General features: G+C 42.8%; 1 protein-coding gene across 1 annotated transcript; it reads right to left on the bottom strand.

Annotated features, from left to right (window-relative positions):
- Positions 1-13,452: 13,452 nt before the first annotated feature.
- SPDL1 (spindle apparatus coiled-coil protein 1) lies at positions 13,453-31,577 on the bottom strand (the record flags this gene model as incomplete). The annotated part of the gene is made up of 11 exons (XM_080942014.1): positions 13,453-13,600; positions 17,226-17,565; positions 21,850-22,037; positions 22,459-22,568; positions 23,491-23,631; positions 24,749-24,859; positions 24,942-25,040; positions 25,125-25,274; positions 25,800-25,997; positions 28,191-28,367; positions 31,422-31,577. The coding sequence occupies 11 exons, from the start codon at positions 31,575-31,577 to the stop codon at positions 13,453-13,455; spliced, it is 1,818 nt and encodes a 605-aa protein (XP_080798140.1).
- Between the last annotated feature and the right edge of the window lie 40,512 nt (positions 31,578-72,089).

Raw genomic sequence — 72,089 nt, 5'->3', positions numbered from 1 at the left:
ACCGAGAAGACCTTTAACTGCTCTTACCATGTCTCCTCTTGAGCCCCGAGGCATAGTTTTCAATGATAAAAGTAATGCTTCTCATCTATTATTATTTCACTTTTTGAATTACCTATGATCTAAAAAATACTAAATAGAAGATTCCAGAACAACATAATCTATAGGGGCAATATAATTTCCTTTTAATAAAAACAGTTGCAATAGCTCCCCACTCCTTTACCTGACGGAAGACCTGCAGATGAGCACCTGGAGCCGGGCCCTCTGTGCTTTCCTGTTTCCTGTAGTGATACGCAGAAGACCAGAGTCAATGTGGCTTCCCACACCTCCCTGGTGCCCCCATTACATCACATTCCCACACCTCCCCGGTGCCCCTATTACATCACATTCCCACACCTCCCTGGTGCCCCCATTACATCACATTCCCACACCTTCTCCCTGGTGCCCCCATTACATCACATTAGCATTCTGGAGCCATTAGGAACCAAGGGTTACCTGAACTCAAGCAGTGTCACAACCCTAAATCTGATACCCAGATAGCTACCGAGCCACTGGTAGACTGTGCACACAGTGTACATACACCCTACAGAAGGACAACACGCATCCCACTCAGGACCACAAGCTAACATGTAATCTCAGCTACCCAAAAACAACACACAACTGAAAACCTACAGATTGTATAGTGCCAAAAGTTTCTATTTAATATTTTTTTGGTCCGTGAGTAACTCAGGGTGAGGCAATAAATTAAGAAACACTATTTTTATCATTGGAAAGGCATACTTAATACCTCAAGGACTGGTGTGATGAGAACAGTTAAAGGTGTCAAACTATAGCCAAACAACCCAAATAGTGTCCGCTAAGACAAGATCAAAATCTATTTCTTTTTTTGCATGTCAGTAATACCTTCCTCTGTGTGCTTTGGAGGAATTTGCTGTGGGCTATTCCTTTTGCCTTTATAACCTATCTGACCTTCCGACTTTAGATTCTGAAGATTAAGTTTAAATATGTACTACAGATTATCCCTTACTAAAAACACTAGAAATGAGAAAAGTTACTGATTTTCTTTTTAATGTTGATGAGATTTTGTTTGCCTTTAAAATAAGGTCTTACTGTGTCCCGGGCTGGCCTAGAACTTGTGACAATCTTCCTGTTCTTCGTATTCCCGAATGCAGAGCTGATGAGCTCAGCATTTAAATGGGTCCAAATCTTAACAGAAAGTACATTAATATTCCATATACACACAATCTCAGAGTAACAACCACACAGTGTGTTTAGTACACTTGGATTCTGCTACCTGACATCAGGTGTGGACTTCCTAACATTCCTGGGAACAACTTCCCAGGTTGTTCCTCTATCAACATGTACCTAGGGTTTAAACTGTCTGATTAAGGATGTTCAACATGTCCGGTGATCACTTTCCCCAGTTTGGAGGGTTGCTGTACAGTTAGCCCCTCTCTTCTCTGCCTGGCTGTGCAGGGGCTCTGGGAGTCAAGGAGTTTGACAACTGCAATGGACTTGTTTCTTTCCTTCACAGAGCATCGACTTTAGTTATTCTTCCCAAGAATCTAGGGCATTGCTTCCATTGTTAAAGGGCGCCCCCCTCTGTCCAGAACCAAAGTACAGTCTTTAATAAATAGTTTTGGTGAGGGTCAATGTTCTCGCTGGTCTTGGTATTCTGTTCCCAAGGCTATTGAGATGCTGATAAATCTCTGAACATGCAGATCACTTGGGCAGAACTACGGACTGAGTGACCCTCCTTCATTTGTTGAAGTCCTAACTCCCAATCAACGGCAACATGAAGTGGGAACTTTCAGATGGGACCTCTGGAATGGATTGGTGACTATGAAGAGCCATGAACTGACTAGCTCTCTGACTTTCTCTTTCTCCTTCCCTTTCTCTCTCCCTCTTTTTCAATGTGGAAAGGTTAGTTTTAAATATATATTTATTTATTCTTTTTTATGTTATCAGTACATTGTTGCTGTCTTCAGATGCACCAGAAGAGGATATGAGATCTCATTACACATGGTTGTGAGCCTCCATGTGATTGCTGGGAATTGAACTCAGGACCTCTGGAAGAGCAGTCAGTGCTCTTAACTGCTGAGCCATCTCTCCAGCCCCCTATCACTTTCTCCAGGCTCAGTAAAACACATTCTGCTCTCTGCAAGTCCTTGCCATGGAAGTGGCTGATTGTGTGTGTGTTGGGGAGGGGGGTAGACTTTTGAAACCATGACCCTTTGTAGCATTCTTCTCAGACATGGCTGGTATGTTTCTAAGAAAGGCTGTAAATTTGTACCTATATTTTTTAGGAGTGAAAAAGGGGGAGGAGTCATAAGATCAAATCAAACATGATCCCTGTGAGAGAGAAGAAAGAAGGAAGATACCATTTTGCAAATTTAACTTTGGGTGTATATTTTACCATTTTGCCAAATGAAGATTTTTGAGACTGGAGAGATGGATTCGTGGTTAAGAATACTGTCTGCTCTTCCAGAGGACTCATTTTCAGTTCCCAGCACCCACACTGCAGCTTACAACCATCTTTAACCCCAGTTGCAAGGGCATCTGATATCCTCTTCTGACCTCTACAGGTACTGCAAAGATATATGTGCAAATATAACACCAATATACATAAAATAAAAATGAACTCTCAAAAAATACAAACAATAGGGTATTTTAAAGAGTAATAGCTAACCACTATGCCCAGTGAAAGTTGTCCAGGTCTCATATTTTTTTATATAAATTGAACAACTTTATTTAAAAAGAAATAAAGATAAATATACAGATTTTAAGCATTTTTGCATAAAAGTATATGAATATATTTTTGTCAGTACTTGATTTTTTTAAAGGTTTGATAGTATGCATTAAAATCTCACTAGTTACAATGAGCATAAAGTACATGTAAAACAAGATGTAACCTGAAAATAGTCAAAGTTTTCTTGGTGTGTAAAGATTAAGCATAATGGTTTTTCATTTTCTTCTCTTTTTTTGGCCTTTGTTTTTTTCTTGAACTTCATATAGTTTGTGAATTGTTTCTGGGGTGTTCGGAGCTTTCTGGGGTTAGTATCCAATTATCAGTGACTGCATATTATATCTGTTCTTTTGTGACTGGGTTACCTCACTCAGGATGACATTCTCTAGATGCATCCATTTTCTTAAGAATTTCATAAAGTCATTGTTTCTGATAGCTGAGTAGTACTCCATTGTGTAAATGTACCACATTTTTTGTATCCATTCATCTACTGAAGGACGTCTATGTTCTTTCCAGCTTCTGGCTATTATAAATAGGGCTGCTATGAACATTGTGGTGCATGTTTCTTTGTTGTATGCTGGAGCTTCTCTGGGGTATATGCCCAGAAGTGAAATAACTAGGTCTTCAGGTAGTACTATGTCCAATTTTCTGAGGAATCGCCAGACTGGCTTCCAGAGTGGTTGTATCAGTTTACAACCCCACCAACAGTGGGAGAAGTGTTCCTCTTTCTCCACAACCTCTCCAGCATCTGCTGTCATCTGAGCTTTGGATCTTAGCCATTCTGGTTGGTATGAGGTGGAATCTCAGGGTTGTTTTGATTTGCATTTCCCTGATGGCTAAGGATGTTGAGAACTTCCTTAGATGCTTCTCAGCCATTCGATATTCCTCAACTGAGAACTTTTTGTTTAGCTCTGTATCCCATTTTTTAATAGGGTTATTTGATTCTCTGGTGTCTAACTTCTTGAGTTCTTTGTATACCTTGGATATTAGGCCTCTATCAGATGTGGGGTTGGTAAAGATCTTTTCCCAATCTGTTGGCTGCCGTTCTGTTTTCTTGACAGTGTCCTTAGCCTTACAGAAACTTTGCAATCTCATTAAGTCCTATTTGTCAATATTTAACCTTAGAGCAAAAGCCATTGGTGTTCTGTTCAGGAAATTTTTCTCCTGTGCCTATGTGTTTTCCCTACTTTCTCTTCTAATAATTTCAGTGTACCCGGTTTAATGTGGAGATCTTTGATCCACTTGCACTTGAGCTTTGTACAAGGAGATAAGAAAGGGTCTATTTTCATTCTTCTGCATGCTGAGTGCCAGTTGGACCAACACCATTTGTTGAAGAGGCTGTCCTTTTTCCATTGAATGTTTACAGCTCCTTTGTCAAAAACCAAGTGACCATATATGTGAGGGCTCATTTCTGGATCTTCTATTCTATTCCATTGATCCACGTGCCTATCTCTGTACCAGTACCATGCAATTTTAAGCACAATTGCTTTGTAATATTGCTCGAGGTCAGGGATAGTGATTCCCGCAGATGTTTTCTTGTTGAGGATGGATTTCGCTATTCTAGGTCTTTTGTTATTCCAGATGAAATTGCACATTGCTCTTTCCAACTCTATGAAGAATTGGGTTGGAATTTTGATGGGAATTGCATTAAATCTGTAGATTGCTTTTGGTAAGATGGCCATTTTTTAAATGTTGATCCTTCCAATCCATGAGTGTGGGAGATCTTTCCATTTTCTGAGATCTTCCTCGATTTCCTTCTTTAGAGATTTGACGTTCTCGTCATACAGGTCCTTCACTTGCTTAGAGTCACACCAACGTATTTCATATTGTTTGTGGGTATTGTGAAGGGTATCTCTTCCCTAATTTCTTTCTCTGCATGTTTGTCCTTTGAGTCGAGGAAGACTACTTATTTGTTTGAGTTAATCTTATATCCAGCCACTTTGCTGAACTTGTTTATCAGCTATAGAAGTTCTCTGGTGTCATTTTTGGGGTCACTTACATACACTATCATGTTATCTTCAAACAGTGATGTTCTTACTTCTTTTCCAATTTGTATCGCTTTGATTTCCTTTTGCTATCTAATTGCTCTGGCCAGGACTTCCAGTACTATGTTGAATAGGTAGGGGGAGAGTGGGCAGCCTTGTCTAGTCCCTGATTTTAGTGGGCCAGGTCTCATATTTTCTACAGAGGTTAGATTTGAGTTTAGATAGTCTAAGATGTTCTACATTCGCCATTAGGTTAAGTCATGCCATACTTAAGATGTCATTTAGAAGACTGTCTTAGGGTTTTATTGCTGTGAACAGACACCATGACCAAGGCAAGTCTTATAAATAACAACATTTAATTGGTGGTGGCTTACAGTTTCAGAGGTTCAGTCCATTATCATCAAGGCAAGAGTATGGCAGCATCCAGGCAGGCATGGTGCAGGAGGAGCTGAGAGTTCAACATCTTCATCCAAGGGAAGCCAGGAACAGACTGAGCATCCTCAGACAGCTAGGAGGAGTGTCTCCAAGTCCATCCCCAGAGTGACACACTTCCTCCAACAAGGCCACACCTTGTACTAGTGCCACTCCCTGGGCCAAGCATATGCAAATCATCACATTCCACTCCCTGGTCCCCATAGGCTTGTTCACACACATGAGTCTGTGGGGGCCATACCTAAATATAGCAAAATGAAAAGTACATTTAGTGCAACTTCCAAAGTCCCCATAGTCTGTAGCAGTATCAACAATGTTAAACATCCAAAGTTCAAAGTCTCTTCTGAGATCCATCCAATCAATTAACTGTAATCCTTGAATTAAGTCAGGCAACCAGCTGGGCAAACTCCAAATTCTGCCATCTCCATGCCTAATGTCAAAGCAGTCTTCAGATTTTCAACTCCTTTTTCATCTTTGTTGATGGCAACAAACTTCTTTCTCCTGGGCTCCTTCCACTCCATTAGAAGCTTTCCTTAGTAGGTATCCCACTGCTTTGGAATCTTTAATATCTTTGGATCTCTCAGGCAGCTTCAATGTTACAGCTTTCATTTCAATGTCTGGGATCCACACATGATCTGGGCTCCTCCAAGGGCTGGCTTCACTTCTCCAGCCCTGCCCTCACTAGCACTTCAAGCTCAGGTTGATCCACTACACCTTTGCTGTTGTTCTTGGTGATCATCCCATGGTACTGGCATCTCAAATATACTGGGGTCTTTCGTTGCAACTAGGCTTCACCAATAGCCTTTTATAGGCTCCCTTTATGGTGCCAGCCTTATATCCTTTGCATGGCCCCTTCAATCCTGGATTGTCAACTACAACCGAGGAGGCTGCACTTTCACCAGTGGCCTTCCATGGCCTCTCACAGTCCCAAGCCTCAGCTGTTCTTCATGAAGACTTCATTCCTTCAAACCCAGTACCACCTTGGTGATTGTTACACATTACCAAGTACAGCTACAGCATGAAGTACAACCTTGGCTATCCCTGGAACACAGCTTTTTGTCTCTCAGAAAACAGTTCCCTGAAGATTTCACCTCAGTGATGCTGGTCTCTTTTTAATCATCACTAATTTCTTAGCTCCAGCTGACCAGCATCAATTGTCCCAGTGGTCTCCTTCTCCTCTTAAATATAAGGTCAGAGCCACGTGGCCAAAGCTGTCAAGTTCTGCTGCTTGCAGGAGCTGGAACATGCCCCCCTTGTTCTAGTACATCTTCACTAGATTCCTCTTTCCTAACTCCTTCACGGCCTAAGCTTGGCTGTCCTGGATCTTTCTCTGTAGATTGACCTTGAATTTAGAGATCTGTATGCCAGTCTCCTGGGATTAAAGATGTGTACCACATCTGGATTTAAGCTTTTCTTCACCTAAAACTTGCTCTGTTCTAGGCTGACCTTGAATTTAGAGATCTGCCTGTCTTTGACTCCTAGGATTAAAGGTTTGTACTAAATTGCCTAGAGCTTATTTAGCTGGGTGGGGTTTTGCCCCAAGGTCCTTACTTCTTCCTTAATTCAAGTAAAAATTCTTTAACACAGGATTTAGCTCCATTTTACTTCCTAGTGTCCCTTTAATACTTGAATCATTTATTTTGTATCTTTCCTTTCTCAACTTGCTCCTTTTCATTAAAATGCTCTTCAAAAGGGTGCACTTTAGTAACCACACAACAGAATTTACACCAGGCTGTTTTGAGACTTCCTTTTTCAAAGCAATTAATCTAAATCTCTTCATCTTAAACTCAGGCAGACTCTTTGGACAAGGGCAAAAGCAGCCATGTTCTTCACCAAAATACAACAAAACCAGTCTCTTGGCCACAAACTGAAATTCACCACTGAAACCTCTTGATCCAAGTCAGCGCATTTCAAATCACTCTCAGTAACAAAATCTTCCATATTCTTACTAAAATAGCCCCTTAAGCCCTATTTAAAGCCTTCCATAGCTTTCCAAATCCAATGTCTCCAAATCCACAATCTTTCAAACAAAAGCATGGTCAGGCCTATCACAGCAATACCCCAGTCCCTGGTACCAGCTTCTGTCTTAGTTAGGGTTTTATTGCTGTGAACAGACACCATGACCAAGGCAAGTCTTATAAATAACATCATTTAATTAGGGCTGGCTTAGAGGTTCAGAGGTTCAGTCCATTATCATCAAGACAAGAACATGGCAGCATCCAGGCAGGCATGGTGCAGGAGATGTTGAGAGTTCTACATCTTCATCCAAGGAAAGCCAGGAACAGACTGAGCATCCTCAGGCAGCTAGGAAGAGTGTCTCTAAGCCCACCCCCAAGTGACACACTTCTTCCAACAAGGCCACACCTTCTACTAGTGGCAATCCCTAGGCCAAGCATATGCAAACCAAAACAAAGACAAAACATAATTTATTTACCATATATGTTGTAGGTTTCCACTAGTGGCCCAGTAAAATGAATAAGTCAGGGCTATAACATTTGACCCAAACAAATACCTTGTCTTTTATGTGTGCTGTAATGATATATGTGCAGTGTGGGGTGCATGTGTGTGTGTGTGTGTGTGTGTGTGTGTACAGAGGCCAGAGTTCACTGGGCATTCTATTCTTTCTTCATCTTATTTCACTGGAAGAGAGTTTCTTGCTGAGCGTGTTTTTGGCTAAGCTGGTTGACCAGCAAGTCAGAGTCCCTTCCACATATAGTGTTTTGTTTATTGGTATGTGCATGTCCATGTTCAGCTTTTTACATGCGTGTTGGCTATCTAAACTTAGATCTTCAGGTTTTCACACGTGTCCTTACCCACAGAGTCGTTCCCCAGCCTGCCTGTCTCCTTCCTTTCTTCCTATATTAGATGTTAAGTTTTGCTGTTCTGGAGTCAGCTCAGAGGACGTCTCTTTTTCAGTCATAATAGCGAGTGCCTTTGTTTCCCAGAATGGAGCTTTAGTTTCACACTTTCATATAGAAAAAAGCAAGTTTTGAGGCTCAGCGCCAGGCATACATCTGTCTCTCAACATCTGGGAGACAGAGGCAGAAGGGTTTTCGAGTTTGAAACAAGCTTGGGCTACATGGCCAGCTTTATTTCAAATAAATGAATAAATGTTTGGTACGCTTGCTTATGGATGCTTAAATAAGAAGTATTTACCCAAGCTGAAATAATTCCTCTTATTTTTTGTTCACATCAGCAATTGCACACTAAGAGTCTTGCATGTTATTTACAAGTGACTAGCAGGCTTCCTATCTATCTATCTATCTATCTATCTATCTATCTATCTATCTATCTATCTATCTATCGATCTCTCTATCTCTCTACCTACCTACTCAATTTCTAGTTATACTACCGAGCCTTAGAAATAAAATCAGTACCAGACACAAGAACAGACGTGTAGATTCATAAACTAGAATCAGGACAAAGATGTGAGTCTATAGATACCTAATTAAATAAGCTATAGCTACTTAATTAGCTAAAATATAGCTACAGGACCACACCTGGACCAAGTGTGATGGCTTGGATCTGCTTGGCCCAGCGAATGGCACTATTAAGAGATGTAGCCTTGTTGGCTGTAAAGAAAATATTTGACAAAGCTGTCTTTAAGAAATGGATATGAAGATGGTTTCTTCAACACAAGATGCTGGGAAAATCAGGTTATCAACATGTAAGAGAAAAGGTCTAGATTCTTATCTTTAACTGCATAAAAATCAACCTCAGATAGATTAGGAAGACCTAAACATAAACCTTAAACTCTGAATCTGTTGGGGAACAGGGAAGGAGGACATTTCAACCCTGAGTTAAAAAGGTAAGGACTTTCTGAACACAGGATTCTTGTTGAGGAAATAAAGCCAGAAACTGGCAAGAGGGACCTCATGAAACTAAAAGCTTCTATGCAGCAAAAGAACCTTAATTAGCTGAAGAGACAGCCTATGGAATGGAATCTTGCCAGCTATACCTTCAGTGGGGAATTAATATGCAGAATATGCAAAGAACAAAACTAAACACTAAGGAAGCAAAAAACCCAGTTCAAAAAAAAGAAGGGGGGCAAGTGTCAACAGAGAGTAGTCATGAGAAATATAAATGGCCAAGAGATGTTTTAGCAAGTGTTTAAAATCCATAGCTACCAGGGAAATGCAAATTAAAACTACATTAGATTCCATAGCACTCCAGTCAGGGTATCTGGTACCAAGAGGACAATTGGCAACAGATTCCAGTGAGGTCACACACAGGGACAGGAAGCTCCTGTTCACTGCTGGGAGGAGTGCGCCAGTCCCTGCAGCCACTGTACAATCAGCATGGAGGTTTCTCAGCTAACTGAAAGGAGAATGAATTACCATATACCATTCCTGGATACACACCACAGAGTCTCACACGACCAAGCTCAAATTACAGTCACTAGGAAATGGAATCATCCTAGACGGAAGGATCATTAGATGGACGGATAAGGAAACTGTGGTTCATAAACAGTAGAGTTTTAGTTGGCTGTGAAGAAAATCCAGATTGTGAAGTCTGTAGGCAAATGGATGAAATTGGACGTTACACCGAATGAGGAAGCCCAGTCAAATCATGGATGTTTTCCCCAGTGTAAAGATTTGACTTTGACTTCTCAGTGTGTCTAATTTAGAAAACCTATAAAGTTAGGAGATAGAAAGGAGACTGAGGGAGGATAGAGACATTAAAGGAGGGACAGTGAAATGAATGAAAGGAGGGGTGGAGGGGGTAAAATAAACCTGACAGAAACAAAGATTCTTTTTTGGTTCTTTATTGGATATTCTCTGTATTTACATTTCAGATGTTATCCCCTTTCCCCTACTCCCATCCTCCTCCCCCTCCCATTACTTCCACGAAGGTGCTCCCTCTCCCCTCCCAACGCCTTGGCATTCCCTACACTGGGAAAACAAGCCTTTGCTGGACCAACGGCCTCTCCTCTCACTGATGCCAGACAATGCCATCCTCTGCTACATATGCAACTGGGGCCATGGGTCTCTCCATGTGAACGCATCTGTTGGTGTTTTAGTCCCTGGGAGCTGTGGTGGGTTTGGTTAGTTGACTATTTTGTTCTTCCCATGGGGTTGTAAACCCTTTCAGCTTAGCTCCTTCATTGGGGTCCCCGTGTTCAGTTAGCTGCAAGCATCCTCCTCTTTATCAGTATGGTTCTGGCAGAGCCTCTGAGGAGGCATCCATACTATACTCCTGCCGGTAAGCACTACTTGGCATCAGCAGTAGTGCCTGGGTTTAGTGGCTGCATATGGGGTGGATCCCCAGGTGAGGCAGTCTCTGGATGATCTTTTCTCCAATCCCTCAGCAGGGTATTCTTATAACCCGTTCTAAGGCTCTGGGAGCATTTTCTGAAGCAGGGACAGAAAGAAGGTAAGCGCTGGAGGATGGGGAGAAGCGCTACAGAACAGACAGGGCTGTTGCACTCACAAACTCAGAGCAGCTGTGGTCACATTCACAAGGTGTGCACTGCACTGTGCTTGTTGATGTTCCGTCATGGAGGAGGGTCTCATGACGCCCGAGCCCCCACTGTTGTTTCAGTGGCTGCTGGGAGTAGGTGGGGCATTGTCTTCACTGGTGTGACCATCGGTAAGTTGCTCGTGCTTGGGTAAATACGCTGCCACCCGTATTCATACACGCAACTCTAAATTCAGTGGGTCACACACCCCCAGACTTGAAAGTAGGAGGCAACTGCCGGGTTTCATGGGGGGCCATGAAGCAATCAATGGAGTGGTGAAATGATCAAATCTGTCATATACACAAATAAAACTGCCCAAAACATTTCCCAGTCACATTCTGAATATTCTCCTGTGATACTGTCTTAGTCAGGGTTTAAATTCCTGCACAAACATCATGACCAAGAAGCAAGTTGGGGAGGAAAGGGTTTATTCAGCTCACACTTCCATATCTCTGTTCATCACCAAAGGAAGTCAGGACTGGAACTCAAGCAGGTCAGGAAGCAGGAGCTGATGCAGAGGCCATGGAGGGATGTCACTTACTGGCTTGCTTCCCCTGACTTGCTCAGCCTGCTTTCCTATAGAACCCAGGGATGGTACCACCCACAATGGGCTGGGCCCTCCTCTTTGATCACTAGTTGAGAAAATGTCAGCCATCTGTGATAGCTCCAGCTTGTGTCAAGTTGACACAAAACCAGCCAGTAAAGATACCACCCTCCCCATGTCTTAGGAAACTTACAAAACCACCTGGACAGCTTACTTCTCCTGCACTCTAGTGTAGGCTGACTAATCCTTTCCACAGTCACCACTTCTGGCCTTGATAGGCAAGCTTTTACAGTCTTGGTCAACTATTGCACAGTTGGCTGATTATGTCCAATTAAATATAGTAACGTGTGCAGAGCACCTTTTATGTACTGGGGATTTGCATAAAAGCTAATGGTAACACTTTCTGGAACTACACAACCATCTCTTCTCATCTACTTAATGGTCACCTCTGGGGGATTGATTCTCTTTTGTTTACGGAGATGTTCACATAAGAACTCTATGCGTGCTGGCTGGTTTTATGTCAACTTGACACAAGTCAGTCATTTGGGAAGGAACAGAGGAGAAATGGCCCTGCCAGATTGGCCCGTGGTGCATTTTCTTGGTTGAAGTGGGAGGGTCCAGCTCACTGTGGGTGGTGCCACCCATGGGTGCAGTAAGGAGGTGAGCTAAGGAAGCCAGGAACCAGAACCCCTCTATGGCTTAGGCATCAGCTCCTGCCTCCAAGTTCCTGCCAACTTCAATGGTGGACTGTAGTGAGACTGTAAGAGAAAGTAAACCCTTTCCCTCCACAAGCTTTTGGTTATGGTGTTGTGTTGTAGAAACCCAGCTAAGACTGTTGGAAGAAATTGATATCCAACATGCCATCTAAACAAATTCGATACTGTCCTCAGGGTGAAATTGTTGTTTATTCCCTAGTGCCTTTAGCTACGTTTTGTGAGAGATACTGAACATAAATATTCTAATTTCCTAAAGCATGCTATAGCAAGTTTACTATTTCATCTGTTTGGGTGCTAGAGGCAATTTGCTGTTATCCAACATGTTTTAATAGACTTATTTGAAACTGTCTTTAATTTTATACCTAGGAAATGGTGCCCAAGCATATATGGTGTCAAGCATTGTTCACTGTTTTGGGGTGAAAGGCAAAGAAGATTGCCTTCTCTAACAAGGGTGAACCTCCCAATCTGTTAAACAATCTTTGTGGGCAACTAGGTTCCTGAGATTGATTTTGAGGACATGCAGAAAGCATGGATGTGATTTCTGACAAGGCTTACAAAATTTCAATGTACAATAAATATCTTTAAGGCCAACAAAAAGGCCCAGAAAGACCTAAACTATTAAAATGAGGCGCCAATCACAGCAGAGACTAGAACTGGGCTCGGCTATTATCCCCTCCCAAGCTTGCCAGTCCCCACTGTGGATTTAGACTGACAGTCTGTGAGCCAATTCTTGAAATGAAATCTCTCCTCTCTATATGGACCCTGCTAGTTTTCTGAAGAGGCCTCATTCACCCACCTATAGGAAATTAAGTTATAGACAAATCTATAATCACTTAAATTAAAACTACTTGACAAATTTAGACTCAAGTACCTTTTACTGTATGTGTGACCATGTAATTATAAGTAAAGTTACACAAGAGATAAATTAAATATATATATATATATATATATATATATATATATATACAACTGTTATCAGGAAACCTTGAAGCTCATTTTTCTTCTCATTCTTTCTTTAGTATCCTATTGTTTATATAGAATTAAAAACTGCAAATAGGAGAAATTGCTTCATTTTTATTTTAAATTTCAAAATTATTTATGTTTGAGTCATGAAAATCTAAATTATACATATGAATTAATATAGGCACTTCAAACTTTAAAAACATTTTGCAACAATATATATTTTCAAGCCATTTTCGCTATTTTTACAAGACAAGAAAAATCTAAGTCCAAAAAGATGTACAAAGAAATTATAATTAATAACTTTAAGTGTTCTATTTTCTAATTTTTTGGTGCTTAAGATAGATTATTTAAACACATAGTGTTCAAACTCCATATCCAATTGAACAGATCGGGTTAAATGATAACATTCTCTCCTGATAATGGTGTTCGCTGTGATTCAGTTCTGAGCAGGATCATCACTCAAGGACTTCTAGGTCAGAATCACGGCCACTTCTGAATTCTTGGTCACAGAGGCATGAGCACACCAGGTCTTAGCACTGGCTTACACAAATGCCCCACAACGGTGTCCCACATAGGTAACCGATTAGCAAGGTCCAGCACACAGCGTCTCACTACTGCTGTGGGCACTGCGTCTCTGGGGTTGACTTCGAGGACACATACATGATGGTGTGTGACTTCTTGCAAGCGCCTTTCTCCAATTTGCTTGTAGTTTCTTTCCTGTCCTTCACTTTTGGTGGAAGCCTTGATTCTGCAGTTAACCTACCAACATTAAACAATATATTCTGAATTCAAGTATGGTCAAGAAAAAGAAATAAATGCCTAGTAGAGTGGGTATCCACAAAGCAGAGTGCTGTTTTATATACACAGAACAAAAACTCCAGTAGACTCTATGATGATACTAAGGGGTGGCTCTGAAGCGATTTTTTTATACCAGTAGGGTTAACTGTAAAAAAGCGTTTAAAAAGTATCTTCAAGTCTGATAAAAGGTCAAGGGTGCCTAAATTAAAGTATTAAGTAAAGGGAGATACCCATCATAAGAACACGGCACACAAAATATTTTAAGGTTGATACCACATTCAAAGGTTAAGCACGAAGAAAAAACAACAGAACCCCAAGCTTTCCAAGTACATGTCTGTCTAAGACAAGAAAGCAGAAAAAAACAAACGAACAGACAAAACCTCCAAACTGAGTTTCCTTCAGGCAAGCGGGAACAAACAGTGCAGGAGATGTCAGAAAGTTCTTCATGGAAGAGCATTCACTGTTGACTAAAGCAGGCAGTATTCCAGTATCAGCAAAGCCCACCTTTACTGTGACAAATTAACTCTGAACTGTGTGTCTAAACTAAACAAGCAGAAAAGACGTAGGGTTGGAATTATTTTAAGATGTATTTATTTATGTATTATGTAGACAGCGTTCTAGTGCCTGGATGCCTGCACACCAGATGAGGGCACCAGATCTTATCGTACATAGCTGTGAAGCACCGAGTGGGTGCTGGGATTTGAACTCAGGACCTCTGGAAGAGCAGCCAACACTTTTAACCTCAGAGCCATCTCTCCAGCTGGGTTGGAAATGTTTTAAGTTAGTAGGTGGATTTACACATTTAAAGCAGATGTTCTGAGGTATTTGTTTTGTTGGCTCTTTTTTTTTTTTTTTTTTTTTTTTTTTTAGATCAGACAAAAACTTTCCAGTGTGCAATCCAAGACCGTTAGTGGTATGTATCTATGTGCATCTTGCAGAAGAGAAAGAAGCACAGAACAAGGAGCAGGGGCCATCTAGAAACCCTCCAGACACACCGTCAGACAGACGTCACAGGCAGCACCTGCTGAACTCCTCTCAGAACTGTTGGAGGCTTGGGACATGTGCTAGAATACCTAGTTTAATTTCATGTGTCTTATAGACGTTATTTTAAAAATCCAATGAACTAATGTAACAGTGGCAGCTGGGATTTCTCCTGGTGAATACTGTGTTTAGTCGCACTGGAAACTTAAATGTCCGGTTCTGCACCCACTCTTTTGAGACTCATGTAGCCCTAACAGAGAGCTCATCTCATGGCACAAATGCCCATCAATATGCTCAACTGTTAAATGTATACCGGTTTATTTTAAATGCGTTCATCACTGTACTGCATGCAGACATCATCCCCTTAAAACCATCTGGCTCCTTCATTTTCCTTACTCACTTTTAAAAACTTTTTGTACAAGTGTGTGGGTGCGTGTGTTCCTCCCTATCCTTCCTGGGCCTTTCCCTTCTGACTGTGCTCTGTTTTCATGTCACATGTACAGATATGATTTTATGTACATGTGAAGTCTGGGTGTCACGAATGAGAGAAACACGTACTGCTGGTCTGAGACTGGTTTAATTAGTTTAGCATGAGCATCTTCACCTGTATTCACCTTTCTTCAGATTAGCCGGCTCTGTGGCCTCCACTGTACACACACCACACCCAAGGCCGTGCTGCTGGACTTCTAGGCCAGGTGCACACTCACTACTGCCCTGCCCTTCCAGGTGCCTGGGCTCCACTCCACCGTATCTCCATGAGTTTGACTTTCCCTAGGGAAGAGCCCTAGAACAATGACTCCTTCACAAACCCTCCAATACTTCGTTAGTCACAAACTCAATTATATAGAAAGCTGGAAGCTTTGATGTTTTGAAATAAAAATGAAACTAAATTAGCTTTGGTATTTAAAGAAATCAAGCAGGCATCAAAGCCTATTTCTGAAGGTTTAGTATAAATATGAAAAACCATAAAAACCTTTACCTGTTTTTACCAAAAAACTTAAGTCTAAATGTCTTAGACTACTGGAAAGCCCTTTGAGAAAGTCGGTTTTTCTTTCATGGCCACCCTTGAACTCAGATCAAAACAACAGTGCATTTATCCCTGCAGAGCGCCAGGCTGGGCTGTCTTTGCTCTGTGGACTGGGAAGTGTAACTGCCTAGCATCACTTGCTGTTCACAGCCCTCCCCTCCTGCAATCACCTTGTATACCTGACCCTCTGAAAAGGACCAAAAGGTCACTCAGAGTGCACTGTTCCAGGGAGCACAGTGCCCAGACTGCAGAGCTCCAGGGCACAGTGCTCAGACTGCAGAGCTCCAGGGAGCACAGTGCTCACACTGCAGAGCTCCAGGGAGCACAGTGCCCAGACTGCAGAGCTCCAGGGAGCACAGTGCTCACACTGCAGAGCTCCAGGGAGCACAGTGCTCACACTGCAGAGCTCCAGGGAGCACAGTGCCCAGACTGCAGAGCTCCAGGGAGCACAGTGCTCAGACTGCAGAGCTCCAGGGAGCACAGTGCTCATACTGCAGAGCTCCAAGGAGCACAGTGCCCAGACTGCAGAGCTCCAGGGAGCACCATCTCAGACTGCAGAGCTCCAGGGAGCACAGTGCCCAGAGTGCAGAGCTCCAGGGAGCACAGTGCCCAGACTGCAGAGCTCCAGGGAGCACCATCTCAGACTGTAGAGCTCCAGGGAGCACAGTGCTGAGACTGCAGAGCTCCAGGGCAGTGTTGGGAACACAGACAGAGCCACACAGCACAGTGCAGGCACCAAGAGAGGAAAGATGGAGAAGTGTGGACTGTGGGCTGTGAAAGGTATCCTGGTTTCCAGTTGAGAGGCTTGAGACCCCGGTGACCCTAAGGGACAGTAGGCTTTCGCTTTACTCCCGAAACTAGGACCCCATCACTAGCTACAACCCTCCATAGATTTGTGGCCATCAGCCACGTAGGGCAACGCGCTAAGCCCCTCCACAGGTGAGGAGGACATGACCACAGGCTCAAGACTGATCTTCATTATAATAAGGTACCTAAAGGCCTGGAGGTTTAGCCAATTAGCCTTTCTTCCCAGACACTCCTCCCTGCAAAAGATATTTAATCTCAGGCCTACCCTGAGAAGTCGGGATACGGTTTTACTCATTCACTTAAAATGCCTTAAAACATTTAAGACAATAAATGCCTTAAAACCAAGGATTATCTCCTTTTACTGGGACCTGCCATCAGGAGACTACAGAGCCACAACCTAATCCCCCATAGAAGGCCTGCCTGTCAAGCCAAGGACTACCACTACCTCAACCTCTTCCTCCTTGGCCCCAGTGTGATCCTGCTGCCCGCAGGCCCCAACTCTAAGACGTCACAGACAGCCCCAGGGAGCGAGCTCCCGCTGTCCGTCCCACACCTCAGACTGTGCTTCCCCACCCCTGGAGTAGTGTCCCTCGGCTGCCCTATCCCCTGGCCGACACCCCCAGCGTTGGGGTAAGCCCAAGTACCCGCAAGCTTTCGTCCTGCAAGCCCCAGCAGCCCGAGCCCTGTGGAGCCCTGTGGTAGAGCGGGAGCCCTCCTCACCATTTAACCCGACAGAGAAGGCTGCTGGCAGCCAGGCAGGAAGACACTGACCTGGGAGAGCTGGGGGTGTTCCCACTCTGCTCATGTAAGGCCTCAGTTTTGGCTGGACAGTCCAGAATCTTCACACACTTCTTGTCCGTCTCCGGCTGCATGTCCATGTGCGGGCTCTTGCGAGGAGAGAGGCCGGCTGGCTGCGCGCACGAAGAGGCTGGCGGTTTCCACTGCACCGCATTATCTTTTAAGTTACTGAGACAGGACTCTTCTTCCCTCTGAAGTGTGAGTCTAGAAACGTCTTCCCCAGGGGCACTGGCAGCAGCTGTCTCTTCTGGGGTGGTTATATTCAATGGCAGCACCTCACGCCTCTTTTTGAGTACAGGTACTTCAATTTTCTCTGAAAAGAAAGTCATAAAATATATGCTTATTGACAAAACCCAAAGAAACCCAGTGAGTTATACATAAACTTGCTTCCCTTTTTGGTTCTGTGAAGATACACTTTTCTCTTTGATAAGATACATACTTTTAAATTAAAGTTCATAGAAGTATATATTGCATGTTGAGTACCCCCCACACATGCTGTGTCCCCGTTTTCTCGGCTCTCCTCCTGCCTCCTTCACTCTCCAGGTCACCCCACTTCCTGCTTCTGTCTTCTCCCTGTCTCTCTGACGAGCACTCTTCACTCTTGTTTCTGTGGTCCAGGACAGGACTCCAGGCTTTACCCTCACTGAACTCCAGCTCTGGCCCCACACACCATCAACTGTCTTGTAAGATGAACTGTAATGTTTTCTGTGTCAGTTCCACAATATATAAAGCCCAGGAATGACCAGGATGTGCAGGTGAAAGCAGGAAGGCAGACGTCTTCCTGAAACCTATAGGAGGTACAGCAGCAGGTCCCTGCAGCCAGGTGAGCTGGGCAGTGACCTCTCTGAGCTTCACTATGGCCTGCTTCCTTCAGTGCTGTCTTGTAGAGGTGGAATGAACAGGGCAGACGGAACTCTGACTGCTCTGGCCACTTGTGTGATGCATGTCTCCCCAGTCCCAACGACATCCTGCCTCACAGCAGCCACTGCAGAGCTGTCTTGCTGGCCTGCTGACCCATGAGGGTCTGATGCCTTTCTCGCACTGACACATCAATGTGCCCTTTCATTTTCAACAGAACTTCAGCAGTCTGAGGTCCTGGAGCAGGAAGACTCAAACGCTGCTGCTTTGAGACTAGCAAGGCCCCACCTTTCTTTAGACCTTTGAGATTCACTAATGCAAAATTCTTAATCAGGGGAGCCTATTGGAGTCAAAGAGAAAGAGGATAGAGAAAAAAGCCTTTAAAAAAATATATATATATATCTATACAGATACAGATATAGATATAAACTTCCTATTGTCAGCAATCTCCCCCTAGTGGTGAGAGTTACTATAGTTCCCAGATAGGATTGCAAACAGAGTTAGGCAGAGGTCACCTGGTTAAGAATCCTTAAACTAAAATATGTTAACCCAGCCTTTTTGGGAGGAAATGGGTCGGAACCACAGCATTCATACATTCCTTAACACTGACTTTCTAATTTTCAATTTACACACAATAAAATCCACTGTTTGTAATATATCAGCTACAAAGACTGTATAGGTAGGTTATTTTCTGAGTAATTAGACTTAGTATATTTCCCCCATCAAAATGTTTTTCCCTAAAAAGAGAACTCCTGAGCCAGGCATGATGGCGCACAGCCTTAATTCTAGCACTTAGCAGGGTTAGCAGTAGGACCTCGAATTCCAGTCTGGACTATACAATGTGTTTTATGCTCACTAGTACTACATAGTGAGACCCTGTCTCAAAGCTAAGTAGAAAGGAAGGAAGGAAGGGAGGGAGGGAAGGAGGGAGGGTGGGAGGAAGGAAGAAATCCAAGATGCAAGGTGGAAGAAGATGTAGAATCTGTATATCCATTAATTATCCTTCCAGAGTTGGAATGCACTCAAAAATACTTCATAGGGCTCAGCAAGCCCAAATTCAAAAGTAAGACAGTGATGATTCTGGACCCCCCCTCTACAACACACACACACACACACACACACACACACAGAGAGAGAGAGAGAGAGAGAGAGAGAGAGAGAGAGAGAGAGAGAGACTGTAAACTCTAAAAAGGTTCTCCATGCCCGCGATTCGCTTTTCCCCAGCCACTATAGGATCATGCCCAGAATTCAGTGACTACCCCAAGTCAGAGGAAAACATGCCACAGGAATTAATATCCAGATTTTGACAGTAGCCTTTTGCCCCTGCCAAACATTCCAGACAGACTACATATAGGTCCACACTGCTGGAGGCATAGGCCACAGGGGCTCTGGGCCTGAGTGTGTGACTGGCTCTCCCACATCCTGGGTGCCCTCTTATGGACCGTCCACGGGCACACCCAGGGTGGACACTGTACCAGCCACAGAGCTATCATGGAACTGATGGCTAACCTGTGCTGAGAGTGACTTACAAATGCTCAAGTGAAATATAAGAAGTGAGCCCGCCCAGTTTCCAACAAACAACAACCACCTCACTCCACCAAAAAAATGAAACACAAGTCACAAAGACGGATGGCAAGGGATGTAACGAACATCCAATTCATCAATTCAGAGATACATTAAGGGACTGAGAAAGCCAAGGATGGAGTGCCCTAAAAAAAGGGCAAAACAAGGTGCTGATGACAGAACTTAAGAGAGGCATGTCAGAGATCTACTGGACGAAGAACTTAGCCATTCTGAAGAAAGACCAGAGAACTTCAAACCAGATGCAGATAATAAGAAATGCAAGGAAAAAGAACAGTCAGTGAAAAATGAAGTAGATGATTCAGACCAGGTCTGTAGCATACATATACACAGAATAAGCCATGCAGGCGTGATCAAATCTGTATTAGAGGGACAGCAGGACACGCAACAACTGTGGAGGTTAACATCCCACTTACAGCCACGGAAGTCATCCAGACAAAGTCAGAACACTGAATTTCAAGTGCACCCTAGCCTTCAGTGGAGCTGATACACACAGTTGTCTATCCAACAGCTGTAGAATTCCCATCTTCTCTACTGCACATGAAGATCCCACATTAGGGGAAAAATTCTGAACAGTAACAAACCCAAACCGAGGTCCCATCAAATGTTTTCTGACCCCAAGGAAACCAGCAAAAGAAGAAACACTGAGTAACAGAGCTGAACAGAAAGCCAGGAAGTAACTTACCCACCAACACACAGCTCCTATGGTCACAAAATCAAAATATGTAACAGGCAAAGCAGGGTTTCTGCAATTAATTGTGTTAAGAAAACCGGGTGATTGCTGCACTAGTGAAGACCTTCTAGAAGGGACCTCAAAGCACAAGCAATCAAAGCAAAAATAACCACGAGGCCGGATATAGCACTAAAACTCCTGCAATAGCGAGGGAAACAATGAAGAGAACCTGCATGGTGGAAGGAAACATTGGCAAATCCCACACTTGATAAAACGTTAGTGTCTACAAATTACAAAAACCCAAAAGCAAAATACCTCACCAACAATCTGATTTTATAAAAGGAAAAAACAGGGGCTTGTGAGATAGCTCACTGGGCAGTTAGCTGCTTGTCTCATGAGCCTGAGAATGGAACTTCAAGCTCCAGGAACCACAGAGGTAGAAAGAGGGAACCAGCCTTACGGTTTTGGTGTCACATGCTGTGGTGTGTAAGTACGCATACATACAGGTACACATTCACATGCAAGAATAATAAATACATGTTTAAAAAGTAAATATTACATGATCTTCACTTGGGAGGTCTAAGAGTAGACAGTCACAGTTAACAATAATATACTGGGTAGGTCAGAGTTAGAAAATTTCCAAAGAGTTTCCCACTTCAAAGGGATAAAAGCATGAGATATTCAACTGAAATCATGAGTAGTTCTGAGATGTTTCTACAGGGATGGATGTTAATTTACCTTGATTTGATCATTATACAACATTATACAACACATAAGTGGTAACATCGCATTGCATCCTAATAATTATGTCCAATTACTACGTGTCAGAGAAAAACAGTTAGAACTCTCAATATGGATAATCCTTGAGGTCAAAACCACATTTCTGGTGGTGGGTCCTGGGACACATGACTAACTTCTGGTCAACGGAATGGCAGCAGACAAGATCTAAAGAGCCTGGATCCTAACATGCACATTACTCCACCGACTGGAATGCTCCTCCAGAGGTTCATCAGAGGGGGAGGATGGGCTGAGGGAGTGAGGGAGAGAGGGAGAGAAAGAGAGAGGAAGGAAAGAGTATGTCCTTAGACCTAAATCTTGTTTAGTTCTTCTATAAACAAACTTACTGGTCTAGCTCCCAGTATCAGCTACTTCAACAAAATGAAGAGCTGGGCATGGTGACACTCATCTATGAGCCCATCAGGAGGCAGAACAAAGATTATAAATATGAACTGCACAGTGAGACCCTTCCTCAAAGTGACTTTAAAACTCCTTTGGGACACCCTGAGATGTTACAATCTTAATGGAGAAAAACTTATGTCCTTGCTATTCAGTATGTTGAACTCCTAAGAGAAAACATGATTATATTCCTGTTTATGCAGTAACCAATTCTCTTAGTTTTCCTACACATATGACAGCTACACTGTATTACCGGTACAGAATAACACGTTAGTTTACAATGGCATTGGTAAACTCTACACAACACACCTTCAGGTTCGTACTTCAGCTTGAGTTCATCGAGCTTAGCTCGAAGTTTCATGTTTTCGCTCTCTGAGAGCTGCAGGTGTCTCTCATTTGCAAACAGTTTCCGCTCAATATCCAGGGCCCGCTGGCTCTCAAATAATGCCTTCATCCTCTGGATGGACAGTTCGCCCTTCGTGCTTTCATTTTCTTTGCTACATTAACAGGAAAGAATAATTCAAGAATATGAAAATACGTGTCACAGACATATGGAAGGAGCCTTGAGACTTTAGCGACAAAGAAACAACAAAGAATTAATTAAGTCCTCACATTGCAACTTTTACAAATCCTTTAAAGGAAACAGAGCAAAAAAAAAAAAAAAAATGCACACATACATTAAGTTTTAAATTATTTGTAATTTATTCTTAAATTCTAGTTGGGAAATTCAGAATCTCTTTCACTTACCAACTAGATGCTGAACTTAAAATACATACTTTATAAACATCCGCATGCTGCACAAAGATATTTTTGTTGACTTCTTAAAATTTTGACAATTAAAAACAAAAAAAGAAATCAGTAATACTATTAGAAGCAAGCGAACCCTCCATCTGTGTATTCACAACCACAAGCACTTACTTTAGTTTATCAAGCTTCAGCTGAAGTAAGTCAGCATAATAGGTGCTGTCATCCAGAGCGCAAGGGTTGTCTGACGTGGAGGGTCTGGGCTCCACACTTCCACACAAGTTCTGGTGAGAGCCAACATTCTGTTACTCTAAGTAGACAGCAGACCAGGTTTGCTAGAGCACTAGCAGCCACCATACGTAGGTGCTCATCAGTTTGAGGCCACCATGCTAACAACCACCTCTTACCCACCTGCCTTCTGGAGTGGGGACAATCAGCAGCCCCTTTTTTCACATAAGGAAATTGGCTCAATTTGACATAATACAGGTTTAATTCTGAGACTAAGGCTCCCAACCACACCAATCCTACTGTTTCCCCTTCTAGCTCTTACCATGAAAAGAACAATGCTGCTGGGTTCAATTCTGGACTTTAGAGAAAGCCATAAAATGAGAAGCCATGGAGAGGAAATCCTTAAAGTTACTTCTGATATCCCACCCCCATTCCTAGCATTGAAGAAAATTCTTTGTCCATATCTTGGGGGTAGAGAGTAAATTTTCTGAAAAGTTTACAAGCATTTTATAGGCTGAAGAAAACCAATCCTTCTAATTTCAAAATAAGTATAGTGTGGGGGTGTGGGTGGGGGTCCTTTAGATAAGAGAAAAGCAAACATGCAAAAATGACTAGATCATTGTGGAAAGAATCTAGGGGAAATAAAGTCTAAAATTAAAAATAGAAGCATATACTACAAAACCCCTGTAACTTAAATAATAACTGCTCTACAGAGGTAAACCAATACCCAGGAAATGTCAAGAGATGTGTGCACATGTAGCATCTCGGTTTCTGAGGTAGCTGATAAACCTGGCATCTCACTGGGGCCACATTTAACAACTGATGCTGGAACTGACTTTCCATCATACACACAAGCCTGAGGTAACAGTGTGCCAGCGTGTACTGAGCACTGACCTCAGAATAAACTACGAAAGCTAAAAAACACTGACAAGTTGAATTCAGAATTTGGCTATGCTTTTGGAAAGATGTTACATATACCTTAAATTTCTCCAACTTATTAATTTCCCCTAAAAGGTGTTTTATTTCACCATTCTTCTGTTCTAACATGGCAAACAACCGTTCCTGCTGCTCAAATTCGGCTTGTGATCCCCTCATCCTCAGCAACGTGGAGATTTGTATCTAAAGAAAAGAAAAAAAAAAAAAAATCACACAAAAACCCCAATCACAATTGAGATCCTGGTAAACACATTTCTGGTGTACTTACTGTTCTGTGCTCTGATGATCTGAATTCATGTTGCAAAGTAAATGGTTCTTTTTATCTCAAAATCTGAAAACATTTGCAGCAAACGTTTTGCGGATATAACTTGGACTATTTCTATGCTGATCTGAAGTCTTTAGCTCGAGTACTTGTGTCTGTGAAATGCACAGACCACATGCTGTGCCCTGGCCATACTATGACTGCTACTCACCGCTTCAATTACCACCATGGGCCTACTGGGGATTTTCTAAAATTTTTAATCAAGTGGGGCAATTGTTAAGTTACCTACAGAAATAAGTGACTACGATGGGCATGTGTTTTACTACAAGTCCAGGACAACTCTAAGAGGCGTGTAGTGGCTACCTCTTTCCCATTAGGTGGCACTCAAAACCTAAAACCACATCGAGTAGCTCACCCAACTCCCAAGTCCAATTACTGAATTTCCTCAATGCTTTGTAAACACATATGAAGAGAAAATGAGAGGAGGCTTTTCTAGCAATCTGTTATTTCTTTGGCAGCATTGGGCAAAAGGGAGGAGTCAGAGCCAAAGGACAGGCACAGACAGGACTGTGTTTCTTGGGGCTGCAAGCTTCTCCAGAACCTCTCACTTGACTGGAATGAGGAACTGAGGAAAGAGCCTTCCAGTTCAGACAGTCTGTGCTGACTTCGTGAACGGTAGGGATGAGGGCATGCGCAGTGCAGACTTCAGTCAAGTTCTTCATGTGAGGATGGGTGAGAGAGCAAGTCCACACAAAGCAGGAAAGTGTCATGCTCAAGAAGACACCACGCTATGAGCAAAAATTAAACCCTTTCATTCCAACTGGACAACAAAGACTCGCTGTCTGCCTGGCCAAGTCAGTGAGGAGCCACTAATTCAGTCAGAGCTGCTGCCCCAAGATCATTCTTTAAAGTTAAAAATAAGAATCATGCAGTTCTACAGACAGTGATGCGAGTACACTTTCTGAAGGAAACGTTTCCTGTATAAATTTGCATATGCAGTGCTGGGACTGCAGTTTGAAAGCCTTTACCAGTCTGTACCTTCATCTTGTTCATCTGATCTCTGCTGAACGCATTTTGCTTCTTCAGTGACTTGTATTTGTCTTTCATCAAGTTGAGCTGGCATTCCATTGCCACCCTTCGGTCCTCCACCTGGAAAACATTAACGTGCTTGTTCCTGTAGGAAATGAAATGCCAGTGCAGTCAATCCAGTCGGGAGAACGCTAGCAAGTACCTCTGCGAACAGAGAGTTTCCTTTGCTGGTGGGATCCGCCGCCTGCTGGAGCGCATGACCCAGCTGCACCTGAAGATCCTGGTTTTCTACTCGAGCTTTCTGGATGGAGAAGAAAACAGTTTCAGTAGCGGAGCCCAGCAGAGGGCGCGTGGTTAACGGTTAGCGTGGAGGCCTTCATCATACCTCCAAGGCGTTATAGTAGGAGACCGCTTCCCTCTCTCGCTCCTCTTTTTCTTCTTGAAGCCGCTCTACCTGGTGCAGTAAGGAAGTGTTGAGACATTCTAGCTGCTCTTGTTTGTACTGCAGGTCGTTCACCTCTTCCTTAAGGGCATTCTGTTCAACAGGACACACAACTTCGCTCAGCACTTGATTCAGTATTATCACTGGCTCCCAACACACTAAAACAAAACCACCCAAAGGCTGCCATGTGTATGTATTTGTGTTTTCTATTATTTACAAATACACATTTTTCCCTAGTAAAAAGCCAAATAACTTAGAAATGCCCCCCTTTTCTGTGACTTTTAAGTTTTAATTATCTTTAGTTGAAATGTAAAATCCATATTAATATGCATTTTAATTTCCACTGTGCTAATGTTTTATATTGGGCTTTTAAGACCAAAACTCAGGTCAGAATAAAAGCCTATACATGACCCCAAAGTTTCCATATAAAACCTGCCTCATGTAATCATAAAATAGAAAATTATTTTATGAATGAAGCAATTCATCTGAAAGCTCTGCGGTATGATTTTGGTTGTATCAAAAATCATTTCAGTCCTCACACCAGTTCTTAAGAACAATTACAAGAACATGCAGCAATATTCTACAGTAAAATAAGAAAAAACCTGAGATATGCATTACCTTGACAGTCTCCATTTCAGTTAGCTCAGTCTGAAGAGCCAGCAGCTCCGAAGACATGCTACTGGGGACTCGCTGCTCAGACATTAGCCGGAGTTCTTCCGACTTTTGAGAGAGAAGTTGCCCCTGCTGATCCAGCTTCTGCTTCAGCTGCTTTTCACTAAGTCTTGCTTCATCTAATTCCACTTTCAGATTTTCTACCTAAATCCAGAAAAGGGACAGATTAACAACCTCCAAACTCAAAGGCTATTTCCTTTCTGAAAGCTGTATTTACAATCCATACCTGACTTTCCAGTTGCTACTCTACAGAAACTCGATGGAGCTGAGTGATGTGAGCAAAGAAGTCCTCCCTCCCCACCCTGGTGCTAGGAACTGAATGCAGGGTCTTGGGTTTTCAAGTTAAACATCTCTCACCAAGCTACATCCCTACCCACTAAGCATCTTTTCAACAAATTCAGGAATAATCTACACTAGCCATCCAAGTAAAGCTGGTGTTCTTAGAAGCAACTGAAGGTGGTAGGGATAGCCATGAGGTAAAGAACAGGAAGTACTCCTTATCCCCAGTGAAGAAGAGGAGAAGGAGGAGGAGAAAGAAGAGGAAGAGGAAAAAAGGAGAAAAAAAGAGGGAGGAGGATGAAGATGAGGAAGAGGAAAGGAGGAAGGAGAGGAGGAGAGGAGAAAAGGAAAAAGAGGAGAAGAGGGAGAGGAGGAGAGGAGGGAGAAGAGGAGAGGAGGGAGAGGAGGAAAGGAGGGAGAGGAGGAAAGGAGGAAGAGAAGAAGGGAGAGGAGGGAGAAGAGAGGAGGAGAGGAAGGAGAGGAGGAGAAGAAGAGGAGGAAGAGGAGGAGAGGAGGAAGAGGAAGAGAGGAGGAAGAGGAGGAGAGGAGGAAGAGGAAGAGAGGAGGAAGAGGAAGAGAGGAGGAAGAGGAGGAGAGGAGGAAGAGGAAGAGAGGAGGAAGAGGAAGAGGAGGAGGAAGAGGAAGAGAGGAGGAAGAGGAAGAGAGGAAGAAGAGGAGGAGAGGAGGAAGAGGAAGAGAGGAGGAAGAGAGGAGGAGAGGAGGAAGAGAAGTGTCGGCAGCAGCAGCAGCATGGGTATCAATAGTGCAAACAGGTAACCTGCTTGGGCAACCAGTCATGTGACGATGGTAGTGATGGTCTGATCACAGGGACAGGAGCCACTGTAACATTTTATAGGTCAACTCCTTAAAGCTCAATGACAGATTATATGTGCAGTAAGAAAAATAGGAGTAAACCTTGAAGATATTAAAAACAATGATCTGGGAATATCAGCAACACTGTAATGTTTAAAAATTTACTTTTTCTTCTATAAAAGTCTATCTTTATCATTATCTTTCTTTACCTAGTCCCCACGTTTCATTTATCATATCTACTTAGGTAATTAGGGCTACTGCTAGTTCCATATGGGAATGAAAAACATTTCCAGTTGTCCACATCATCTCAGGTCAGATTAGCTGCAAACAGGATTACTACCTGTCAGAGCCACAGGCAAGATATACAAAAGCATTATTTACTTAAATATGATTTCACCGATACCATTATTTAAAATGGAAAAATAATATAGTTAGTTGAATGAAAATTATAGGTAAAAACAGATATGGAAAAACATTAAGAGACACTTACAAAATATTAAGAATTGAAAAACAGACTTCTGGGAAAATAAGGCATTAAAAAATCTTATCAAGTTTTCATAGAGTAGGATCTGAAATAAATATCAGGTTACAACCTTCATGTGCATAAGCAAAGCCTTCCATTTCTCAGATGCAAACTGAAGGCACTGGGCAGCTGAGGATGAAGGGACTCACTGAACAGCTGCCTAGCTGTACCTAGAATGGACCCAGTGGACACAGCTAGACCAAGTGCACGGAGCCAGTTCCAGGGTTTCCTGACAATGTGTGGTTCTTATTTTGTTCAGTTTTCTCAGTTTGCCTAGACATTAGCATCCTTGTCTGCCATAATGGAGTCCTTGTAAGGACTGGACCATCCGTAATTTTTTCTTCTGTAAATACATTGCAAAGTTTCACCTCTAAAGCACATTACCACCAGGCAGGACGCTCTGTACTGCAGAACAGTAGAGCATAACTCACCGCAGGAGCTGCTGCAGGACTAGTAACCTTGCCAGGTGAACCACACCACACGCTGTACACAGGCTACACTGGTCACTAATATCACAAATACCAATATTTAGCTAAATGATTAAATAAATTGCTGAATGTAATTAGAAGACTAATATTTATACAAATTCCTTTACTAGCTTGTTTCCTCAGTGCTTCCCCTCAGAACACTGAGCTAGAGAAACTTGTCTCAGCACCATGCATCCAATCCTTATATACAGCCATTCAAGCACAGGGTACTTTACTCTTAACAGAGATGCAAACCTTGTTTTTCAGGTCATTCACTTCCTGCCTGTGGCTTCTGTGGAGCTGCATTTCTAACTGCTCCAGCTGCATTTTCTGTTGCCGCTTCAGAGCTTCACACTCACAGTTCAGACTGTCTAACATCCGACTCTTGAGCTGGACTTCTCTTTGAAGGGCATACTTCTCTTGGTTATAATTCTGAAAACACATTTAAATGCATAAAAACCCCTTCAATCACAGCATATCATCAGTTAGCACCTTAAGCTGGTTCATACCTGTTTCATTCGCTGCTTTCCAAGGAACAAGACCTCTCAAATTGGGATTAACATGGCTAATCTGTCCTTTACTTTTCTGAGGTGGGGACAGAGTTATATGCATGTTCACGTGGGGAAGCTCACATGTGTATGTTATTGTAGGAGAGATGACAACTTCCAGTGCTGTTCCTCAGGTAATGACCACTTTTTTTTTTTTGGGGGGGGGGGAGACACAGCCTCTCCCCTGCCTGCTAAGTCGGGTAGGAGGGACTGCCAGTGGCTGAGCCCCAGGGATCCACCTACTTCTGACTCTCCAGAGTTGGGATGGAGAACAGTAAGACACACCATGTCTGGGAACTATATTCAGGAAAGCATTTTACCAAATGACCTGTGAGCCCAAACCTGCTAACCAATCTTAGTGAACTTCCAAAGGTGTATTTGGAGACTGCAGGACTCTCAACTGCTCAAGCTCAAAAAGGGAAAGGCGCTGGTCCCAGGAAATTACCGACTTCTGCTTTCCAACCTGTGCTCTCTGCGGCCCTGAAAGCTGACGGTGCAGATAGTAATGGAGGAGGCCGTCTGTGGATTCCAAAATCCAAGAGAAACCTCATACTGCTAAGTGTTAAGGATTTCCTGGAAAATTCTTGCTCTTGGCTAAGCAGTAACTGTCATGGTAATAAGCTTCATTGCACACTGATCACAAACTAAGAATCTGGCTGGTTATTAGAACAGTAAGTTATTTTTTATTTAATACAGTACAATAACATAATCTTTCCTTAAAAAATAAAGGGACCTTTGGTATCACCAGACCAGAAACACTATAATCACCTATAATCAGAGACTCTCAGCCCTCCTTCTCAACTACCCATTCTGTGCATACTCCAAAAGCTAACGTTAAGATCCATCTTAAACAAAACATTCAGCAACTTCAAGCCGCAGTGAGTGGTACTGAGGACAAGGGCAGGTTAAGAAGAGGCTTTTTAAGGGAACTGGTATAGGAGCAGGAGAAAATGCTCATGGATGCCAGATGCAGTGCTGCACAGCGCATAAGGGAAGCATGGTCAACAGATCCGATCACCTTGTACCAAGCATCCCGGCTCCACACTGAACGTCACAGTGCATCTTATCTACCGGGAATGTTTCCAGAACCCCTGCCTGATGGTTGGGTCGGCAAACAGGACCAAACCCTTCACATACCATGCTCACCTACGCCCAATATGTAGTATTTGACCCGACAACATTTAATTTTAAATTTGATCAAAATATACTGTATCAAATTTCCAAAGAATAATGAAAAATATTAAAACAAAACAAAAAACAAGACAAATAAAATTCAATTAAATTAGGGGAAAAAAAGACTGAAATTATTTTCATCACTGACCCCAAAGCTCTTCTATCTTAAAAGAAGCCTAAATTTCACGAGGTGTTTTCCTAACAATTGTGCAATATGACTTTTCTACTCTGAGATGTATCGTGATTTGGCACTGAGTACTTATGAAGAACAGCAGTACTTGGAAAACCGACAGCTGTCATTAGTGATGTCTACCTGTTATATTTATAATTCTGGAATTAAGCTTTAAAACACTAAACATTTAATATTAAACAGATTTAGTAATTTTAAAAATATTTGTGTGCCAGGTGACAGGTGTATATTAGTAAATAGGAACAGATAAGACTTCCTCTCATGCAGCTTGCAACTCTGGAAAAACAGCACGAGAGACTGAGGAACAAATTTTGACAACTTCACATTGCACAGTGAGTGTCAGCCCTCATGCTGACAGCACATTTAACTGACAGTCCGAGGCTGAGGACACAGTCAAGAAGAGTGGAGGAGTAACTCCAGAAGAAACAGCCAGTACAACGCCAGGATAGGAAAGACTACAGAAAACACATTTGAAATGTGCTGCTCGCGTAAGGCAGAGGTCAGAACACAACAACATACAAAGCCAAGTAGAGCTCAGACTGCTGAAAACACAATAGAAAGCCCCGTGTGGCTTTTCAGAAGGAAAGTAGACCTTGTTTATTTTCTCATGACCTTGGATGTGTGGCGTATGGATGGCATGAAGGGTAATGACAGAAGCTGGCAACCAGGTAGAAGGCTACAGCAGTCCAGTAGAAAGATGGCTGTGGTCTGGGCTAGAGCACAGTATCTCAGGCAGATGTTTTGGTTCTGCTGGTTGTTTGGTTTTTGACAAATTAACACAAACCTAGACAAATACGTGAAGAGGAAATCTTAACTGAGAAAATGCCTTCATAAGACTGTCCTGTAGGCAAGTCTGTGAGGTATTTTACTCACTAAGGATTGATATTAGAGGGCCCAGCTCACTGTGGGAGGTACCACCCCAGGACATGTGGTTCTAGATAGTATCAGAAAGCAGGCTGGCCAAGACAGTAAGCAGCATCCCTCCATGGCCTCTGCATCAGTTTCTCCAGGCTCCTGTTCTGACTTCTTTAGATGAAATCAACTCTTTCCTCCCAAGCTGCCTTTGGTCCTAACTAAGATGTAAGTCAAGTTCTTAAGAGTTATTGATGGATAAAATGTGGAACCCCTAGACTTCAGGCTCAAGCAAGTGGATGGATGTCAATCCATTTACCAAAGCAACTGAACATCCAGTTAGCAGGCAGAGAATGAGTTGTGTCAAGCTTGAGACGCCCATTAACACCAGGCGCTTGAACACACTAAGTTAGCCTTCAGGGAGAACTAAAGGCTTGGTGACATGCTATGGAGCACTCAGAGGTTTAGAACTATAAAAGGGGTGAGGTCACAAAAAGCAGAGCACGGACTGAACACACCTGACAGTAAATGCAGCCATGAAACAAGCCAAAGTCAGAACATCCAACTGTCGGAGAGAACACTGGGAATTCATTTAGTCCTTCCCCTTTTCAGTGCAGCTAGGGTGAGTAAGTTTAGGGCTTCAAAAGAGAGCGGCTAATTACCATGCAAAACAAGTATTTAGTTCCTTAGCACTTCCTTGTAAATAGACGTACTGGCTCCTACCTCAGCTGTGGTCATCATTTCTTCATGACATTTATCTAATTGACTCTGCAGTTCCGTCTGCCTCTCCAGTAGCTGTAGGCCGTAGTGTGCAGCTTTCAGTCGCTCGTCTTCGCACTCTTTGAGCTTGTTTCGAAGATGTGTGACATCTGCCTCCATGTTTTCTGTTCTCAACCAGACAGCACAGTTGGTATCGAGAAATGGCCGGACTCCACAAAACTTGCGAAAGTAAAGTCAATACAATTTTCTGAAAGGTGGATTTCTGGGAGGTAAAAAGAAAAATGAATATAAGGCTTCTGGCCTGAGCAATTACTAGAATGGAGCTACCCTCAGCTGAGGTGCTGAGGTAAAGAATGTTACAGGGAAGAAAGCAAGAATTGGTATTTTGAGTATGACATGGTTAAGCACTTGAATATGTAGGGCTGAAAATACAAATTTGGACATCAAGTCCTTAAGATTCCTTATCACTGGAAGAAGAGCATTACTGCTGACAAGGTTCAGAACCAAGGGCTGCTATGAAGAAGACCCAAAGTACCCTCAGGAGTGACTCATGAAGTAAGCCAAGAAGACAAAACTCCAGGAGGTGGGAACGAATCATCATGGCAAATGATACTAAAGCTAATTAGGTGAGAAACTGGAAACTGAAGGTCACTGGCCTAAGGTGCTGTGGTGGAGCCGAAAACCTGGTTGGGATAGGTTTGAGAGCTCCAGCTAAATGATGTAACAGTCAGAGTGGCGCTCCACAACCTGGTGGGCCAATCACTTTCGAGTTCAACTTCTCAAAAGCACAACCTGTATAAGGCACTGGAGTGACAGGAAGCTCTGATGAGCTATCTGAGTTCAAGGCTCACTTCCACCACCAACTGGCCACACCAATGTGAAAAAGGTTTCTAAATATCTTGCTTTGTCTATTTTATAGGTTCTATCAGATAAGAAGAGTAAAAGGCCTCTAACCAGATTAAGAACACACAAACTCTGACTAGGTATCAACAGAAATACCATGCGAGCCAAATAGATTTTTAAACTTTCTGGGGATCCCATTTTCACAAATAAATACTAGTGAAAACATTTAATCCAAACTTCCAAGATGCTACCACTGCAATCTCTAATTATTGAATAAGTAAACAAACACATTAACAAACCAACACGCAAAACCCAAAAGTTCTCCTGCCTATAGAACGCACAGGGATAAAGATGGAGCAGAACCACTACTGACTGGCCCAACTTGATACCCATCCCATGAGAAAGCCAGCCCCTGACACTATTAATGACACTGTGTTATGTTTGCAGACAGGAACCTAACAACTGTTTCCTGAGAGGCTTCATCCAGCAGCAGATGGAAGGGATGCAGAGACCCATAGCCAAGCATCGGGCGGGACTCTGTGAGTCTTGTGGAGAAGTGTGGGGAATAAAATTGAGTAAGCTGAAGGGGTCAAGGCCGCCACAGGAAGACAGAGTCAACCAACCTGGGCCCACGGGGCCTCACTGAGACTTAACCACCAAGGAGGTTATAGGGGATGGACCTAGGCCCCCTACACATTTACAGCAGATGAGCAGTTTGGTCTTCCTGTGGGTCCCCTAACAATTGGAGAGGGGCTGTCTCTGACTAGGTGTTGCCTGCCATTGGATCCCCTTTCCCTACCTGGACTGCCTGGTTGGGACGTGCTTATTTACTCCTGCTGGGACTTGATGTCCCAGGGTTGGGTGGTACTGGGCGGATTTGTGGGGACGGGACTGGAAGGAGAGGAGGGAGGGGGCTGCAATTGGGATGTAATGTGAATAGTACATTATGAACTAAAAATTAAGTAAATGGGATGCCACAATAAATCGTCATCGTGTTTGTCACATAGCTGCACCAGATAATCGGGCTGCATCACTGATTAGTGGGTCACGGAACTAAATATCAAGAACACCCAGGACCCTATTTATCTATCTGCAGTCAAGCCGGTCCCAAAGCGGTCCGACCGAAGACTACACCGACCCGGAAGGCGACTCCTGAGAACTCAAGTTCCGGGAGAACAGACGTTCCGCCTGCGGCTGCCCGGTTCGCCCTTCCCGCCGCTCGCCCTTACCTCTCTCCTCACGCTTCCTGGCTGCTGTAACGGGAGGCCTGTCCGGAGAACACTGGGCGCCCAGACTCGTGACACTAAATCTACCTCAGCACAAAAATACCACCCTATTCATTCGGCCAAAGCACTAAATGAGCGCCCGGGTATTTTTTGAATACTGTTCCCGCGAGAAATCGAGTTTCTCACGAGAAGTCTTGTCCAATCCGCGCCTCCGGGGCAAACGAGAGGCGCGTCTTGCAGCGACTGCGCATGTGCTTGCTGCGCGACTTGGGCTTTTAGGCGTTTCTGCTGGTTCGTTTTCCCTGTAGCTGTTTTTACTAAGCGTCCGCTGTTTGTAAATTGTGTCTCTGAGGTGTGTCTATTCGTTGTCTGTCGTCTTTAGCAGCGCCTGTGTCGCCGGCTCGGAAGGTAATGTCAACCCCACACTGGCCCGCCTGCAGCCGCGTTGAGCCTCACCAGGGCCAGCACAGTCCCACATTCCACACGGAACCTCCCAGTTTGGCTCGCGATCCACTCCCCAGAGGAAATTAAAGCCTCCTCCAAAGAAAACCTAAGTAATGCAAAGTCAAAGTAATGGGACTGCTATTCACACGCACCCAGCTGGTTCTGCAGTCCAGGTCGAGTACACCGGATCTAAATAGAAACACCTCGTAAATGTACTTGTTTACACTTTTAAGCAATTGGAAATCTGGACAGCTCTAGCAATTGGCACATAGCATCATGTCTTTTTTTTTTTTTTTTTTTTTTTTTTTTTTTTTTAAATGTAAGGACTCGGCTCTGTCTCTATCGTGCTTGACTGGGTTGAATCTTTCCCATCAGTAGATGAAACTGCTGTGAAATGACTCATTGCCAAAGTTAGTCGGAAATCTCTCCGACTCAAGTCAAGCACATTCCCATTCTGTTTTTCTTCATATAAGAAAACGTCCAAGAAGGTTTTTCACTATTTCATCGCCATCATTATTGTTTAGATTTTTTTTTTTTTTTTTTTTTTTTTTTTTTTGAGACAGGGTCTTTATGTAGCCCTGTCAGGAACTCTCTGCAGACCAGACCAAGCGATGAACTCACAGAGATCCGCCAGCCTCAGCTTCGCGAGTGCTGGTATTAGTTTGTTTTGCTATTTTGTATTCCACCAGTGGTCTAGTCTTAAACCAGCACACTGAATTGTCTCTTGACAAAATCACCAGCGGCCCTTCCGTTTCCAGGAGTCACTGTTTCCCCCTTTTCCAGTGTTTGGTAGAGTTGAATGCCTCCATTAAGTTTTAATATCTTGATGCTCCATATCTCTTGCCTTCCTGCCTTCATTTTCACTTGTAGATCAGTATTTCTGATGGAGCTAAACCAGATTTTAAAGGACTGAACTGGTTTTTAAGATAAATGACAGTGATCTGTCAAACGGATATAACCATCACTGTGTTATTCATTAAATGAAGCAGGTTCTTTTTTTTTCTGTCATTCTCAAATTCTTCAACTCAGGAGGAAGGAAGATAGCCTCTAGCCTTGGCCAGTCATGACTAGTTAATACCTGTAACTAAAATCTCTATGAACTCCTTGCTTTGTTCTTTGATTCAAGGGAGGATAAGTCCCATATTGTCTCTGATGTAAAAGGCTGCAGTGGCATAGACCTTGGAAGGGTGTGATTTAATGTATTATGGAGGAGTTGCTCACAGCATACTATATTATTTACATATATTTAATATTGTTGAGGCCTGCCCTCCCCTCAGCCATTTTGTTTCATGCCTGCCATCTCTTACCTATTATTGCTAAGACATGCCTGCCACTCATTGACACAAAAAACTAACTCGACTCGGCAAGGTTCTGTTGATCACGTATCTTGTTATGTTCTGTGTGGCAATTGTTAATCTTAAGAAATTCCACAAAGCTTTACATAGGACCCATCAAATTAAAGGTCAATAAGAACGGTTTCACCTGAAATGGCTTGAGTCAGAGCTGACCACTGGGCAGTCCTTCCAGCACCTACACAGAAGCTCATTGTGGCTTTTTCCTTTATAAGCCCACCCGGAGAAATGCTTGGAGTCATAGCCTCAGCCGCCAGATTCTGACCTACAGCCCTGATCCATCAGTCTTGGGATTCAATAAACCATCCCTGTCTGTGCTTGGCGCTGTGTGGTTTGTGGGGGACTCCTGAACCCTAACAAATACATATTTAAAATCATGACTGTAGAAATTCACAGACACACATGTTAGAAATTCATATTCAAATTGAATTATATATATATATACATACATATATATATATATATATGAATGATATATGTCCCTACATAGACGGAGCTGTGTAAAAGGAAAAGTATTTGTTGTCTGGATATTCATTTAACAAAATTACAACTGTACCAGCACTAAGCAGTGTCTTGAAAGTTGGCAGAACTAAGGGAAAGTGGACTCTGCAGAGAGGACCATGTTCACAAACTCTTAAAAGCCACTCACCCTGTAATTGTTAAAAGCAGTTTATAAGAGAACACTGATCTGGGCTTGTCTTCCTACACTGGCCCACCACATGAAAGCAACAGTAACTTGCGCTAACTGGCACATGAATAACTGAACTTCAAGACCATCTTCAGTGACCAGATGATTCAAGTGAAGTGGATGCTGAGCTGGGACCTAAAGAGCTCTCTCCATCTCGATTGTTTCCTGTCCACAAATACTTCCTGACCTTGTTGAAAAGAGTTGTTAGAACGTCTTCTGACCCTGAGGACTGCTGTAACTTAGCATCATAAATAAAGTCAATTATGATCTTTAGATTTGTTGTGGTTTTTATCTTGTTCACATAGTTAAAAGTCACTGTTTAGAGATGCCCTGAATAAAGTGCAGCCAGTACCACCACCAGACACTAGATGTCGCAAGTGAAACGGTTTTAGATAGCTTTAGTAGTTGGCAACTGCAGGTCTCCCAAATGAGACTGGTGTCCACATGCATGCCTGACATGCCAAAAGTTTAAGGTGGGGTGGATTCTTCTGTGTCTGCCATTTTTATTTTACTTCAGAGATGGCGCATTCCTCCTCACATGATAGTGTGTTCACGGAGCATAGGAAAGGCTTCTGAATTCTGAGAAGCAACAAAAATATTCATAGCACCCTCAGTTAAAGTTCCTAATACTATAGCTGTTCAGGTGGAGGCTGGCTGCTGTAATAAGCTTGTCCTCATTCAGTGTGACTACATTAACTCATGTGTTAGAAATGCTGGTCTGGAGGTGTTGCGTTGCCTTGAAAAGGCATTTATTTGAATGCAAACCTATTTCTTGGTTGCTTGGGGTACTACAAAGGAAAGGCACCGTACTCAGGAAGCTTAGAGCTTAGTGGAAGAGGCATCTGCCAGATGATTCTTGCCCAGAGGTTGTCTTTGATGGCTTTGTTCTTCCATTATTAAACAGAGCTGTAAGCTAGCCTTTTTAGGGCCAGGCCAAAACAAGTACAGGCCTCTGAGACACCAGGTATTAACTGATTAAGTTCCATGAGTGATAGAATAGGCTGAGGGATGACATTTTGGAAGTTAGGATAAAGGTTGTGTTCATCGATATCTATAGAATAGCAGTCTGGGTGCAAAATATGGGGGTTGTCCTAATCCATGGAATAGGTAGGATAATAAGGGTCTAACACAGTACTTCTCAACCTAATGCTGAGAGCCTTTAATACTGTTCCTCATGTTATGGTAACCCCTAGCCATAAAATTATTTCCATTGCTACTTCCTAACTGTAGTTTTGCCACTGTTAGAACTTGTAAAGACCTCTGTTTTTCTGCTCTCTATGGCCCCTATGAAAGGGTCATTCGGCCTAAAACAGGCTGCAGCCCACATACTAAGTATCACTGAAAAAATAAGAGAAGGAACATGAGGCAGACTGGAAATGGAATTGTCACAGCTCCCAAAGTGGCAGTCAGTTATCAGAATAATTGTCCAAGCAGGCAGGTTTGGCTGCTTAATGGTAATGGTAGTGATGCCTGCTATGTGTTCTCTTCCTGAACCGGCGTTCATCCTGGTGAGCCCAGTTGCTGTGTCCTGTTTCTGCCTGGATAGATGAAGCCTTCACTCAGCAATGCTGTGCTGTCTCAGAGCAGTGTATTGATTAACCTGCTCCTTTTTCTGCCCAGAGCGCTGTGTATTTTATAAGCCATTCCCCGTTGTTTCATCCACATTGCACCCCGTGGAGCCTTTAGAGCTGATTCTGCCCTTCAGCTCAGTATACCTTTACTTCTAGGGTGCTCGCCGTCCTGTTTACAGGAACTGCTTGAAAGATGGTCTCGGAATGACAAGCCAGTGTGATCTTTTTCTCCATTGGGACTTTTGGGGAAATAGATTGTGTTAATTCCCTCTGCTGTGGGCTCAAGTATGGCAGCCTAAGCAGACAGCATTGTGCTCTATAGCTTCCAGCTGCCATGGGGTTTGCAAAATGAATAAGAGGAACAGATGCAAGGAGAGAACGTAAGAGTTCTGCTCTTATGATCTGAGTGCTTCAAGCCTTCCAGGAAGCTATAGCTGTCCATCATTCTGTATGGCTGCTGTTCAAACAGTTTCCATTTAAGGTCTCTGCTGTTTGCAAGTTGCAATATTTTAACAGATATACAGTAACGCTACTATCTGAGAATAAGTATCTCCAAGTGCTCAGCCCTGAATAAGAAAAATGCATCAACTTCCTCCTCTGAAGGCTCAGAAATCATTGCACAAGAGGGGGTGGAAGGATGGTAAAAGCCAAGGAGAGTATGGTGACACTGCTTTCCTGGACATGAGCGGTCCCTCCCACCCAGGAGCTCAAAGCTGCTGTGACTGCATGTGCAAGACCAGGGTGAGAGCAGGTGATGACCAGGCTCCAGCCCCAGCACAGGAGCAATTGACAGTCAATGGCAGCCGGGAGAGTTCATTTCCTTCACTAGTACAGCTGCGGAGGGCTGCCCATGCTGCGAAAAACGGCCCTGCACCCACCCATGTACACACTGGTGGCACTAAGCAGACTCAGTGGACTTAGAGAAAGAACTCATGATGCTGGAAAAGAAGGGCGGTGGGGTGATGGGTAGGGACTGGAGGAGGGGGATGGGGCTGATCACAATATTTTACATTTATGTATGAAATTATTAAGCAGTATAATATAATACTCTGTCAGAGCTTCAGTGATCCCAGACTATTCACTTCCAAATCTACTTTTGGGAGTTCTGTTTACTTCCAGATAGGATGGCTTCTTTGAGGGGAAAGGGGGGGCTTGTTTGAAGGAAAGGAAGGCTTAGCCTAGGTGAAGGAAGCAGTGAATGGGAAAAGAAATTGAGGGAATCAAACACTGTACTTGAGAAAAGCTAGAATCATCAGAGAGGCGAGCCTTAGTTGAGAAAATGCAAGCTCTGACTGTAGGCAAGCCTGTGGGGCATTTCTGTAATTACTGATTGCTATGGGAGGCCGCAGCCCACTGAGGGTGCTGCTATCTTTGGGCTGGTGGTCCTGAGTTCTATTAGAAAGCAGACTGAGCTAGGCATGGGGAGCAAGCCAGTAAGCAACATCCCTTTGTGGCATCTACATAAGTTACTGCTTGTAGGTTTCTGCCCTGTTTGTGTTTCTGTCCTGACTTCCTTCAATGATGAACTGTAATGTGGAGGCAAAAGCTGAATAAAACCTTCCCCACAAGTTGCTTTGGTCATGGTGTTTCATCACAACAATGGTAACCCTGACTATGACAAACATCTTGTGAGTAATCTTTTTTCCTTGTCCCTACTTCAGACAACCTCCTGGGTACATTTAAATAGTACCCCCTCCAGATAATCTTAGGATCTATGCTAGAATTAAGATTAATGTTTATATCCATTAGGTCTTTTACGTGCTGAGAACAGAGCATAACTTTTAGTTTGCTTATTTACAAGATTGATTCTATTTATTTCTACTTACAAGATTATATTTCTGCATAAACCCACCTTCCAGCATCTGTCCCACATTCCTTTAGTTTTCACTGCAGCTCTTGGTCTAGCATGAACCAGAATCCTCATTCATAAAAGCAAAACAAAACAACAACAACAAAAAAACCCACATTACCTAGTTATATCAATTCTTCTCTTAACTTCAATCTATTTAATCCAAGTCAAAGTGCAGTATCTCAAGTCTTAAGGTCTCTCTGAAGTCTTGAACTTGTCACTAAACTTTTCTGAGCGAGAGAGAGAGAGAGAGAGAGAGAGAGAGAGAGAGAGAGAGAGAGAGAGAGAGAGAGAGAGAGAATCCAGATGGCCTAATTCTTATTAGTATGTGTGTGTTTTACATCCCTATCACAGTTTCCCCTCCCTCCTCTCCTCCTAGTCCCCTTCCTAAACCTCCCTTCTCCCTCCCATCCACTCCCCTCTGTTTCTCTTTATAAAAGGACAGACCTTCCATGGACATCAGCCAGCCTCGACATATCAAGTTGCAGCATGACTAGGCAACCCCTCTCCTATTAAGGCTAGATAAAACAGCCCTGTAATGCAGAAAGGGCATCAAACACAGGCAACAGAGTCAGAGACAGCCCCTCCTCTCACTGTTCGGAGGCCCACAGGAAGTCCAAGCTATACAACTGTAATATGTGCAAATAGCCCAGGTCAGCCCTTTGCAGGCTCCCTGGTTGGCATTTCAGTCTCTGTGAGCCACTATGGGCTCAGGTTAGTTGATTCTGTGGGGGTTTTGGTGGTATCCTTGGCCCCTCTGGCTTCTACCATCTTTCCCCACCCCTGCATCTTCTGCAGGATTCCCCAAGCTCCACCTAATGTTTGGCTTTGGGTCTCTGCATCTGTCTCTGTCAGCTGCTCGAAGCTCCAGGATGACACTTGGGCTAGGCATCAGTCTAAGAGAAGAGCAGAATATCATGAGGAATCATTTCACTGACTTTTTTTTTAATCTGCCAGTTATGTTCGATTCTATCCTAAGTCTTCGGGTTCGATAGCCTATGGTTCCTGACCTTCCAGGCAGTGTTAGGGGAGCGCCCCCTCTCATGGCATGGGTCTCAAGCTGGGCCAGTCATTGGTTGGCCACTGCCACATATGTATGTGCCACCTTTACCCCAGGACATTTATAGGCAGGATACATTGTAGGTCAAAGGTTTTGTGATTGGGTTGGCGTCCCAGTCCCTCTAGTGGAAGTCTTGCCTGGTTACAGGAGATATCTGATTTAGGCTCCATATCCCCCATTGCTAGGGGTCTTAGCTAGGGTCACCCTTGTTGATTCCTAGGAGTTTCCATTGCACTGGGTTTCTAGCCCATCCCAGAGACGACCCCTCCCCCATCCCAGTTAGCTCTCCCAGTGTTCTCTCCCTCTGTCTTCCTCCAGCTTGGTCCCCCCTGTTTCCACTGCTCCCCCGATCCAGGACCTTTCTCCCACCCACCCTCAATATCTATTCTATTTCCCCTTCACAGATATATGTTTCCCCCCCTCGAGCCCTCCTTGTTACCTAGCTTCTATTGGTCTGTGGATTACAGCATGGTTATCCTTTACTGTATGGCTAATACCCACTTATAAATGAGTACATATCATGTTTGTCTTTACCTCACTGTCTTAGTTAGGGTTTCATTGCTGTGAAGAGACACCATGACCATGGTAGCTCTTATCCAGGAAAATATTTAGTTGGGTCTGGCTTATGGTTTCAGAGGTTTAGCCCATTATTGTCATGGCAGAAAGCGTGGTGGCATGCAGGCTGACATGGTGCTGGAGGATCCAAGAGTTCAACATTTTGATCTACACGCAGCAGAAGGAGAATGTGTGACTGGGTGTTGCTTGAAGGTGTATGACCAAAAAACCTGCCTCCACAATGACACACTTCTTCCAACAAGGCCACACCTACTTCAACAAGGCTGGTGTACTGCAGCTTGGTAGCAGAGGGGCAGGGCCAGCTCTCCTGCTTTCATGCCTCTAGGGTCAGCTCTCCCATGATGCCCGGGTGAGGGGTGGGGCCAGTTCTGCACAGCTCTCAGACATCAGCATGGGAATCTGTCCAGGTCAGCCTGGTGCCACTGGTAGAGGTCTCAAGCTAGTTTCCTGTCCTGGTTCCCTGGCCCTGGACTGAGGGTGAGCTGAGGCTCCCTCACCCTCTTGCATTTCTTTGTGATTTCATCAATCAACCTATATGTTCTTAGTCAATTTTTATCACTGTAGCTCTGTAGTACAGCTTGAAATCAGGGATGGCGATACCTCTGGAAGTTTTGTTGTTGTTGTTTGTTTTGTTTTTGGTTTTGTTTTGTTTTTTCCTTTTGGACAATCTTGGACAGAATTGTTTTATCAATTCTGAGTTTTTTTGTTTTTACAATACAAAGTTGAGTGTTGTTCTTTCAGTGTTTGTATGATGTATTTTATTTATAGGGAAAACTATTAGGAAATGTTGGCATTAGACAAGGAAATGTAAGTCAGCTCTACCAAGCAAACACCTAGTACTAGTTTGTAATTTAATTCATAACCACCTCCTGCCTACTGGCACTAGGTGGCAGTATTGGCAAATATTTTATGGCAAGAAAACATTTTTCTGTAGTAAATTAGATTCTGCTGTTAGAAGTGTCCCTAGCAAGTTACACTTGCTGGTGTCCCTTAGATTAGCCAAGTGCCTGTACACACACACACACACACACACACACACACACACACACACACACACCAGTAACATGCAATGCCATCTGACCATGGTTCTACCTTAACTAAAATTGGCTTTCTCTCCTTGTATTTGTTAATTCATTTGCCTTGTCCTTTGAACTGAAGAGGCCAGAAGACCAACGGATAAGAATGTAACATAGAAGGATACGCTATAATATAATTGATATAACTTAGAAAGAAATGGAAAATAATAAAGAATGTAATGCATGCTGCATTACAAGTGTAGCCTTTCTAAGCACCCATTTCCCTAGGAATAGTCAAAACATCCAAGTTAACAGAACCTAAGCAGGCAAGCACTTTTAGCGTCTCACCAATAAGCAGTGGTTTTTATTACAATTATCTTTCAGTTTAAATATCACTCCCTCTTTCCTGGGTTCTTAGCCCAGGGCTTACCTCCTATGTATGATTCGTAGCACCCTATACCTTCCCTTCAGAACATGAATTGTTGGCGGTAATTTGCATCTGCCTTCAGCACTAAACATGAGAATTTGAACCCAGAGAAGAGCTTTATCTATTTTGCTCACAACGGTTCTTTTTCCCCAGTAACTGTCATAGTGACTGGGATAGGACTTAAAGTTAAGTTCTGTGAAAGAACTTTAAAAGTATGCATCACTAATATTAAATGCAGATTAATTCATTTAGATGAGAATCTAGAACCTCTCAGATCTCTGAGAGACCAAAGCTTCTAATAAAGATATATATGCTGAACATTTATTAATTAGCTCACACTAAGTACTCTATACTTCAAATAAGTATATGGGAGTATTTGATACCCCAGCAGTTTAATTTCTTCCTTCCCTTCACCAAAACAATGTAGGTGCCCCTTACTTAAACCAACATTCCTTCATTAAAAATTTATTCTTTGATATTATTTCTGCAATTCCAATAATTCTTCCTTCTTTTCCTTCCTCCCGTCCTTTCTTTACCCCCTTTCCTCATTTCTTGGCATATTGGAGATGAAACCTAGGGTCCCTCACATTCCAGATAAGCACTCTATCACTGTGCTTGGACTTCCAGCTCTATCGAGCACTTTCAATAAACCAGAGAACATAGTATGCAAACTAGCTCTGTTGGAGAGGCCCATAAAGCGGTGAATCCTCAGCTAAGATAGATACTCACTGTGTAAATATCAATTCCACGTATTATGTTCTCTTTAAGGGAAGAGCTGTGCTCTGTGAACTTAAAGTTTTCTAATATTTTATCAAGGTCATGGGCAGGCTTATTTACATTCCTCAAACAAATCTAAAGTATGTCCCATCCATTTTCTCAACTAGAAAATATTTGAGTATATTATTTTCGAGCCCATAAGGTCCCTTAGTTATCATATGACCAATGCAGCAAGGGAAAAGGCACAAAAACAGCTGTGGGGGATATTAGAGAGAGTTTGGTGTACTTCTAAAAGATAATGATTTCTTTGAGAAAATCAACAGAGATGATAAACACTTAGCCAGACTAACTAGAGGGCAAAGAGAAAGAAAGAGTATCCAAATTAACAAAATCAGAAAATGAAAGTGGAGACATAAAAACAGAAACTGAGGAAATTTAAGAAATCATCAGATCCTACTACAAAAGCCTATACTCAACAAAACTGGGAAATCTGGAGGAAGTGGAAAAATTTCTAGACAGATACCAGTTATCAAAATTAAATCAGGATCAGATAAACCATCTGAATACTCCCATAACACTTAAAGAAATAGAAGCAGTCATCAAAAACCTTCCAAGAAAAAACAAAACAAAAAAAAAAAAAAAAACAAAAAACCAGGACCAGATGGGCTCAGTGCAGAATTTTATCATATTTTCATAGAAGACCTAATACCTATACTTTCTAAACTATTCCACAAAATAGAAACAGAGGAAAACCCAACTCATCATTCAAAGCCAGAATTACGCTCATACCTAAACCACACAAAGACAGTACAAAGAAAGAGAACTTCAGACCAATTTCTCTTATGAACATCGATGCAAAAAAAGTTCAATAAAATTCTTGCAAACCGAATCCAAGAACACATCAAAACAATCATCCACCATAATCAAGTAGGCTTTATCCCAGGGATGCAAGGATGGTTCAATATACGGAAATCCATCAACGTAATTCACCATATAAACAAACTCAAAGAAAAAAAAATACATGATCATCTCACTAGATGCTGAGAAAGCATTTGAGAAAATTCAGCACTCCTTCATGGTAAAAGTCTTGGAAAGAACAGGAATCCAAGGCCCATAGCTAAGCATAGTAAAAGCAATATACAGCAAACCAGTAGCCAACATCAAACTAAATGGAGAGAAACTTGAAGCAATCCCACTAAAATCAGGAGCTAGACACGGCTGCCCACTCTCCCCCTACCTATTCAATATAGTACTGAAAGTTCTGGCCGGAGCAATTAGACAACAGAAAGAAGTCAAAGGGATGCAAATTAGAAAGGAAGAAGTCCAAGTATCTCTATTTGCAAATGACACGATAGTGTACCTAAGTGACCCCAAAAATTCCACCAGAGAACTTTTACAGCTGGTAAACAACTTCAGCAAAGTGGCTGGACCTTTGTTTCCAATTTATTTTTCAAACTGTGAAAATGAGGAAGCATTGTTTGTGGGTATGGTGTGCACTGCACAGAGAGAGCATCTGCCCCCCTTTTATTTCTCTCCTTGTTGATAAAACTTTAAGCCGTTCCGTTAGTAGATGTGTTCATTTCTTTGCTCGGGTCATTCTTTACTGGTTGTACTTAACCCCACTACCTGGCAGTGTGCTGAGAACATTGCTTCATTACAGATGAATCCCATCAACCACCCACGATACACCGTGGGCTGCTGGCTGTATGTGACCGCTTTTGATAAATAGGTCAGTCTTGTGAAATAGTTCCCTGAGATGAAGTTCTGGAACTCATCAGGTATCTTCTCTGACAGTCATATCTTCTTTCAGCGCTCAGATTTCCCAAGCAGCTGGGAAAGGGCCCATATCCTCCCACAATGCGTGGCTCTTTGCAAATTCTCATCTATGAGCTTTTGGCACTAAAGTTACGCTCTCTTTGCTCTGTGTTAGCTCAGGGCTAAGAAATCTCTTGAGGGTGAGTAACCTTTTAAATATTAGAAGACAAACAGTTCCAGGATTTGTGTGCATCTAGCAACTTTTTAAAGCAAGGTTGCTGTCCCTCATCGCTGCATTTAAGTTCTCAGTGCCCACAGTGTGCTTTGTCTTCTTGAGAGCCCAGCTGGAGGTTGACATTGTCTTCTCACGTCCATCTGGTGGTGACATGTCCCCGTTGGCACGATCTCCACACAGGAATGAAGCATGGCTTCCGGCTAAGTCAGTGTGTGGTTTTCAGGTTTTTCTTGATCCTATAGTCATGAACTGGTTCGCAATGTAAACACCTTCTGAGATCTGTGGTAACTGTGTCACTGCATGAACACCACAGAAGGCAGTTACACAACTCCCATCACCCAGGTGATGTGCTCTCTTGATGTCAACACGTAAAGTCCATAGTTTAGGAGCCTGCCTGTGGTATCAGCTCTCAGGGAACCAAAGCAGGAGGTTTACAAGGTCTAAGCCCACATGAGCTGTGTAATGAGGCCCTATCTTGGAAGAGGGAGGGCAGGGGAAACAGCTGATGCACAGAATCTAAATCATGTCTGTTTTCCAGTAGCTTCCAAACAGTTTCACTGTTGGTGAGGGAAACAAGAGCTTTGTGAGTGCTGGGCCAGTGCATCTGCCAAGCCACACCCAGTCCTGAACAGTAGTTGTTAGGGTTTTAAAATTTTATTATTATCTAACTTATTTATGATTTTTTAAATGTAGGAGTGCTCTGTCTGCATGTATACCTGCATACCAGAAGAGAGCATCAGATGCCTTTATAGATGGTCATGAGCCACCGTGAGATTGCTGGGAATTGAACTCGGGACCTATGGAAGAGCAACCAATGTTCTTAATTATTGAGCCATCTCTCCAGCTCACTAGCTGTTGGTTCTTAGTATGCATGTGTGTGTATGTCTGTATATATGTGCGTGTATGTGTATATATGTGTATTTGTGTATACATGTATCTGTGTATATCTGTATATATGTGCGTGTGTGTATATGTGTGTATGTGTATATACATGTATGTGTGTATATGTGTGTATATGTGTATACATGTATGTGTGTATGTCTGTATATATGTGCGTGTATGCGTATATGTGTGTATGTGTGTATACATGTATCTGTGTATGTCTGTATATATGTGCGTGTGTGTATATGTGTGTAGTGTGTGTATACATGTATGTGTGTATATGTGTGTATATGTGTATACATGTATTGTGTATATGTGTGTGTATACATGTATGTGTGTATATGTGTGTATGTGTGTATACATGTATGTGTGTGTGTGTGTGTGTGTGTGTGTGTGTGTGTGTGACCAGCTCTCCAATACCAGTTGTTACTGTCATCATTGTTATTTAACAAATAGGAATGCACTCCAAAATACTTATAGGAATGCATGCCTTAGTTTGCTGTGAAGAGACACCATGACCAAGGCAATTCTTATAAAGTACAACATGTAGTTGGGGCTGGCTCACAGATTCAGAGGTTCAGTATATCGTCATCATGGCGGGAAGCATGGCAGCACACAGGCAGACACGGTGCTGGAGGAGCCCAGAGTTCTACTTCTGGATCTGCAGGCAGCAGAAGGGGACTGTGTCCCCAAGGCAGCCAGGAGGAGCCTCTCTTTCACACTGGGCAGAGCCTGAACCTAGGAGACCTTAAAGCCCATCTACATACTGACACACTTCTTTCAACAAGGCCACACCTCCTAATAGTGGCACTTCCTGTGTCCAAGCATTCAAACACATGAATCTATGGAGACAAAACCTACTCAACCCGCCATAGTGTAGTATAGTAAATACATAAGCCAAACCATGGTCATTTATGATTATCGCATATTAAGCACTGCATATAACTGAATGTATGATACATTTATAAGGCAGATAGAATGGGTTTGTTTTCACCAGCATCATTCACTACAGACACAAGAGTAATGGTGACTGTGGCCTTATTTAGTTAACTGGCATCCTCTGTTTTCGTGTGGGGAGACAGGTGGCTAAGCTGGTGTTGGGGAGAGAACTTTGTGTCATTCAGGGTTGGAGCCTGTGTTAGAGTTTGTTCCCTTCCAACTGATGGTGGTATATAAGGCAGGGGTGGAGAGTGTGCTTAGCATCCATAAGGCCTAGGTTTAGTCACTAGCATCACCTCCCCAACACCTCACCCCCTGCAAATAGTAGCACTTTAAAAATTAAAAATAAGTTTGAAATCTGCTATGAATACTTCTAGTTTTGTATTCTTAACAAGCGCAGAAAAGGGGAGGTCTGGTGCACATAGAATGTTAGAAGGAAAGGGGGTCTTGTGCATATAGATAGAGTGTGAGAAGGAAAGGGGAGATCTTGTGCTCAGAGTATAAGAAGGAAAGGTGAAGTCTTGTGCACATAGATAGAGTGTGAGAAGGAAAAGGGAGGTCTTGTGCACATAGATAGAGTGTGAGAAGGAAAAGGGAGGTCTTGTGCACATAAATAGAGTGTAAGAATTGGCAAAGACCTTTGTCCTGAGTCTAGACTATGGCTGGACCCACAGCTTCCAGTGTAAGTGCCACAGCTCTGACCCAAGACAATGCCACCTTCTCATTCTAAGCCTGCGATAATTCCTGAGCCTGAATTTAGACCCAGGAAAGTCGCATACAACAATAAAACTTTTAGGACGCCAACTCTGAAAAACAAAGAGGTATGCGTTTGTGCACATCCAGAGAAGACAGTCCAGTTATCTCACTTAGAGTGCTTAATATTCAGAGATGAACAGGCCTGAAGTGATTTGCAGAAGCTTCCAAAGTCCATCTTCTTGAATGTAAACAAACGCATTGTTTTGGGACAATGGACAGTTGTCCCTTCCCAGGCTGGCACGGTATTTTACTTTATGCTTCAGTGTTTCAGTAGTTGTCCATGTAATTTGTCTCACAGGAAATGGACCTGAGGATTTTATGCATGTTGAGAAGTGTGCAGAACAGTAATCTCACATTATTCCGTTCTCCCACTCACAATGCACGGGAGAGAAGAACCTTTGGGCAAAGATTGGAAACCTGCACACAGTGTCTATGTTTCCAGTTTGCTTTTAAAAACTCAGCCATAGTTTTTAGCCCCGTCTGAGTGCCCATACACACTGGACAGAAGCTTACTAGCTCTTGCTATTGCATTCCGAGTACTTTTCCCTGTTCACTTACAGCCACCTCCTCCGTTATATTTGGGCTTGCCCTTTCAGTGAAGTGAGTAAAACGTAGGGAGAAAATTAGATTTTGTGCATGGGTTCTTATATGCATTTGAATGTGCCATCCCTGCTGTGAAGCAAGATTAGATTACAGTATTGCTCCATTGTTCCCCAAACAGAGTCAAAGATTCTTTTCTATACAAATGGAGTTCCTCCTATTGTTACAGGTTATCTGCTAACTGCTTCCGGAGAGAAGGAAAGTCATTTCTGTCCTATTTCAACTTAGACTACTTAGAGCATGAATCAATCTGTCCTCAGCCCAATAGTTGTCAAGTCAGTTTTCTTTGGCCGAGTTTTCACTGATTGAATCAAAGTAGTCATTAGGATAACTGCATCAACATGTAAAGCAGAAAATTAATAATGTGGAAAAATTGGAAGCGTTTGCCAATGTCTAAGCAATCTAGCAAGGTGCTCACCCGCTGAATCTGTGCCACTTGGCATCAGATGCTAACACAGGAAGGGTCCTCAGGACGAAAGCTAGGCTCTTTATTGTACATATGAAACAACTTAGCAGAGGCAAAAACACTCTTGATCACATTGTGGGTTAAAGTCAGAACACAGATCTAAAGTCATCATTGGACTTTAAGACCAATGTTCTTACCCTACCCCAATGGTTTATAGTAGATAGTGGACACCTTCTCAGATTTATTTTCTGGTCCCACCAACGTTGAGTTCACTAATTGCTATTTACAATAAGAATGATAACACCGTCATAACCTTAATTTTTAAGTAATAAAATTTTGTCATGAAATTATAAGCCGTTTTTGTTTGTTTGTTTGTTTAATATGAAGATGATTCTGAGTGGTGAAAGCCTCCTAGCTCATATCTTAGGGAAAGAAGCATAACTCTCAAAGGCTCCTCAGTTCACTCCTTTAACTCTCCGTGTGTCCAGTTGCCCCCTGAGGAATCCACATCTCCTTTGAAATTGTTAGAACGTCTGAGTATCCATGTAAAAGCAACAAAGGCAAATCAGCCTGATAAAGACGTGAAACATTTTTGAGACATTCTCACACCTCATTCATTCCCGGGTAGGATGTAAAATCCATTTCCTGTGACTCAGATATACACACAGAGAGAAAGGGCCTGACACTTTCCCACAGGGAAAGAAAAATGTCTGGTGGCCATGGCTGCAAGGGGCATACGCTGAGAGCCGTGACCTAGAGCACATTCCGGGCTGAGCAACACTGACTATAGATCAGAAAACCCCGCGGTCTCCTTTCTCGGTGAGGACCCCAGGGGCCACTGGACTCAGTGTGCTAGGATGGAGTTGGATTCTCTCTGAGGGCCTGAAGACTGGGCAGAACTGAAGAGCTGGTGTATCTTTGCCTCCTTTCAGGGGACAGAATGGCAATAAAGTGAGCACCCACGGCCCCTCTCCCCCAGTGCTGGCAACAGCTGCTTCGTTACCAAGGAAGAGTTTACTTGGGTGGGGAGGAAATACTTCTTTATAAATAATGTGCTTTATGACTCCTGTTTCTGGGAAACCTGATACAAAGCAACTACAAGTATTTAGGGTCCAGTTCCAGCGGTTTTAATTAAATATTTGACTGTTTTATATGTTATTGTAATTGACTGAGTTTGGGAGGTCAGAAATTTGCCTCTGTGTGTGTGTATGTGTGTGTGTGTGTACAAGTCTTCTGTTCTGTCTGTTTTCCTCCTCTTCTTTCTTCCCTTCTCCCTCCCTCCCTCCCCTCTCTAGTCTGCATTCACAGTCCACTGTTGCAGTTGTGATGGGCTGGGCTGATGGAGATGGGAAAGGGAGTCTTCAGGCCTGGGTTGGAGGTGCCTCATGTGGCACAGAGGTAAAATCCTCTCTCTGATTTTCATTTAGAGAATCTCTTTTTATTTTTTCATTTACAAGATATTTATTTATTCATTATATATAAGTATACTGTAGCTGTCTTCAGACACACCAGAAGAGGGTATCAGATCCCATTACAGATGGTTGTGAGCCACCATGTGGTTGCTGGGATTTGAACTCAGGACCTTTGGAAGAGCAGTCAGTGCTCTTAACCACTGAGCCATCTCTCCAGCCCCCAGGGAATCTCTTTTTCTTCAGTGCTGGGTTAGTGAGAAATGGCTTCAGACTAGAACATTTCTGCTTAGATACATAGGCAAGCAAGTGTCCAGAAGAGGAACACAGCATCTCCATTCAGAATCAAGAGTAACTGACAAAACCCAGACTGCCTTTGGGTCATTCCCAGAAACAGTTGTAGAAGGTCAAAATCTCTCCTCTTCTGTTAGCCCTCTTGCTTCCCCCCACAAAATGTGTGCTTCTGGGACCCAGCAGTGCTTAGCCAAAGGTGAATGCATTCACTATGAGGATAGTCTGAAAGAGAAGTTTCCCATAAGATTGGGATTCTTTGAGAAGTCTCGTAAAAATAGTTTTATAAATCGGTGCTAACTTAAAATACTATTGATGTTGGAAGATGAGTGAATCCTTCATAATGCCTTATGAAGGATTGAGAAAGCACAAACACACTGCATTACACAGTGAAAGAAAAATGGGGTTGTTCGTAATGTAGAAAATGGGTTAGGTAATCTATTCAGATACCCGATTTCCTTTAAGAGTTTAGCCATCAGTTCAACCTGCAACACAGGAGGAAATGGAAACCCAGACAGGCTTGGCATAGTCACCAGGGAAAAGTCACAGAGAAAAGGCAAGCTCGGAAAGCCCCAGGCTGGCACTGTGAACCATGAGCTCCTGCAGTTAGCAGCCTAACAATCCTGGTCCCAGTCTCAGCATTCTGCACAGAGCAAGGGCCGTGGGATCCCAGTTCTTGAATCTGATCAGTCTTTCCTTACTTATCCCGTGATGACACATGGCTTCCTAGGGCATAGAAAACAATAGCTCCTGACTCAGAGCAGTGTGACAGCAGTGTGGGGAGAAGAACTCTGGCAGATGGTAAATAGTGCAGTTTTAGTACACTGCACGGCTGCACTGGAATATTCATAAAGCCTTCATAAATAATGCCCCCATCTCATTCTATCCATATGTAAAACCAGAGAAAAACAGCACTGTACGGACTGGAGCCATGTATTGTCATAATTTAAATTTTAAAGTTACGCATGCCCCCCAAACGCAGAGAGGCTGACGTGGGGACCTCCACGTGCCCATTGTTGACCTTCGATAATGGTCACCTTTAGAGCTTCCTTCCACCTATTTCCCCACTAATATTTTTCTGGGATGTTCTGCAGCAAATCCCAGATAACATTTTTTAAGTCATAAATTCTTGATTATGCAGCTGCAGTAGAGCAGTTTGCAAGTGGCCAACAGGACTTTTCTATATGTGGCTCCTTTGCAATGTGACTGTCACTCATCCTAGCAGGAGGTGGGATCTCTTTCTCAAGCTCCACCCTGTAAGCTAGTTACTCTTGGGAGCCTGCACACCTCTTGAGTCCCTCTTGAGATTAAAGCAGGAGGCTTTTGAGTCTGAGATCAGTTTGGGCTACATAGTGACACATTGTCTCGACAGCCATAATAAACAGTAGCAAAAGAATGCTTCAGCTGAACGTGATCTATATGATGCTGACCTCAGAGGATTTTAAGCAAGTGTCATGATTTGTACATATGCTCAGCCCAGGCAGTGGCACTATTAGAAGGTGTGGCCTTGTTGGAGGAGGTGTCTCACTGTGGGTATGAGCTTTAAGACCCTCATCCTAGCTGCCTGGAAACTAGTATTCTGCTAACAGCTTTCAGATGAAAATGTAGGACTCTCAGCTCCTCTTGCACCATGCCTGCCTGAATGATGCCATGTTCCTACCTTGATTATAATGAACTGAACCAGTGAACCTTTAAGCCAGCCCCAATTAAATGTTGTCCTTAAAAGACTTGCATTGGTCATGGTGCCTGTTCACAGCAGTAAAACCCTAATTAAGCAAGTATCACCATTATGTCATTAGGGTTTGGACTCTGGACAAGGGACTGAGGTGCATATTTTACAAAACCAAGTAAACCTGACCTCCAGGTTCTCCCAGCATCTCTTCTGCCTGGCATATCCTGCCCAAAATCCTGAACTTTCCAGCCCAGGGATTGGGCTGCATTTCTCCCAGAGGCTCTTTCCTATATAATCTAGAAATTTTGGTCTCACACCCTTCTCTTCTTTCTCTGTACATGCTCTCCTTTCTCTATTTCCCTTTCCCCCTTCCCCACTCTCCTTTCCCCATGGGGTCTTCCGTTCTGACCTCGGTACTTGGGGGCCAGTAAACTTACCCACTTGAGAGCAGCTTCCCGATAAATCTGCCTTTAATCTAACCTAATTTGTCTTAAAATGGCTCATTCCACCAGTGGTGGAGAAAGTACCTATCAGGTTTGGGCAGGTTTTTAATGAATGAATAGGCATCACAGTCATTACAGTAATTTTTTAGATACTTAAGTCGGATCTTCATGTAATGAACATGAGGCTTTTACCATTCTTTCCAAAGGACTAAACTCAGATGGTCCAGGGACTTTATGACTGTGAAGGAGTTTAAGACCTTTACTTAAAGATGTGAAGATCCCAGTGGCCTGGGATCTGTTGGGAACCCCGTTCTGGGACAATCATACTAAGTGCCTCCGTGGCTGAAGTAGCTGACCTACGTCCCGGTCTAAAGGGGGTTGATATTTGATACAAGATAGTTTCTTGAGCTTTATTGGCTTATAGCCTTCTTTGAAAATCTGATGAAATGTGTAGAACTTCTACCTGGGAAAAATGCATGTGAAAACGGGAACCCTACTTTCCTAAACATGGAATGGTGCACTAGGGGGTGGCTCTCATAGTCTAGTCAGTGTGGGCGCACAGGAGAAACGGTTGGTGTTCTTGATGGAGCAAACTTGACTCCCCAGGGACACATGGTTGACTTTTAACTGCCGAAGTCTCTGTTTATGTTTGACAGGTGTGTGCTTTCATTGTTGTTCCCGTTACAGCTCCTTTGGAAAGAGGAGCTTTCAAAAGTGGATCTCAGCTCTCCCGACCCGATATATCTCAGTGTCTTCTGAAATGTTAGTGTGTCTCTGTAGCTCCCACTCCTAGACCTTCCTTTGGACCAAAGCCCTGACTGATGGAATGAACAGGAAGTCGGGGGCCACTGAGAACAGCCATCATAGCTGAACCTTATCAATGCTGATGGTGTCTGATGGACCAGATGCTTGTGTGGAACTAGGGCTGAGTGTCTTCAAGACTCTAGGTGGCAATGTATTAGGCTTGAGTCAACAGTTAATACCACCTTGGTTCAGTGCTGTCTGATTTACATATTAGCTTCTTTGTGTGGAGAAGGACAATCTTTTTCTCCTATTGCTGCTTCTTCTCCTGTTAGCACTCCACACAAACAGTTGTCTATGGAACCGGGATGAAAAGAAGCAAGGACTGAGGGATGGAGATCCAGCAGGTAAACTGGAAGATTACAGTGCCTCTTGGACAGTTACTTAATTGTTTATAAAAGCGATAGATGAAAGTTCTTGTAATTCACTGTAAGAAGAGGTATCCATTCACATACTTGCTTTTCTCATACATTGTTTTGTTTGTAATACTAGTACCTACCACCCTGCACTGTATTAACTTATGTACCTACTGGTGTCCTCCCTTGTAGCACAGACTTTGCTGAGCTTCCTGTTCTGTTTGTCACAGTAGGTGGAACAATAGGTGCTCAACCACTTCAATTATGTTTCTGGCAGACAGGTGAACAGTTAAATAAAGTAATGTAGACTAGCTGACATTTCCGGAAGCCCTGATGGTGGCCTGTGTAAGAATGAATACCCAGGAAGGGCATTTCAAAGATGCAGCTGTTCCCTCTGTGTCTTTAGTAACCCTTAGTCTTCCTGTGAGAACTGAGCTTCAGGATAAAGTACCGCGTTACGTGCAGATGCTGGGGAAATGACCCTGCAAAGCATGGTGGGAAATGACCTTGCAAAGCATTGTGGGAAATGACTCTGCAAAGCATTGTGGGAATTGACCTTTCAAAGCACTGTGAAAAGGCTTTTGTGATGTGACTTCTGTGGCTTCCAAATGTGTAAAGCAGGAGGGGTTCATTCACTCCCTGTCCCTAATGATTTGGGACAAGTCAAAATAAAATAATAACGAGCCAAATAAAACTGTGCTGAAAATAAAAACAATCAAATAAGTGGTTCCCCAATCCAGTTTCATTAAATGAGACATTTTTCAGTACTCTCTGTACCCCCATGCTTTCAAAGAAGCATGTCTTAGGAGATGCATATTTTGCAAATATTCTTCTTGGCTATATATTTCGTTCAAGCTATAAAACGTTCAGTAGCAATGAGAATAATTAAAAAAAATAAAGGAAGACAAGTTTTCACTGGAGTCTTTAATTTAAAAGGCACATAAGCCAAGTAATACCTACAATAGAAAAAAATTTAGTTAAGCCCTAAAGAGTATATCATTAAATAATTAAAAATCGGCATGGTTAAAACCATGTGAAAAGTTATAATTCTTTTCTACTGACCAAAGAAATGTAAATTAAAGGAATAAGGACTTTTTTCTTTAGTTACTGAACAACTTGGCAAAGTTATTATCTATTACCATGAAAGAACAGTTATGCCAAGTGGAAAAGCACATACATCTGAGTACACTGAAGCAAGTTCTGTGGAGGTGGGTTAGCAGAACCTCAAGTGTGGACATCCTTTGTCTCAACAATTACACTGGGGACTAAGATCTTTAGGATATAGTCAAAGATATATTTTCACAGATATTCATGGATGGGCCATTTATAAAATCAAGTATTTAAAAGATGTTAAGGCCCACCCACACATTCAGGATTAATAAAACTGCTTGACATATTTTCGCACACTAAAAATAGCTGACATTTTATTTAGTACTGCTGCTTGCCCGGCACTGCACTGAACGAATCCTAAGAATTAGCTCAGTTTTCACAACCGTCTTCTGGATAAATAGCGGTATTATCTCAGACGATAAATGAAGAGGCCAGGTCGTCTGCTCGGGGCTCTGTGAGTGCTGAGGGATGTGGTTCTGATCACAGCTGAGCGTCTGGCTTGAGCCTGTGTTCTTTCTTCACCCCATCCCTCCACAAAAAAGGAGTAAAGATGTGTTCAGTAGAGGAAAACAGACTTCAGAAGGCGTTACAGAAGGAGCAGCAGAAGAAAGAGAATACATGAACTGCTTAGGAAAATAGGTCAGAGGATCTTTCAGTAGATAAGTCACTAGGAGTGACTTACTTTCCTCTTCTAAACTTAACCACAGTCTGAGATTATTATTCAGTAAGTTATATTGCTGTGAGGATCATAAAATGTATCTTTTAAAAATCAGCCAACTATTAGCCGTGTTTAGTTACAGCAAATGTTGAGGTCCCGGACGGACTCCGTCGGCATCGGCTTCCCTTGTTCGCCTTTCCTGTAGCCGGCTCTTCACAAAATTCAACTGTTTTGCCATTTGGTTTTGGTTCTATGTCTTTAGCGAGAGCCTGAGCAAGTCTGCTAGGATTAATCACATTAATTAATTAAAGCAAGTGGGTAGGGACATAGAGAACCGAATTAATGGTAATACACACGTTGCTTGGTTGACCCAAGAAACCGAGATCTCCACTCTGTAGGCTGTAGAGGGAAGATTCTCTGCAGTTGTCTTTGGATGTGGACTTGGCCACAAGACATACAAGGACTTGGCTGCCAGAGGATTTTCTATAAAATTCGATTCTGGGGTTTGAGGATGACTCAGGGTTCAGGGTTCCCTTTAGAAGTCCTAAGTTTGCACCCACATGAGAACTCACAACCGCGTGTCACTCCAGTTCCAGGGATCCAACGCCCTCTTCTGAATTTAGAGTGTACTGCATGAATGTGGTATGCAGACATACACATGTAAGCAAAGCATCCACACATGTAAAAGAAATTTTAAAAAAGATTTAGGATGCTCTGCTTTCCAGATAGACCAAACATGAAATCATTCTGATGGGATCTCAGAAGACGAGTTCTTGTGCTGACATTTTCTTCTTTTCACATATAAAATTAGGCATCGGGCTGGAGAGATGGCTCAGTGGTTAAGAGCACTGACTGCTCTTCCAGAGGTCCTGAGTTCAATTCCCAGCAACCACACGGTGGCTCACAACCATCCGTAATGAGATCTGATGCCCTCTTCTGGTGTGTCTGAAGACAGTGACAGCGTACTCATATACAATAAATACATCTTTAAAAAATAAAAATAAAAATAGGCATCTAAGGAGAGTAAATGGTTGTCACGAGATCACACAACTAGTGATTATTTTACACACCGCAGAACCTCTCGCGGGGTCACCTGCAGTCAGTCGCCTCCGTTGACACCCGTCATGAATCACAAGGGCTATGCACTCCGAGGTCTAAAATGCTAAAGAGTAAGTTACAGCATCTCATAGACAAGCTTCCTGGTCAGAAGTATGTCTGCCTCTAACCTAGAGCACAGGCCCTTCGGGCTGATGAATCCTCAGCAGACTTGATTGTAAGTGTCTGTACCTGAGCAGTTGTTTTGTTGGAAGCAGCTGAGATGTGTGAGCCCGTAGCATCTGGTGCTGCAATGAAGTCATTATTTTTGTCTAAAAGGCCAGCTCAGTCCCCGAAGGAACATCTTCTGGGTATTTTTATATCACTTATAACTAATGGGTCTAGATTTGCCACTTAGATCTCCAAAATGAATTTGAGTAATAGAAGGGCATTTTAAAATGAAACTTAAAATTGCAGTCGGTAGAAGCCGAGCTATATCATGAACACTTGACTTAAATGAAGGTTTTTTGTTTTTTGTTTTTTTTTTTTTTTTTGTTTTTTTCCCTTATAGCCAACTGGAGAAAAGAAACCTAAAACTCAAACGTGTTGCTAGAATCTAAACATTTGTGATTCAGTCCCAGCCGAAATGCCATCACTGCTAAAATGGTCTTTGAACCTTCAGTCTGGTGCATTCCCAATAATTGCACGAAAGCACTCTTTTGGGTCTTTCTTGAATCTCTAATCATCAGATTATGATTATCTAATAGATAATCTAATGATTATCTAATAATCATCTGAATTCATTCATTCTGATCTTTGTCCTCTCTGTCCCCTCACCAGCCTGTTGGAGGTAGCAGGATCCGTTCCCTATTGTTTACTATGTCACCCCTAGTGAAGTTACTGGGTCTGTGAAACTTCAAGAAAGATTTGTTGAGTCCATGAAGTATGTCAAGTCGACAAATGATCCTTCTCAGGGGAGACAGAGAGGAGCTCCCTTTTCATTTGGGTGGCAGTGTGGATTGGCACAGCACAGGCGCGTGTGCATTCCCAGCCACAGGTGTAAGTGTATAGGAGAGTATTGGAGGACAGGAAATTGTGTCCCCTGTCACAACAAAGTTCCTATGTGTCGAGTTCCGGTTTACTTAAATTACTTTTGCGCGAGTGAACAGCCAGGAGAAGAGAACTCTTAACGGTACTCTGCGGGATGCCTGGATGTCTGCACCGGTCCCAGAACCGTGTTTTCCACAGATAGTTCACAGCCTCCGGTTGATCTTGTGCCCTTGGTGTTTGTATGACTCAGCCTGATGCCCGATCAGGAGCTTGGCTTACAAAGCCTGCAGGGACAGTGAGGGAACAGAAACTCGGTTGTTCGTAAGCATCGTATAATAGAAACAAGAATGTGACACATTGCCCGAGACGGAAGGCCCCGAGAGAGTTCCACACACCCCACCCACACTCGGGAGGCAGCTCCGTGTGGGATGGGCTGTGGGAAGATCATTATTCAGCTCCAAAGAGCAGCTGAGTTGCCAGCAAACTGAATGTTCGGAATAAGATAAAATGTTAATTACAGATGTCAAGATTAGAGTTGCTTTTTCTGCAAATTCCATGGGGTCTCCAAGCAACTTGATCTTTGAATCCCTGAGGGAACTAAAAATCTACACGGAAGAGATTCTTATCTTGATGTTGTAAGAATCCCCACCTTGGCTGCTGCCAAGGGAAGGTCTAACTATGCGGAATGCATCTCGGCTCTTTCAGAGGGCTGGCATTTCAAACACAATTTAAGCTTCGCCTAAAATATTAAGAGTGTAAGTACGAGGTGCCTTGCCAGAGATTAAGGAAACAGTGCAATCACCAAGCCTGGGTTTCTTGTGTCAGGGAGCCTTGTAACATGCTACGCTGAAAGATCTTTGTCAGCTTAAAATCGTTTGCCATTTTACCAAAGAGGCACAACCCAGAGAAGGGATTTGGCTGCTGGGAGACAGAAAGCTGAGTCCTTGCATTTGGAACTTATAAATGTGAGTCACCACCTCCTCTCTCCTAGTCCCAGACCATTAGCATTGATCACTAGGGATCCCTGAGAACAAAACAAAGGTTAAACTGCCAATGCCCAAAGTCCTGAGTCATTGCTCACACCCAGCAGAGTCTGTCTGTTGGAGTGAGGTGTTGGTTCTCCCCGTAGAGTCCCATGCTACACAGATTCAGATGCACAGGAATTCGATCACTGTTGTGTTTGCTTTTCTCAGAAACCTTGCTTCACACTAGTACCTGGGATTGATTCTTTTGGGTGGAAATAAAATACGACATAAAATAAAACGTCGTGACTAAACTGAGTCTTTTCCTGACTTAAACTTGGTAGGGTGAGCATCCCTTTCTCTCATTATTTTTCCCGGAAGGGTGGGTCAAACTGTGGCATTGGGGAGGAGCCGGGAACTCACAGACATTTACCTCCTTCTCTGTCCTCAGAGCTCAGGCATCAAAGCCAGGCATCTGCCTTTCTCTCCTTTTTATCCTACCTAAAAATGCTTGAGAAACAACCAGTATTTAGGTTCAGAAATAGTTTACATTTGGCCTTGGTTACTTCATTTACCTTTCTGCATTTGTGCATGCAAACACATGTTCGTGCACGCGTGCACACACACACACACACACACACACATACACACACACACACACACACACACACACACACACACTTATATTTTTCCTGAATCAAAAGACTTGCTTTCCTGTGTCATGACACCCTCCCTTGAAATGCACAGTATTTGTCTCCATGTAAAGATAGGAAAGAGCTGAGAGCACAGATGGCTTCCGACCCTCACATACACACCACGGCATACATGACACTCCACACGAGATGGGAATAATACAAGTTAAACATTCAATGTTTTTTGTCCTCACTAAAACTCGTGTTGAGGCTTGGGCCCCTATGTGACCATGTTAAATCATACACCCTTTAAAAAGTGTTTGGGGTTAAGAGGTCATCGCCCCAGAAAGGAGTTATAGCTTGGTGCTAGGCAGGTTAAAGTGAGATCACACCGTGTGTGTGACCTTAGCTTCTTCTGCACACCTGCTTCTCTGATACATGATGCAGTCCGGGCCCCCTCAGCAGTCTCCAGCCTTGCTGGGTGGGGCTTCCAGAACCCAGAACTCTGATTTGGATGAGTTCTTTTCCCTTTTAAATATGCAGTTTGGCTAGTTTGCCTAGGTTGGGCCCGAATTACTGAGTCCAAGTTATCCTCCTGCCTCAGACCCCCAAGCATCTGTAGCTGCGACTCCAGTTGTACAGAGCCAAGCTTACCTACCTCTTTTCTTTATGCCAGGGATTCTATTACAGTGGTACAAAACTGTGTCAGGAAGTAATACTACATGCATGTACACAAAGCAAATATTACCTACATGTATGTAAAACATACTACATACATGTATACAAAGCAAATACTACCTACATATATGTAAAACAAATCAAAACCCTGAGTTGTTTGTTCCCACAACTTCCTCTTTAGAATCCAGTCTGGGATCACACAGTGCATTTAACCATCATGGATTTGAACCATCCTTTAATTGGGAATGTCACTGAAGAACATTGATTTGTCTGAGTACAGGGAGGGAGAGGAGGGAAACCTTGCTTTATTCTTCAAGCCAAATTCTCAGCTTTTAAAGTCCAGAAGCTAAGGGATCAACTCATCCCTCACTGTTTACATTTTTGCTTTCACATGCCTGTCCTGTGAGCAGTTCGTGTCTGTAAAAGAAAACATGGTGCAGGTGGTGTGGTATTTTCCATAATATCCCGTCCAATGATATAATATAAAAATGAAAGATTGTAAATGTGGTCCTGGGGGGCTTATATGCCCATATCTGCATACATATGAATGAATATATATATATATATATGTGTGTGTGTGTGTGTGTGTGTGTGTATGTGTGTGTGTATGGATGTATATATACATATTCATACAACAATAAATATAAATAAGTTGATAGATATGATATATATACATAGACACATGTACATGAAAATTTCATACTATATATATAAAATATTGATATGAATATATGTATAAAATATTGATATGAATATATATATGTGTATATAATATTGATATGAATGCTGTCCCATGGACCCCGTGTGACCGGAAGCATCAGAAGCAGCCTTGAATTTAGAGTGTCTCCACTTGGTGCTATCCTTCTGAAAGTGATATTTCAATGATGAACTCACTTTACTAATTAGAGCCAATAACTTCTTAACTTTAAATCACTTGCAGATTTTGTGTTAGGCAACTCTGTGTTTTCTGAGAGGCTTCCATTATAAAGCCAGCATTTTTTTTTTTTAAATAACAATGATCTAAGGGGCCTTTTCAACAAGCAAGAGATGCAGACAGATTAGCTAAGTACACACCAAGCAGAGAAGAAAGCCACACTGTGATGGCACTTCCCAGCCACTAGAGTGGCTAAAGCTAAAAAGGCTGTTGATACCGAATGCCAGCAGCCAACAAGCCCAGCACCGCACGGACAGATAAGCCAAGTTCACTGTGTGTGTGCAATAGAATTCTAGTTAGTAGAACAATAAAGAGGAAAGAAGCCACAGCATGGCTGAATCTCAAAATAACTTTGCCAAGTAAAAGAGCCAGGCCCCAAATGAGTACATATTGTACTTTCCTTTTCACGTAATGCTCTGGAAGAACAGAGTCTTCTATAGTGGTTGAAAGCACACCAGCGGGTGCCTGACAGTGGGGCTGGGAAGTTAAGAGGGTGAGAAAGGATGGAAACATAGAGAATTTCCTCCATGTGTTGGGTATCTGTGCTGATGCTTTCATGTTGCCTAGACATGTCAAAACCCACTGAACTGTCCTTAGGAAGTGTGTGAAGGTCATCATTTGTCACGCATGCCTCAGTAAAGCTGTTCTTAAGAGAAGCATGGTATGGATGGACATACTTCACAACATGTCACCAATAAAGAGCAAGATAAGAAGAAAGTGCAAAAAGCTTGAATGATACAGATTTTTTTTAAGTTCCTGGAAACCAGTAGGAGAAAGGGCAGGTAGGTCCCGGGGAATGTGGATCTGTGCACAAGACAGATATATGTGGCAAGAGAGGGAGAGAGAAACCCAAAGCAACAAGGCAAGAGCGAGGTAAGTCGGGCTGAGTATTCTCACCCCAAGAATTGCGTTGGAATATGACACATTACACATTCATATTCAATTTAAACACATTAAAATATTGTCATTTCCAGGAAAATCATTCTAGGTTAAAATATATTATAATAAGATGAAGAAGAGAAATATTAATAAAAATACTTTATCTAAAAGATAAAACAAGAGAGAAGAAAGTTACTAGACCAGGTGAGAGACTCTAGTTCACATAATTTAAAACTACGGTAAATTTCTGTTATTATTTTAGATACATGCACGCTCTCTCTCTCTCTCTCTCTCTCTTCTCTCTCTCTCTCTCTCTCTCTCTCTCTCTCTCTCACACACACACTCACACACATACACACAGTTGTGGTACGTTTTCTTATTTGCCATTGCTCTGTCTTACATCTTGGCTTTCACAGCTCCATTGGATCTGGTATCAATTTCCTTTCCCCCTAAGAAACAAGCTGTATTGTTTTCTGCTGATCATAAATTCTTTTAGTGTCAATCTCATAAGAATATCTTCTCTTTGCTGCAGCTCAAATTTCTCTTGGACAGTGATGTGCTCACATTTATTGTCAAACCCTGTTTGTCTAATAGAGCTCCCTTGGTTTATGTTGAGAAGACATTATTGTTTTCCACTTCTTTGTTAATAATACAGTTTTCCCTTTGCCTACTTTTCTGCTTTTATTTTGAAAAAGAAAAGAGAAAAACTGAAAAAAAAATAGGATTCTACAGTGGGAACCTACTTATTGCTCTACCAATATAGACCAATAGTTAACATACTTACTTTTCTGCTTTCTCGTGTGTGTATATGTTTCTGCGGACACATTACATGATGCATTTCTAAGCAAAGTTAACATTACAAATGATTACACAAAAATCATACTTATGAGTGAGAGACAATAAATTCCCTACACGATCCTTTGATACTTCAAAGCTTTATTCAGGTATTTGGAAAGACCCATGAAAGTTTCCTCAACTCTGTACCTTTTGTTTGTTTGCTTGCTTGCCTGAATTTTCTCAGGAGGCATTCCCAAAGGGAAGAGGGAACAGCTAAGACAGACATGGGACTTTAGTTTATACTCTTAAGAGACGGCATATGGGACCTTGGAGACATAAAAGATTAAATTATTGCTCATTTCATGATTTAAGAAGGCTATGAGGAGAAAGAAGGCTGTACTGAGTATCTCAGGACTCTGGGCTGATGCCGTATATCCTACTAATAAGCAGGCTCTTTGACTGTGGCCATAATAGATCAATGACAGGTCCAAAGTTCATGCACGGCATGGCCCTGAAAATGAGGCCTCTTAAGCCTCTACAGTAGACACATAGCCTGATTCATCCCCATCCTGCTCGTGTTTGACCCTCGAACACAGATTGAAAACCCCAGCTTCCCTTTCTCTTGGGCATTTATCTGACTGCTCCATTGTTAACATTTGCTTGTCCAGAATAATTTAAGTTATTCTTTCTTCTTTATTTGTCTATGTATTAGATTTACAAAATTACTACCTTTAAAGCACATCAACAATATGTCATGACGTAGGCTTAAATTTTTCAACGTCACCTAGCCCACCAGCCACTTCCTCCAAACATCACATCTCCCTCAGGTCTTGCCTCAGCAAAGTACCACTTGAGGGAGTTGGCCTTAGCAAAACTCCATGTGAGTCTGTATCAGCTGACATTTCCAGAAACTTCCACTTCACTCTGCCAGTCAGCCCGGATCCTGAGAAGCAGCAAGAAGCCATCAGAAAACCACCAGAAGTTTTCTGGTGTATTTCTTTCTATGAAATCATGGCAAACGATGTCCAGTAAGGCATTCAAGGCACACTAATACCATGTTGTGTCTTTTTCAGGAGTCCCAAAAGACCACCCAGGAGCAGGCTCAGATGCCATTGCACTAGGGTCTGTCTCTTTATTACAAACTCGAGTTTGGGCTTACTCACCACTGATGTGGTGCAGCGGGACAGTTTGGTGAAGCAGCCCCAAATAGTCAGTGGGACAAGGTTTTATAGGAAATGAGAGCAAGCAAGGGGGTGTCCAGTCTGGCAAGCATCTAACTGAATAACCGTTGTAAGCTGACAGGTAGGTGCTCTGAAGCAAAATTCAATCACAAATGGTCTGAAAGTAGATCTGAAACCACCAGGCTTACCTTGATTGACTGTTGCTAGGAAGCAGCTAGTGAGTAACTCTGGGGTGCAGGCCAAGGACAAGCCATGGGGTCCTTGGGTCCTATACTTGGGTATAGCTTGGATTTAGCTGTGGGTCAAGCTCTTGGGCTCCCTCCATTTTTTTTCTTTCTAAGATGGCAGGTCAGTCCCAAGATGGAGTAGGTTTGGCCCCTCATCATCCAGTGTTATCCACCATCTGTTGGGTTATTTATATATTTCTTCTTAAAACCATGTATCCTTTCACATGTCTGGTTTAGCAAAATATCCTTTCACCTGTGAGCCACAGTAAAACACCATTTGACCATAACTGACCTTCCAAGGAAACCAGAAGTTTCCACTTCACCATTACTCCTGGAACAAATCCCCACTGACGACCTAGATGGAAGAAGACAGGGAGGATCCAGGTCTTTCCTCATTGTTTCCACTTCCTTCTCTGGGGATAACTCCTGAACTCACCGATTCCTTCTCATGGATTCAGATACAAATTCCCTTGCACAAACTTCAAAGCAATACCACCCTGTGGTGGTTTGAATGAGAATAGCCTTATCTGCTCATATTTGACCTCTTGGCCTTAGAGAGGGATACTACTTGACAGGGATTAAGACACGTGGCCTTGTTGGAGGAAGTTTTTCACTTGGAGTGGACTTTGGGGTTTCAAAAGCTCAATCCAGGCCCATTGGCTTTCTTTCTTCCTACTTCCTGTGGATTCGGATGTAGAACTCTAAGCACCGTGTCTGCCAGCCTGTTGCCGTCATCTCTGCCATGACGATAGTGGACTAAACCTCCGAAACTCTAAGCAAACCTCAGTTGAATGCTTTCTTGCATAGGAGTTGCATGGTCTTGGTGTCTCTTCTTAGCAATAGATCACTGACGGAAGTTGGCACCAGGGAGCATGATATTGCTGTGACAGGCCTGAGCAGGCTGCTTCTCGTCAGAGGTGACTTTGAGATGTTAATTATGTTAGCTGTTGAAATTTTAAGTGGCACCTAATGGGCCATACTAGTAAGAACATGGAAGACACTGGTGTGGAGATCACTGTAGGTTATGATGACCCTCTTCAAGAGGTTTCAAAGGAGAATAGTATAAATAAAAATGTTATGAATGGCCCAGAGACTGTTCTTGTGAAATTTTGGTGAAGAATGTGGCTTTTCCTCCCAAGTCCAAACTATCTGCCTGAGGCCAAATTGAAGAACTTTGGATTAAAAGCATTGGCAAAGATTTCAAGATAGCCTAGTGTTGACTGTTTCTCTTGATTACCACTGGCCACACAAATCTACAATGAAAAGGAGCAGGGCAAGGAACAACGGTTACAAAATGTACAGTCTGAGGAGAAAGGAAGCACCAGAAGTGTGACGAGGCTAAATCCATTGTTTAAGGGCATAATATGTTTAAAGAAAAACCTGATCCCTAGAGAAAATAGAGAGTGGTGACCTCAAGGCAAGTCCCCACTTGCAAAAGGAATTAAAGAAAAACTTAGGGTTAGGCATAGCATTGCACACCTTCAATTCTAGTAGTTGGAAGGCAGAGGCAGGCATATATCTCTGAGTTCAAGGTCAACCTGGTCTACAGAATGAGTTCCAGGACAGCCAAGCTTAGGCAATGAGGAAAACAACTGAAAACAGTGGTGAGAATGTTTTTGAACAATGGTACCATGTTCCAGCCCCAGCAAGCAGATGAACTTGGCAGCCATAAACTTCTGGATTTGGAGTCAAGGATACAATGAAGGGATTGTGGAATCTCCCTCTGTGGGCTAAGGAATGTGTGTGTGTCAGGGGTGTCCCTCCGTGGAGGCCCAGAAAGGCCACCACATGAGGCTGTGAATGTGAAGCCTGGATTGCCTTGCAGACCCCAAGATGTTAGACATGCCAGAGTTTTGGGATACTTGCCAGGGAAAGCTGCTAACAGGGAGTGGAATCATCCCAAGAGAAAGAAGTGTGTTGCAATCATCGAAGCTGAAGGGAGTTGGAGATCTGAAGAGCGCTTTGACATCAGACATGGAGATAGAGTTTGGAGTTTGACCAGCTGGTTTGGGGTTTTGCTCTTGGGCAGTATTTCCTCGCTGTGTTCCCGTTACCCCACTTTGGAATGGTAACGTGCATCCTGTGCCATTGTACATTGGAAGGACTCACTCTGCCTTTTTAATCTTGATTTTACATGGGGTTACAATTAAGATGTTGCCTTGAGTCTCAGAAAATACTTTGAACTTCAGACTTTTCAATAGCATCAAGGCTGTTGCAGACTTTAAGTTGGACTGAATACAGTTTTGTATTGTGGTATGGTTACAATCCTATGGAGGGGACACAGAGTGGAATGTATGGTTTGACCAGGAATGGCCTCCATAGACCAATATTTGAATGTTTGGTCATTGGAGAGTGGGCCTGCTTGACAGAGATGAGGAGGTGTGGCCTTGCTGGAGTAGGTACAACACTGGGGGAGGAAATGGGTCACTAGGGGTAGGCTTTTGAGGTTCAGAAGTCGAAGCCAGGCCCACTAGTGCTCTCTCTCTCTCTCTCTCTCTCTCTCTCTCTCTCTCTCTCTCTCTCTCTCTCTCTCTCTCTCTCTCTCTCCTGTTGATCTGGAAGTAGAACTCTCAGCTACCACTCCAGTACCATTTCTGCCGACATGTTGTCATGCTCCCAAAGGTGATGATGATGAACATCCAAAACTGCAAGCAAGCCCCAATTGAATGCTTTCTTTTACTAGAGTTGCTGTGGTTATGGTATCTCTTTTTAGCAGTAGAACTATCACTAAGACACATCCTTCTATACTGTTGCCTAGTCTTTTTTTTTTTTTTTTTTTTTTTTTTTTTTTTTTTAATTGTCTCAGTATGTATTGGAGAGCTCTTTTTCATGAAGAGTTACAACTGAACTCTAGTCTTTTAAAATACTATGAAGCAGGGTGTTCAAAATGGCAGCAATGCTAACAGGAATCGAGTGTCTGGCATGTGTCAAATGTTCTGGCCCTTAATGGAGAGTAACTTGTCTAATTTGTGTAATAGCTCTATAACCAATGGCATTTCACCGTCGTTTTACATCTAAGCAAAGCTGAGTCACTAGATAGGTAGATAATTTTGGCAAGTTTAAACTGTTAGTAAGCAGTGGACTGTAGTTCTGATGGTTTTGTTTTAAACACTGGAGTTTGTTCCTAGTCTAAGCATACCACAATCTTTTATTTTTGTTTTACTTGTGTGTGTGTGCGCTCGAGTGCTCACATGCTTGTACATAAGTGTGTGTGTGTTGTATGCACATGTGCATGTATGTTTGTGTGTTATAAGAACATGGGTATGGGAGCACATACATATGTCTTGCTTTGTTGCTCTCTTTGTTTCTTTAAGAAGGAAATGGTTTCTCTCTGAACTGGAAGTGAGGCTGCCTATGAAGTAAGTTTCTGGGATCTGCTTGTCTCTACCACCCCTGAGAGCTACATCCAGACACTCACAGACCTGCCCAGGGCTTCACATAGGTGCTGAGGATTTTCGCTCAGCTTTCTGACTTATGTTGCTAGTATTCTTGCCCCACTGAGTCACCTTCCCAGCCCCAAATACAAAGCACCTTAACATTCTTCTGTTTATGTGTAATTAAGTTGCTCCTTTATCCTAAACGGTATCACACTGGAAAGCTTTGTGTACTCACCTTTGTTTCTATGTGCAAATACTTAATATAGAGTGGAGGTCTAAAAAGGACTCTTTGGGTCGAAAGTCCAAAACACGTCAAATCATGACAACTTAAATAGGAGAATGCTTGTGGCACTACTCAGTTGCCTGACTTCCTCAGTAACCCTCTATGACTGGTTGAACTGTGGAACTCAAAAGCTGTCCAAACCCTCAGCATGGGTGGTCCTTTTTATACCATGATCTCAGCCTCTGTTTCACACTCTTCCTTGGAGTACAAGGAGCAGTTGGTTAGGCCACAAGTAGTCTACCCCTAATTCCTATTTCTCAGATTTGCATGTTACCTATCTTATGGGAGATGTGGCCAGTATATGCACGAGGTTCAGTGGATTGTGAGTGGGGACAGGAGTGCCATCTCCTGACACACCTAGGTCCTTTGGGTCATTCAGACTCTGAGCGCCTTGTGTTTGCGGTCAGAGGAACCCAGGTTGATCTCTGCCTTGTTCTAGTGCTGTGAAGGCATCATCAGCCTAAATTCTCTTCTTCATAAAAATATGAACTCCCTCTTGCTTTGATAAGCCTTGCTGCCTTCCTCTGCTCCACTATACACAGTCACTTTTAAGCAATGCTCAATACAAATACCATTTGTCCAAAGTCATACACGCCTGTGCTGAGCATTTCATTTAGATGGGTGCCATAATTGAACCCAGAAATTGAAAGTTTCTGAGCAGTCAAATACTTCTGGCTTGATTTACTGAAAATACAAGCAGGGTTTCATCTTTGAGTGCCTTAGGCATGGAGGGAACAGGGACTATGTTACAAGAATATGAAATTGTACTTATATGAACCCTTCTCTTCCTTGGGAGTACTTGAGAGATCTTCATTTGGATATGCAAATTAAAGCATTTTTATGAGGATCTGATCCTGTAATAATTTTCAGAAAAGACAGAATTGAAGCTTCAAGCCTGGGCTTGTCGTAGAGTTAAATTCTGCTTTTCTGGAAAATATTACACTTTAATCTAATCTATTCTCTGCTGAGTCATTAATAAAGATTTTATATTTTGTTTTCTTCTTTTTCCCTTAGGTAAACTTGTAATAGATAGTTTAAATTGGAAATACTAGGGAGAGGTTGCTAGAAATCTCAAAACCTGATATATATCAATTTATTCACATACATATATGTGTCTGTACACATAAATACACACACACACACACACACACACACACACACACACACACACACACACCACGCAACTTCCTCAGTTACATTTTTTCTTCATTTTAACTCTCTATTACACGTTTAAGCAATGATCTTTCTCACCTTACACGAAGAAAGAAATTAATTCAAAGGTCTTATCACTGGGTTCAAGTCAGGTCCTGAAAGTTAACATTGACTTCCTTGCAGATTTGCCAATTCCCTCCCTCGAGATTCTTCCTGACTGCTTGAGGCAGAGCAGCCTGAGGATACGCCCTCTGGGCTGGAGAGAAGTGAGCTGCAGCAGACTTCGGTGAGGAGCTGATGGACCAGAGGCTTTCCTGAAAGCATCCTCTTCCGTCTGTTCTCACCAAATCGGCCGTGACATAGGATAAGCCATAAAGGCTTTTCATGTTCTAGGGTATTCACCTGGTTTAGTTCCTCTTTGGTGGTCTCCTTTTTGGTAGAAGAATGCTCAAAGTTAAGTAAACAAAGCACACAGGCAGCCTGCCTGTGGATGGTTAAAGAGAGGCGGGGGGGAGGGAGAGGGAGGGGTCAGAGTTTGTGCACGGACAGATTAGACAGAGATGTAATGTGTTTCCTATTAAAATATGTCATAGAAACAAGAGCATGTTTGGGGAAAACAACTCAAGACAAAATGCTATTGAATGACTTTCCACTTGAACTGCAATATCTACCTTACCCAGTCTTGGCTCGGCAGTCATTGCTAGGTCATATTAATAAAAGACAGAATAGGAAGTCGCATGTCATGACACTTATATTGCATACATCATCCTGCTCAGTGAATTTAAAGCGTGGCACACACCTTTCATCCCAGCACTTGGAAGGCAGAGGCAAGGGGATCTAGGAGTTCAAAGCCAGCCTGGTCTACAAAACAAGTCCCAGGACAACCAGAGCTGTTATCCAGAGGAACCCTGTCTCAAAAACAAACAAGCCATCAAGAAAAGAGTTTTGAACATTGAAAAGTATTTCTTTGATCTCTGAAAGTTCTCATTATCCCTAGAAGTAAGGTAATGCCCTGCTGGAAGGTGAGTTCACCACCCACATCCCACATCTTCATTGGCAGGAGCATTTTAACATTGTAAGCATGTACGGATTTCAGAGCTCTCCCTTGTAATTTCCACGTTCTAAAACATACATGGAAATTTCCACAGGGGAGGCTAGCCCCGCTTACACTTTGATGTACCAGGCAAGCAGACATTGTGGAAACTGTTTTGTTGCAGATGCTGCAGAAGATCAACTCCCACTGCCTTGTGTGATTTGCTTATATAGAAGGAAGCAGGAACAAGACTCTTCCATCTTGATGATGGGGGCTACATTAACCACCTCACTGTCATTATCTGCGCCCTGATTGAGCTGAGTCAGAGATGCCTCAACAATTCCAACTGCAGCCACCTCGAAATTTCCTTTGCAGGCATTGCTCTATATTTATGAACACATGCACTTTTGTTGACTTGCTTCTGGAAAGGGGAAGGGGTGTGTCCAGGAACTCCTTCATGGCAGCAAATGTATTCAAAGCACAGGATTCTGAATTAGTGTTTTTTTTTTTTTCCAGTCTCAGACCTATCTAAACAAAGTTGCAAAGATTTCCTTGTCGACACAAGTATGAGATGTTCGAGAATTGTTGGTTTGATTCTTGTAGTTGAGAGAAGGGAATGGGGAGATTTGGACCACACATGGAATTTGTTACTTAATTATTTTATTTTGAGACTGTGTCTATAGTAGAATGGAAGTGACTCCCTGGTCGGCCTTGGATAATCACCTTGAACTTTCTAAAGCATGTTGTTGAATGCAGGACCATCCCAAAGTTGAGTCCCTTGAGTACTGGCTGACCTTCCGCTGCTCTCAAGGTCCCCGGACTTAGCTGCTGTCTGGGAATCTTTGTAGAGTAGCTAGCTGCCTCTCTGCAGACCATTTGTAAAGACTCACTCAAGTCTACATGGAACCCTACACAGATGGGCTCTCTTCTCAGATGAGCAACTGATAAATTCATTCAAACCTGTGTCTAGGCAGATTTTTTCATACTCGCCTGGCCCATAAATAATTGAACTTCTGGTGATGAGGGCCAGGTCTAGACTAACCCTGTAGTTCTCACTTCCCTTCTGCATGTGCTCTGGTGGCATAGTCTTAAGCATACATGCCCTCCATTTTCCCTCTGTGCCCACCAGCTCGTGCCGCTAGCAGACATCACCAGAATGAGGAGAGGCTTCTGTTTAAAAGAGAAAGACAGACACATGACCTGGAATATGAGGTCTCCCACAACCAGGCATCCTGACTTCAATAATTTTCCAAAGTAAGCCTAATGATTTAATGTTCAGGGTTTCCTATATGACGCCCCTCTCTACTTATGTTAACAATTGAGAGGGGATTAGATTTCAATATGTATTACAGATGTGACTAGGTTATGTTTTGTTGCTGGGGTTGTGGTCAGGCCAGGTGTTTCAAAGCTTGAGGCTTCTTATTCAAGGAGTTCAAATAAAAAGCCCACACCCATTGCAAATGTACCCAGAAAACTTGATTTAAAAAAAAAGCTATAGAATTGGTCAGAATACCCTGCAAGAGGGCAGTGGGCCATGAGAGCGAAGGTACTCAGGCATTCCATTCATTATTTGGAGCTACATTTTAAGGACTTGACACATGGGAGGAGGAGCTTGGGTACTAGGGACTCAGAGAAGGTGGTTCTCTGTTTTCATTGACAGGTTAGGCATAAAGTCTTTTCTTCCATACACATCTGTCTCTACCCGTGATGCATCTGATTTAATCACAAGCATGCCCAATTCTTCAGAGGCACAAGATGGTGACTAGGAGATTCTGCTTAAAATATTCACTTTTGGGCAGCTTTGCCTTGGTGTGCATATACCACAAAGCAGTTCAGACTGGATCTCACCCCAGATTCTTGTACATGAACATAACTGAGAATATGTTTAAGTAGGATCTATCCAAACTGGATGATAGTAGGGCAGGGGAAACTTGATCCCATTGTTCAGAAGTAGAATGTGCAGGTGAGGACCCTAGGTGCACGGACCAAGGAAGGGGTATTGGTGCACAATGTGTGCAGGCAAAGAAGCTAGACTGTCAGCAGCATTGATAGGACAAAGCTGGGAAGTATAAGGGTTTGTCTATAACCCAAATAAGTCTGAGGTTACTAAACCGTTCTCTATGCTGGCCTGCCTCAACAGACCACTGGATGTCACTCTTAAGCTATGCATAGCTACAGTACAGTTGAAGTTAGGAGACACAGCAGGGATGGAAATCCCTAAAACCACCTGAGCAGTGAGTGCATTTGCAGTGTCTTTGAACTACAGCCAAGTTTACTCTAGATTCCTGTCCATTTTCTCTAGCTTTGTTCTCAGTCATCATTAAAAGGGCTAATAATCAGAGAACATCTCATCAGTATCAAAAGACATGTCTGTCACTCGACATCATCA

Source organism: Micromys minutus (genome assembly GCF_963924665.1).
Source record: "Micromys minutus genome assembly, chromosome: 31".
Lineage (NCBI taxonomy): Eukaryota > Metazoa > Chordata > Mammalia > Rodentia > Muridae > Micromys > Micromys minutus.
This window is presented reverse-complemented; position numbering and strand designations above follow the sequence as displayed.